At 45.1% G+C, this 61,151-nt stretch overlaps 3 protein-coding genes and 1 pseudogene across 3 annotated transcripts; 1 reads left to right on the forward strand and 3 right to left on the reverse strand.

Annotated features, from left to right (window-relative positions):
• Positions 1-25,354: 25,354 nt before the first annotated feature.
• Positions 25,355-26,089, reverse strand: LOC120047745 (annotated as a pseudogene).
• Positions 26,090-37,658: 11,569 nt separating this feature from the next.
• Positions 37,659-42,223, reverse strand: LOC120048756 (keratinocyte-associated protein 2-like). Its single transcript, XM_038994952.1, has 5 exons — positions 42,090-42,223; positions 41,399-41,553; positions 40,655-40,718; positions 40,420-40,486; positions 37,659-39,491 (listed from the first exon to the last, which is right to left on the reverse strand). Exons 1-5 carry the CDS (start codon positions 42,091-42,093, stop codon positions 39,371-39,373), a joined length of 411 nt encoding a protein of 136 aa, XP_038850880.1. The 5' UTR covers positions 42,094-42,223; the 3' UTR covers positions 37,659-39,370.
• A 122-nt stretch (positions 42,224-42,345) lies between these two features.
• LOC120047746 (transmembrane protein 107-like) lies at positions 42,346-45,561 on the reverse strand. The gene is made up of 6 exons (XM_038993302.1): positions 45,342-45,561; positions 44,961-45,086; positions 44,674-44,741; positions 44,404-44,504; positions 43,657-43,753; positions 42,346-43,145 (listed from the first exon to the last, which is right to left on the reverse strand). Exons 2-6 carry the CDS (start codon positions 45,045-45,047, stop codon positions 43,076-43,078), a joined length of 423 nt encoding a protein of 140 aa, XP_038849230.1. The 5' UTR covers positions 45,048-45,086; positions 45,342-45,561; the 3' UTR covers positions 42,346-43,075.
• A 962-nt stretch (positions 45,562-46,523) lies between these two features.
• Positions 46,524-60,582, forward strand: LOC120047281 (tripartite motif-containing protein 46-like; the record flags this gene model as incomplete). The annotated part of the gene is made up of 10 exons (XM_038992807.1): positions 46,524-46,782; positions 48,309-48,567; positions 49,474-49,624; positions 52,736-52,934; positions 58,876-59,022; positions 59,116-59,211; positions 59,428-59,681; positions 59,839-59,960; positions 60,048-60,380; positions 60,551-60,582. Coding segments are annotated over exons 1-10 (1,653 nt in total), but the record flags the coding sequence as incomplete, so codon positions are not given.
• Positions 60,583-61,151: the final 569 nt, after the last annotated feature.

Consider the following 61,151-nt stretch of genomic DNA (forward strand, 5'->3'; position numbering starts at 1 on the left):
CTCCATAAGGAATGGGGACCATCTATAAACAGAGCTAAGAGCTCTCCATAAGGAATGGGGACCATCTATAAACAGAGCTAAGAGCTCTCCATAAGGAATGGGGACCATCTATAAACAGAGCTGAGAGCTCTCCATAAGGAATGGGGACCATCTATAAACAGAGCTGAGAGCTCTCCATAAGGAATTGGGACCATCTATAAACAGAGCTGAGAGCTCTCCATAAGGAATGGGGACCATCTATAAACAGAGCTGAGAGCTTTCCATACAGAATGGGGACCATCTATAAACAGAGCTGAGAGCTCTCCATAAGGAATGGGGACCATCTATAAACAGAGCTGAGAGCTCTCCATAAGGAATGGGGACCATCTATAAACAGAGCTGAGAGCTCTCCAAAAGGAATGGGGACCATCTATAAACAGAGCTGAGAGCTCTCCATACAGAATGGGGACCATATATAAACAGAGCTGAGAGCTCTCCATAAGGAATGGGGACCATCTATAAACAGAGCTGAGAGCTCTCCATAAGGAATGGGGACCATCTATAAACAGAGCTGAGAGCTCTCCAAAAGGAATGGGGACCATCTATAAACAGAGCTGAGAGCTCTCCATAAGGAATGGGGACCATCTATAAACAGAGCTGAGAGCTCTCCATACAGAATGGGGACCATCTATAAACAGAGCTGAGAGCTCTCCATACAGAATGGGTACCATATATAAACAGAGCTGAGAGCTCTCCATACAGAATGGGGACCATCTATAAACAGAGCTGAGAGCTCTCCATACAGAATGGGGACCATCTATAAACAGAGCTGAGATCTCCCCATACAGAATGGGGAACATATATAAACAAAGCTGAGAGTTCTCCATACAGGATGGGGACCATATATAAACAGAGCTGAGAGCTCTCCATACAGAATGGGGACCATATATAAACAGAGCTGAGAGCTCTCCATACAGAATGGGGACCATATATAAACAGAGCTGAGAGCTCTCCATACAGAATGGGGACCATCTATAAACAGAGCTGAGAGCTCTCCATAAGGAATGGGGACCATCTATAAACAGAGCTGAGAGCTCTCCATACAGAATGGGGACCATATATAAACAGAGCTGAGAGCTCTCCATACAGAATGGGGACAATCTATAAACAGAGCTGAGAGCTCTCCATACAGAATGGGGACCATATATAAACAGAGCTGAGAGCTTTCCATACAGAATGGGGACCATATATAAACAGAGCTGAGAGCTCTCCATACAGAATGGGGACCATATATAAACAGAGCTGAGAGCTCTCCATAAGGAATGGGGACCATCTATAAACAGAGCTGAGAGCTCTCCATACAGAATGGGGACCATATATAAACAGAGCTGAGAGCTTTCCATACAGAATGGGGACCATATATAAACAGAGCTGAGAGCTCTCCTTACAGAATGGGGACCATATATAAACAGAGCTGAGAGCTTTCCATACAGAATGGGGACCATATATTAACAGAGCTGAGAGCTCTCCATACAGAATGGGGACCATATATAAACAGAGCTGAGAGCTCTCCATACAGAATGGGGACCATCTATAAACAGAGCTGAGAGCTTTCCATACAGAATGGGGACCATCTATAAACAGAGCTGAGAGCTTTCCATACAGAATGGGGACCATCTATAAACAGAGCTGAGAGCTCTCCATACAGAATGGGGACCATCTATAAACAGAGCTGAGAGCTCTACATGCAGAATGGGGACCATATATAAACAGAGCTGAGAGCTCTACATGCAGAATGGGAACCATATATAAACAGAGCTGAGAGCTCTCCATACAGAATGGGTACCATATATAAACAGAGCTGAGAGCTCTACATGCAGAATGGGGACCATATATAAACAGAGCTGAGAGCTCTCCATAAGGAATGGGGACCATCTATAAACAGAGCTGAGAGCTCTACATGCAGAATGTGGACCATATATAAATATCCTATGTTTTTTTCTCTTTTCTACCCCAATCCCATGATCATTTGTATCAATAATGCAATGGCAAAACATTTAATAATATTTTTACAACTCAAATTCTTCCTATTTTCCTATTTCACTACCAGGGGTTTTATGCACATCCAAAATGACAACAGAAGCTGCCTAAAATAATGTACAATACATATATAAAATAATGTACAATACATATATAAAATAATGTACAATACATAGATTAAATAATGTACAATACATAGATTAAATAATGTACAATACATAGATTAAATAATGTACAATACATAGATAAATAGGGATGTCCACTCATTGTTTTTCTGCTCCCAAACTAGATTTTTTAATAAAGCTTTGGTGATTAAGATTTATTTCAAAGAGGTCTCATTAGCCAAGCCCTTTATCGATAGTCTTGACTACTTTGGGAATGCATTGGGCAGGACAAAAGAAAACGGCTTCATTGAGACTAATCTTGTTTTTTTAACCAAATGAAACGAAATGGCAAAAAAACATTTGTTTTTTTTTCTTCTAAATACGAGGTTTACGGGCACGAAAAACACATCTCTCTTGTTCCAATGCGCATATAGGCACTGTGCGTCACAGCTGGATAGGCTGCGCTACCGCTGTCAAAATCCGTACCATAACCAACCATGTTAGTACTGCAAAGTTTTTAAGGACACACCTCTGATTTTGCCACCCTCCCCCACCTCACCGCACGCGAGCTCATATGAGACAGGTCAATTACCGATCCTAGCGTTAGAAAATAGAAGAGTGCTTGCTTTAACAAGTCGAAATGGCCAAGCATGTGTTTGACAACTGCACTGGCTCAAAGTCAGCCCAAAACAGAGCCCATGGTGCAGTGCTTCCCATCACCTGATTTGAAAATGGGGAGAAAATGTGCGCTTGGTTCATAGAACCGGGTTACATCTTCCTTCAAGTGTGGCTCTATCTTTTGAATGGTTTAAACTACAACGTATTGTGACGCCATCACTGAAAGATAAGACTCTCAGGAACACGTTGGCAGGTTGGGGAATAACAGATTACATGTAATCCATTACATGTAAGCGATTACAAAAAAAGGTAACTGTAATCTGTTACATTACCAGCTAAAATATTGTAATCAGATTACAGATACTTTTGAAAAACTAGATGATTACTTCGAGGATTACTTTTAAATTCAGAAAGGATGTTCGCCTTTCAAATCAGCATTGACAAAAGGCGCAAGTTTAAGTTTGTTCCACCTGAGCAAGTCTGACCAGAAGTCAGACATCACTATGATGACACACCAAATGTGTTTGATGTATTGCGGGAAAAGGGCAGGAATAGGCTTTTGTAGGGTACAGTCCAAGCTGCTATCGGCATCCAAAGATTATCCAACTTGAATAAACGCTTGGAGGTAAGACCGACTGCCGCGATGTAGTTTACAGCGATACGGATATCACTTACTATTGATATCTACATAGCGCATTGATGTGAATTACACTGCTGCTCTCTCATTTAGCAATTTGCGCCTTACGGATTGTGGTTGTTGTGGATGGCTGTTCACAAATCTATATGTATATTTGAACCCAACAATGGTTGAATTCAAGAAGTTTAAGCTGCCTATCAATCATTGTTTTTGAAACCAGTGGACAGCCAGTGAAAAAATGTGCTCTTTCAACAGCTGCATAGTGCAGATCCAAGCCTATGGAATAAAAGTGGGTCTTTTATTGCTCAATCTAATTAATGCTCATAAAAAAACGAATCCATAGGCCTAATGGACACATGCTCAACCTTGCACACGTTTGATAGACTTAAAGGGACAATCTGTAGTTGCTATATAAATCATATATACAGTACCAGTCAAAAGTTTGGACACACCTACTCATTCAAGTGTTTTTCTTTATTTTTACTATTTACTATAGAATAATAGTGAAGACATCAGAACTATGAAATAACACTTAAGGAATCATGTAGTAACCAAAAAAGTGTTAAACAAATCAAAATATATTTTAGATTTTAGATTCTTCAAAGTAGCCACCCTTTGCCTTGATGACAGCTTTGCACACTCTTGGCAAAGCATGCCATTCCATGAGTGCAGCCCAATCAGTCCTCATTGACAACAAAATCATAAACAACAGAGTAGGGTTGGCTAATAAGTCCTTAGTTTTGGGGTCATGCTCAGGTAAAACAATTTGGCTAATCTATACTTCCATATTTCCAAGTCCAATCCATAAAGTAAAATGTAAAATGCATATTTGGCCAGCTATGTAAACTTTAACATTGATTTATCCTACAATAGATGTTCAATTGGTAACATAAATGTTGTCTTCTTCCAATGCCTCTTAAGGGGAAAGTAATCTAAATGGAATTTAATCAGATTGGGTGTCACTGAATTTGGGTGATCCAAAAGTTGTTACCGATTACAATTTTGGACAGGTAACTTGTAACTGTAACGGATTACATTTAGAAAGTAACCTACCCAACCCTGCATGTAAGTACGTACCCTTTACTATGTCCACAAGTCGTTAGCACCAAGTTGGCAAGACCGGCAATAAATCAGACTGAGGGGAAAAGATAATCAATTGTGTTCTTTTCTACACAGAAAATCATGCAACATTATTGCCTAATGATCTTTGGAACTTCCCAATACCTTTCTGATGCATTTCAGTCACTTCAAACTATTCTGTCTTCAGATTTAATTACTGTCAAAAATACTGTCAGTCGGATTCGTAATAGACTCTCATAGCCCAAATGAACAAAAAAACAGAAACTGTGGCATAGCGATATCATCATTGAGGGAGGAAGGGAGGAGAGATGGAGGACAAGCAGTACTTTAAGAGTTCTCATGACATCTAGTGGTGAGTTTTGGATTATTTTCATCTCCACAATCAACACATTGATGATGTCATCGTAAACCACAGAGCTGCAGACAGACAGACAGACCTACAGACAGACAGACAGACAGACAGACAGACAGACAGACAGACAGACAGACAGACAGACAGACAGACAGACAGACAGACACTGACACACATTCATCCACGAAGGCATCCTCACAAAGGTATAATAAAGTATGAATGAAATGATTTTTAGTAAAAGTTTGTGTATCATGAGTTAATATTACAGGCAACAAAGGGATATGTGTAATCTTGGTCAACACAGGTAATTGTTCACGCAGGTAATTGTACTAGAACGAGGAGGAGAACCGGAACGAGGAGCTCCACCCTCTCTTTTTGCAAGTTACGGGCAGAATATCCCCTCCCCTTCGAAATTCAAAAGATGCTGACACCTGTGAAATCGTGATTTGTCCAAATAACCAGTGAGGAAGAAAACCCTAAAGCAGAACTACTGCTGCTCGTTATCTTACGCTTACCGTTCAGCCTCATACAGATTCTACGGTACCAGTTATGTTTATGTAGATCTGTCCATGAGAGATTAGGCTATGTGTGACATTCAATATGTAATGTTAAGTATTCCCTGATGAGTTTGTTTAAGTTTGTAAGTGTTTACCACCACATAATTTCAACGTGGAGAATTGGGTAATATTTGGTTGATATGTTGATTAATAAGATTACAACCTATTTTCACCCACTAAAAAAGACAGCCAAAAGTTTCAAATCAAATCAAAATAAAATTGTATAGGTCACATACACATATTTAGCAGATGTTATTGCGGGTGTAGCGAAATGCTTGTGGTCCTAGCTCCAACAATGCAGTAGTATTTTTCAATTCACAACAATACACACAAATCTCAAAGTAAAATAATGGAATTAAGAAAGAAAGAAATATTACGATGAGCAATGTCGGAGTGGAATTGACTAGAATACATATGAAATGAGTAAAACCGTATGTAAACATTATTAAAAAGTGACTAGTGTTCCATTATTAAAGTGACCAGTGATTCCATGTACATAGGGCAGCAGCCTCTAAGGTGCAGGGTTCAGTAACCGGGTGGTAGCCGGTTCAGTGACTAAGTTTCAGTTTCTCGGTCCCAGCTTTGATGCACCTGTACTGACCTCGTCTTCTGGATGATAGCGGGATGAACAGGCCGTGGCTCAGGTGGTTGTTGTCCTTAATGATCTTTTTGGCCTTCCTTTGACATCGGGTGCTGTAGCTGTCCTGGAAGGCAGGCATTGTGCCCCCGGTGATGCGTTGGGCAGACCTCACTACCCTCTAGAGAGCCCTGCGGTTGCAGGCGGTCCAGTTGCCGTACCAGACTGAGATACAGCCCGACAGGATTTTTTAAATAATTTATTTTATTTCACCTTTATTTAACCAGGTAGGCAAGTTGAGAACAAGTTCTTATTTACAACTTGTCACGTTCTGACCTTAGTTCCTTTTTTATGTCTTTATTTTAGTTTGGTCAGGGCGTGAGTTGGGGTGGGCATTCTATGTTGTTTTTCTATGTTTTGTTCTGTTGTTAGATTTCTATGTGTTGGGCCTAGTATGGTTCTCAATCAGAGGCAGGTGTCAGTCGTTGTCTCTGATTGGGAGCCATATTTAGGTATCCTGTTTTTTATTGTGTGTTGTGGGTGATTGTTTCCTGTTGTAGTGTTTGTTTCACATTTCAGGACTGTTTCGGTTTTCGGTATTATTCACTTTGTTATTTTGTATTTTTCAGTGTTCAGTTTTAATAAATTAAAATGGACACTTACCATGCTGCGTATTGGTCCGATCCTTGCTACTCCTCAGACGAAGAGGACGAGAACCGTTACACAACTGCGACCTGGCCAAGATAAAGCAAAGCAGTGTGACACAAACAACAACACAGAGTTACACATGGAATAAACAAACGTACAGTCAATAACACAATGGAAAGAAAAAAAAGTCTATATACAGTGTGTGCAAATGGCGTGAGGAGGTAAAGCAATAAATAGGCCATAGTAGCGAAGTAATTACAATTTAGGAAATGAACACTGGAGTGATAGATGCTTCTACACCTGTGCTTCTACACCTGCATTGCTTGCTGTTTTGGGTTTTAGGCTGGGTTTCTGTACAGCACTTTGAGATATCAGCTGATGTACGAAGGGCTATATAAATAAATTTGATTTGATTTGATAGATGTGCAGAATGATGTGCAAGTAGAAATACTGGTGTACAAAATAGCAAAAAAGTAAATAAAAACAGTATGGGGATGAGGTAGGTAGATTGGGTGGGCTATTTACAGAATGACTATGTACAGCTGCAGCGATCGGTTAGCTGCTCAGATAGCTGATGTTTAAAGTTAGTGAGGGAGATATACAGTGGGGAGAACAAGTATTTGATACACTGCCGATTTTGCAGGTTTTCCTACTTACAAAGCATGTAGAGGTCTGTAATTTTTATCATTGGTACACTTCAACTGTGAGAGACGGAATCTAAAACAAAAATCCAGAAAATCACATTGTATGATCTTTAAGTAATTAATTAGCATTTTATTGCATGACATAAGTATTTGATCACCTACCAACCAGTAAGAATTCCGGCTCTCACAGACCTGTTAGTTTTTCTTTAAGAAGCCCTCCTGTTCTCCACTCATTACCTGTATTAACTGCACCTGTTTGAACTCGTTACCTGTATAAAATACACCTGTCCACACACTCAATCAAATACACTCCAACCTCTCCACAATGGCCAAGACCAGAGAGCTGTGTAAGGACATCAGGGATAAAATTGTAGACCTGCACAAGGCTGGGATGGGCTACAGGACAATAGGCAAGCAGCTTGGTGAGAAGGCAACAACTGTTGGCGCAATTATTAGAAAATAGAAGAAGTTCAAGATGACGGTCAATCACCCTCGGTCTGGGGCTCCATGCAAGATCTCACCTCGTGGGGCATCAATGATCATGAGGAAGGTGAGGGATCAGCCCAGAACTACACGGCAGGACCTGGTCAATGACCCGAAGAGAGCTGGCACCACAGTCTCAAAGAAAACCATTAGTAACACACTACGCCGTCATGGATTAAAATCCTGCAGCGCACGCAAGGTCCCCCTGCTCAAGCCAGCGCATGTCCAGGCCCATCTGAAGTTTGCCAATGACCATCTGGATGATCCAGAGGAGGAATGGGAGAAGGTCATGTGGTCTGATGAGACAAAAATAGAGCTTTTTGGTCTAAACTCCACTCGCCATGTTTGGAGGAAGAAGAAGGATGAGTACAAGCCCAAGAACACCATCCCAACTGTGAAGCATGGAGGTGGAAACATCATTCTTTGGGGATGCTTTTCTGCAAAGGGGACAGGACGACTGCACCGTATTGAGGGGAGGATGGATAGGGCCATGTATCGAGAGATCCAACCTCCTTCCCTCAGTAAGAGCATTGAAGATGGGTCGTGGCTGGGTCTTCCAGCATGACAACGACCCGAAACACACAGCCAGGGCAACTAAAGAGTGGCTCCGTAAGAAGCATCTCAAGGTCCTGGAGTGACCTAGCCAGTCTCCAGACCTGAACCCAATAGAAAATCTTTGGAGGGAGCTGAAAGTCCGTATTGCCCAGCGACAGCCCCGAAACCTGAAGGATTTGGAGAAGGTCTGTATGGAGGAGTGGGCCAAAATCCCTGCTGCAGTGTGTGCAAACCTGGTCAAGAACTACAGGAAACGTATGATCTCTGTAATTGCAAACAAAGGTTTCTGTACCAAATATTAAGTTCTGCTTTTCTGATGTATCAACTACTTATGTTATGCAATAAAATGCAAATTAATTACTTAAAAATCATACAATGTGATTTTCTGGATTTTTGTTTTAGATTCCGTCTCTCACAGTTGAAGTGTACCTATGATAACAATTACAGACTTCAACGTGCTTTGTAAATAGGAAAACCTGCAAAATCGGCAGTGTGTCAAATACTTGTTCTCCCCACTGTAAGTCTCCAACTTCAGCGATTTTTGCAATTCGTTCCAGTCATTGGCAGCAGAGAACTGGAAGGAAAGGCGGCCAAGGGGGGTGTTGGCTTTGGGGATGACCAGTGAGATATACCTGCTGGAGCGCGTGCTACGGGTGGGTGTTGTTATGGTGACCAGTGAGCTGAGATAAGGCAGAGCTTTACCTAGCAAAGACTTATAGATGACCTGGAGCCAGTGGTCTGGTGTAGCGAGGGCCAGCCGACGAGAGCATACAGGTCACAGTGGTGGGTGGTATATGGGGCTTTGGTGACAACACGGATGGCACTGTAATAGACTGCATCCAGTTTGCTGAGTAGAGTGTTGGAGGCTATTTTGTAAATGACATCGCCTAAGTCGAGGATCGGTAGGATAGTCAGTTTTACAAGGGTATGTTTGGCGGTGTGAGTGAAGGAGGCTTTGTTGCGAAATAGGAAGCCGATTCTAGATTTAATTTTGGATTGGAGATGTTTAATATGAGTCTGGAAGGAGAGTTTACAGTCTAGCCAGCTATTCGTAGTTGTCCACATATTGTAAGTCAGAACCGCCCAGAGTAGTGATGCTAGTTGGGCGGGCGGGTGCAGGCAGCGATCGGTTGAAAAGCATGCATTTAGTTTTACTAGTGTTTAAGAGCAGTTGGAGGCCACGGAAGGAGTGTTGTATGGCATTGAAGCTCGTTTGGAGGTTTGTTAACACTGTGTCCAAAGAAGGGCCAGATGTATACAGAATGGTGTCATCTGCGTAGAGGTGGATCAGGGAATCACCCGCAGCAAGAGTGACATCATTGATATATACAGAGAAAAGAGTCAGCCCGAGAATTGAACCCTGTGGTACCCCCATAGAGACTGCCAGAGGTCCGGACAACAGCCCCTCCGATTTGACACACTGAACTCTATCTGAGAAGTAGTTGGTGAACCAGGCGAGGCAGTCATTTGAGAAACCAAGGCTGTTGAGTCTGCCGATAAGAATACGGTGAATGACAGAGTCGAAAGCCTTGGCCAGGTCGATGAAGACGGCTGCACAGTACTGTCTTTCATCGATGGCGGTTATGATATTGTTTAGTACCTTGAGCGTGGCTGAGGTGCACCCGTGACCAGCTCGGAAACCAGATTGCACAGCGGAGAAGGTACAGTGGGAATCGAAATTGTCAGTGATCTGTTTATTAACTTGGCTTTCAAAGACTTTAGAAAGGCAGGGTAGGATGGATATAGGTCTGTAACAGTTTGGGTCTAGAGTGTCACCCCCTTTGAAGAGGGGGATGACCGCGGCAGATTTCCAATCTTTAGGGATCTCGGACGATACGAAAGAGAGGTTGAACAGACTGGTAATAGGGGTTGCAACAATGGCGGGGGATAATTTTAGAAAGAGAGGGTCCAGATTGTCTAGCCTAACTGATTTGTACGGGTCCAGGTTTTGCAGCTCTTTCAGAACATCTGCTATCTGGATTTGGGTGAAGGAGAAGCTGGGGAGGCTTGGGCAAGTAGCTACGGGGGGTGCAAAGCTGTTGGCCGGGGTTGGGGTAGCCAGGAGGAAAGCATGGCCAGCCGTAGAGAAATGCTTATTGAAATTCTCGATTATCGTGGATTTATCGGTGGTGACAGTGTTTCCTAGCCTCAGTGCAGTGGGCAGCTGGGAGGAGGTGCTCTTATTCTCCATAGACTTTACAGTGTCCAAAAACTTTTTGGAGTTAGAGCTACAGGATGCAAATTTCTGTTGAAAAAGCTAGCTTTTGCTTTCCTAACTGATTGTGTGTATTGGTTCCTGACTTCCCTGAAAAGTTGCATATCGCGGGGACTATTCGATGCTAGTGCAGACCACCACAGGAAGTTTTTGTGCTGGTCGAGGGCAGTCAGGTCTGGGGTGAACCAAGGGATATATTTGTTCTTAGTTCTACATTTTTGAAAGGGGCATGCTTATCTTTTCACGCCTCTCAACCCCGGATCCGGGATCACCCCCCACCCCCCCCACACTGATTAGCATCGCTAGCATAGCGTCACAATTAAATAGTAGCATCTAAATATCATTAAATCACAAGTCCAAGACACCAAATGAAAGATACAGATCTTGTGAATAAAGCCACCATTTCAGATTTTTAAAATGTTTTACAGGGAAGACAAAATATGTAAATCTATTAGCTAACCACGTTAGCAAAAGACACCATTTTTCTTTGTCCACCATGTTTTCTCTCCACCAGTAGCTATCACCAATTCGGCCAAATAAAGATATTGATAGCCACTAACCAAGAAAAAACCTCATCAGATGACAGTCTGATAACATATTTATTGTATAGGATAGGTTTTGTTAGAAAAATGTGCATATTTCAGGTAGAAATCATAGTTTACAATTGCACCCACCATCACAACTCGACTAGAATAAATACAGAGAGCAACGTGTATTACCTAATTACTAATCATAAAACATTTCTTAAAAATACACAGCTCACAGCAATGGAAAGACACAGATCTTGTGAATTCAGACAATATTTCAGATTTTCTAAGTGTTTTACAGCGAAAACACAATAAATCGTTATATTAGCATACCACATATGCAAACGTTACCCGAGCATTGATTCAAGCCAAAGAGAGCGATATCGTTATCATCGCCAAAATATATTAATTTTTTCACTAACCTTCTCAGAATTCTTCCGATGACACTCCTGTAACATCATATTACAACATACATATAGAGTTTGTTCGAAAATGTGCATATTTAGCCACAAAAAAACGTGGTTATACAATGACAATACTAGCAAAACTGGCCTGAAAATGTCGGGCGCCATCTTTGACACTGATCTTGTCTAATGAATAACTATTCATAAACTTGACTAAAAAAATATAAGTTGGACAGCTATCGAAAGACAAATTAGTTCTTAATGCAATCGCTGAATTACATTTCTAAAATTATCCTTACTGTGCAATACAGGGTTCGCCAAGCGAAGCTATACCAAAACAAATGGCGGAATATGCGTTTAACATTTTTCTACAGAACAACGATTTATCATCTTAAATATTTCTTACCATGAGCTGATCTTCCATCAGAATCTTGGGCAATGTATCCTTTCTCCGGACTAATCGTCTTTTGGTCGAAAGATGTCCTCTTGTCCGTCGAAATGCCCACTAACGTTCGACCGGTACTGGAAACGTGCCCGGCGCTTCAAAGTGCATCACAAAGAATTGCCTCAAAATCGCACTAAACGGATATAAATTGCTATAAAACGGTTTAAATTAACTACCTTATGATGTTTTTAACACCTATAACGAGTAAAAACATGACCGGCGATATATAAGTGGCTAAACCAAAGCTTGGAAAGAGAGCCAGTCCGACGTCCTTCGTGCGTCAGGCGCAGCAGGAAAAGAAAGCCACTTCCGCCTTGTGCTCTTTTATACAGGCCCTGATTGCGCAATCGACTCCATTCAAATTGTCACCTCTTACTGACATCTAGAGGAAGGCGTGGGCAGTGTTTGTATCCTCATAGGATTTACAGGGACTTTAAAACTGACCTGGGACCAGAGGCCAAGATTTCTGAAATCTCACTCCCTGTCAGGAAAAGTGCTGTAGAATGAGTTCTGTTCCACTCAGAGACATAATTCAAACGGCTATAGAAACTAGAGAGTGTTTTCTATCCAATAATAACAATAATATGCATATTGTACGAGCAAGAATTGAGTACTAGGCAGTTTAATCTGTAGACCAAATTATGCTAATGCGAAACAGCACCCCCTATAGTGGCAAGAAGTTATTTAAGATGGTAAGGAAATTACTCTTAAAGAACAACCATCCTCTACTGACGGGATGAGGTCAATATCCTTCCAGGATACCCGGGCAAGGTCGATTAGAATGGCCTGCTCGCTGATGTGTTTCAGGGAGCGTTTGACAGTGATGAAGGGTGGTTGTTCGACCCCGGACCCATAGCGGATGCAGGCAATGAGGCAGTGATCGCTGAGATCCTGATTGAAAACAACAGAGGTGTATTTGGAGGGCAAGTTGGTCAGGATGATATCTATGAGGGTGCCCATGTTTACGGATTTAGGGTTGAACCTGGTGGGTTTCTTGATAATTTGTGTGAGATTGAGGACATCTAGCTTATATTGTAGGACTGCCGGGGTGTTAAGCATATCCCAGTTTAGGCCACCTAACAGAACGAACTCTGAAGATAGACGGGGGGCAATCAATTCACATATGGTGTCCAGGGCACAGCTGGGAGCTGATGGGGGTCTATAACAGGCGGCAACAGTGAGAGACAAATTTCCGGAGAGATTCATTTTTAAAATTAGAAGCTCAAACTGTTAGTACATAGACCTGGAAAGTATGACAGAACTTTGCAGGCTATCTCTGCAGTAGATTGCAACTCCTCCCCCTTTGGGAGTTCTATCTTGACAGAAAATGTTGTAGTTGGGGATAGGAATCTCAGAATTTTTGGTGACCTTCCTAAGCCAGGATTCAGACACGGCAAGGACATCAGGGTTGGCGGAGTGTGCAAAAGCAGTGAGTAAAACAAACTTAGGGAGGAGGCCTCTAATGTTAACATGCATGAAACCAAGGCTATTACGGTTACAGAAGTCATCAAATGAGAGCGCCTGGGGCCTGGGTTAACCTGGGTTAACGCAGGGCCTGGGTTAACCTCCACATCACCCGAGGAACAGAGGAGGAGTAGGATGAGGGTACCATGGTGTTGAAGGCTGAGCTGTAGTCAATGAACAAATCAAATCAAAGTTTATTTGTCACGTGCGCCGAATACAACATCTTACAGTGAAATGCTTACTTACAGGCCCTAACTAACAGTGCAGTTTTTAAGTAAAAAAGAGGTATAAAGTGAACAATAGATAAGTAAAGAAATAAAAACAACAGTAAAAGACAGTGAAAAATAACAGTAGTGAGGCTATATACAGTAACGAGGATTTATAACAGTAACGAGGCTATATACAGTAACGAGGTTATATGCAGGCACCGGTTAGTCAGGCTAATTAAGGTAGTGTGTCCATGTAGGTATAGTTAAAGTGACTATGCATATATGATAAACAGAGAGTAGCAGCAGCGTAAAAGAGGGGTTGGCAGGCGGAACAATGCCAATAGTCCAGGTAGCCATTTGATTACCTGTTCGGGAGTCTTATGGCTTGGGGGAAAAAGCTGTTGAGAAGCCTTTTGGTCCTATACTTGGCGCTCCGGTACCGCTTGCCATGCGGTAGTAGAGAGAACAGTCTATGACTGCGGTGGCTGGGGTCTTTGACCATTTTTAGGGCCTTCCTCTGACACCGCCTGGTGTAGAGGTCCTGGATGGCAGGCAGCATAGCCCCAGTGATGTACTGGGCCGTACGCACTACCCTCTGAAGTGCCTTGCGGTCGGAGGCCGAGCTGTTGCCGTACCAGGCAGTGATGCAACCAGTCAGGATGCTCTCGATGTTGCAGCTGTAGAACCTTTAGAGAATCTGACGACCCCCCATGCCAAATCTTTTTAGTTCCTGAGGGGGAATAGGCTTTGTCGTGCCCTCTTCACTACTGTCTTGGTGTGTTTTGACCATTCTAGTTTGTTGGTGATGTGGACACCAAGGAACTTGAAGCTCTCAACCTGCTCCACTACAGCCCCGTTGATGAGAATGGGGGCGTGCTCGGTTCTCCCTTTCCTGTAGTCCACAATCATCTCCTTTGTCTTGATTACGTTGAGGGATAGGTTGTTATTCCGGAATCACTCGGCCAGGTCTCTGACCTCCTCCCTATAGGCTGTCTCGTCTTTGTCGGTGACAAGGCCTACCACTGTTGTGTCGCCTGCAAACTAAATGATGGTGTTGGAGTCGTGCCTGGCCATGCAGTCGTGAGTGAACCGGGAGTACAGGAGTGGTCTGAGCACGCACCCCTGTGGGGCTCCAGTGTTGAGGATCAGCGTGGCGGATGTGTTGCTACCTACCCTCACCACCTGGAGGCGGCCCGTCAGGAAGTCCAGGATCCAGTTGCAGAGGGAGGTGTTTAGTCCCAGGATCCTTAGCTTAGTGATGAGCTTTGATGGTACTATGGTGTTGAACGCTGAGCTGTAGTCAATGAATAGCATTCTCACGTAGGTGTTCCTTTTGTCCAGGTGGGAAAGGGTAGTGTGGAGTGCAATAGAGATTGCATCATCTGTGGATCTGTTTGGGCGGTATGCAAATTGGAGTGTGTCTAGGGTTTCTGGGATAATGGTGTTAATGTGAGCCATTACCAGCCTTTCAAAGCACTTCATGGCTACGGACGTGAGTGCTACGGGTCTGTTGTCATTTAGGCAGGTTGCCTTGGTGTTCTTGGGCACAGGACTATGGTGGTCTGCTTGAAACATGTTGGTATTACAGATTCAATCAGGGACATGTTGAAAATATCAGTGAAGACACCTGCCCGTTGGTCAGCACATGCCCGGAGCACACGTCCTGGTAATCTGTCTGGCCCTGCGGCCTTGTGAATGTTGACCTTTTTAAAGGTCTTACTCACGTCGGCTATGGAGAGCGTGATCACACAGTCGTCCGGAACAGCTGATGCTCTCATGCGTGCCTCTGTGTTGCTTTCCTCGAAGCGAGCATAGAGGTGATTTAGCTCGTCTGGTAGGCTCGTGTCACTGGGCAGCTCACAGCTGTGCTTCCCTTTGTAGTCTGTTATAGTTTGCAAGCCCTGCCACATAAGACGAGCGTCGGAGCCGGTGTAGTACGATTCAATTTTAGCCCTGTGTTGGCGCTTTGCCTGTTTAATAGTTCGTTGGAGGGCATAGCAGGATTTCTTATAAGCTTCCGGGTTAGAGTCCCGCACCTTGAAAGTGGCAGCCCTTTAGCTCGGTGCGAATGTTGCCTGTAATCCATGGCTTCTGGATGGGATATGTAAACTCAGCATAAAAAGAAATGTCCCTTTTTCAGGACCCTGTCTTTCAAAGATAATTTGTAAAAACCCAAATAACTTCACAGATCTTCATTGTAAAGGGTTTGAACACTGTTTCCATGCTTGTTCAATGAACCATAAACAATTAATGAACATGCACCAGTGGAACGGTTGTTAATAGACTAACAGCAAACAGACGTTAGGCAATTAAAGTCACAGTTATGAAACCTTAGGACACTAAGGCCTTTCTACTGACTCTGAAAAACACCAAAAGAAAGATGCCCAGGGTCCCTGCTCATCTGCGTGAATGTGCTTTATGCATGCTGCAAGGAAGCATGAGGACTGAAGATGTGGCCAGGGCAATAAATTGCAATGTCTGTACTGGGACACGCCTAAGACAGCGCTACAGGGTGAGAGGACGGACAGCTGATCGTCCTCGCAGTGGCAGACCACATGTAACAACACCTGCACAGGATCGGTACATCCAAACATCACACCTGTGGGACAGGTACAGGATGGCAACAACAACTGCCCGAGTTACACCAGGAACGCGCAATCCCTCCATCAGTGCTCAGACTGTCCGCAATAGGCTGAAGGAGGCTGGACTGAGGGTTTGTAGGCCTGTTGTAAGGCAGGTCCTCACCAGACATCAACGGCAACAACGTCGCCTATGGGCACAAACCCACCGTTGCTGGACCAGACAGGACTGGCAAAAAGTGCTCTTCACTGACGAGTCACGGTGAAGGGGTGATGGTCGGATTCGTGTTTATTGTCGAAGGAATGAGCATTACACCGAGGCCTGTTCTCTGGAGCAGGATCGATTTGGAGGTGGAGGGTTCGTTATGGTCTGGGGCGGTGTGTCACCGCATCATCGGACTGAACTTGTTGTCATTGCAGGCAATCTCAACGCTGTGCGTTACAGGGAAGACATCCTCCTCCCTCATGTGGTACCCTTCCTGCAGGCTCATCCTGACATGACCCTCCAGTATGACAATGCCACCAGCCATACTGCTTGTTCTGTGCATGATTTCCTGCAAGACAAGAATGTCAGTGTTCTGCAATTGCCAACGAAGAGCACGGATCTCAATCCCATTGAGCACGTCTAGGACTTGTTGGATCGGAGGGTGAAGGCTAGGGCCATTCCCCCCAGAAATGTCCGGGAACTTGCGGGTGCCTTGGTGGAAGAGTGGGGTAACATCTTACAGCAAGAACTGGCAAATCTGGTGCAGTCCATGAGGAGGAGATGCACTGCAGTACTTAATGCAGCTGGTGGCCACACCAGATACTGACTGTTACTTTTGATTTTGACCCCCCCCTACCTTTGTTCAGGAACACATTATTCCATTTGTTAGTCACATGTCTGTGGAACTTGTTCAGTTTATGTCTCAGTTGTTGAATTTTGTTATGTTCATACAAATATTTACACATGTTAAGTTTGCTGAAAATAAATGCAGTTGACAGTGAGAGGACGTTTATTTTTTTGCTGAGTTTATATACAATGTTAGGGTTTGATCCTTACGTCCTTCTTTGTCAATCATTGGTTCATTGGTGAAATTAGCATTATTACAATATCTTTAATTAAATCATTCAAAAACCTTTATTATTGCAATTGCAGACAGAAGTTGACAAACAGGAACATAGCACGCATGTTTCTGAGTAAGTTCTGCATCAAACAAAAGGTCTCCAGTTGTTTTATTAAACCCTAAGTCGCGCCCTGGTGATGTCACTGCTTACATCATTATCCTCTACTCCTGGGACCAAAACCGTGCCTACAAAGCTGTAGAAACAGGGCCTTTATTGTTAGCTAAACACTTAGCAGTAAATGTCCCTTTCCCCCAAAGTTGATTTATTGTGGAATGTTTGCCTAGTCTTATGTCCTTCACTCCCCTGCAGAGTTCTGTCTAAGTCACACATTTCTAAGAGGGGCCTCTTTATAATGAGGCAGAAAGAGAGAGAGAGAAAACTAAAATACAACTGTAGAACAGTACTAAACTTCTACAATGAATATATATTGTTAATCCGTAGTCTAAAACCCTATAAATGTAAGGAGGGAGGGGTCTTACAACCCCTCCCCTTCTATTAATAAAACATACATCAAACATTTGTACTGCCCCAAATCATGACCGCTAGGTGAATCCTGACAACAATCACTGTGGGGATGACGTCCTCGATGCACTTATTGATAATGCCAGTGACTGACGTGGTGTACTCCTCATTGCCATCGGAAGAATCCCGGAACATGTTCCAGTCTGTGATAGCAAAACAGTCCTGTAGTTTAGCATCTGCTTCATCTGACCACTTTTTTTTATAGACCTAGTCACTGGTGCTTCCTGCCTTAATTTTTGCCTGTAAGCAGGAATCAGGAGGATAGAATTGTGGTCAGATTTACCAAATGGAGGGCGAGGGAGAGCTTTGTACGCGTCTCTGTGTGTGGAGTAAAGGTGATCTAGAATTTTTTTCCCCTCTGGTTGCGCATTTAACATGTTGATAGAAATTTCCCTGCATTAAAGTCCCCGGTCATTAGGAACGCTGCATCTGGGTGAGCGGTTTCCTGTTTGCTTATTATTTCCTTATACAGCTGACTGAGTGAGGTCTTAGTGCCAGCATCTGTCTGTGGTGGTAAATAAACAGTCACGAAAAGTATTGATGAAAACTCTCTTGGCAAATAGTGTGGTCTACAACTTATCATAAAATACTCTACTTCAGGCGAGCAAATCTAGAGACTTCCTTAGATTTCGTGCACCAGCTGTTGTTTACAAATATGCTCAGGCCGCCCCACCTCATCTTTCTGGAGTGAGCTGTTCTATCTAGCCGGTGCAACGTATATCCCGCCAGCTGAATATCCATGTCATCATTCATGCACGATTCCTTGAAACACAAGATGTTACAGTGTTTGATGTCCCATTGGTAGGATTTTCATGATCGTACCTCGTCTAATTTATTTTCCAATGATTGTACGTTAGCAAGTAATACTGACGGTAACGGCAGCTTTCCCACTCGCTGTCTGCGGATCCTTACGAGGCACCCTGCTCTGTGTCCTCTGTACCTGCGTCTCTTTCTCTTGCCAATGACGGGGATGATGGCCTTGTCAGGTGTTCAAAGTACGTTCTGTGCATCCTGCTTGTTGAAGAAAAAATCTTTGTCTAATCCAAGATGAGTGATCGCTGTCCTGATATCCAGAAGCTATTTTTTGCATTAAGATGCGGTGGCAGAAACACATGCTACAGGGCGATAGTCATTTAGTTCAATTACATTTTCTTTCTTGGCTACAGGAACAATGGTGACACTGTGTTATCCTCAAAGAAGGTGAATAAGGTGTTTAGCTTGTCTGGGAGCAAGACGTCAGTGTCCGCGACGTGGCTGGTTTTTCCTTTGTAATCCGGGATTATCTGGAGTCCCTGCCACATACGTCTAGTGTCTGAGCCGTTGAATTGCGACTGCACTTTGTCTCGGTACTGCCGTTTTGCCTGATTGATTGCCTTACAGGGGGCATAACTGCACTGTTATCACTATGCTTTCAACCATTAATATCACAACCAAATTAATTTGGAAAATCTATTTGATTTTTGGTTGTCAGCTAAATGTGTTATCTGTCACGTTCTGACCATAGTTCTTTTGTGTTTTCTTTGTTTTAGTGTTGGTCAGGACGTGAGCTGAGTGGGCATTCTATGTTGTGTGTCTAGTTTTCCCGTTTCTGTGTTTGGCCTGATATGGTTCTCAATCAGAGGCAGGTGTTAGTCATTGTCTCTGATTGGGAACCATATTTAGGTAGCCTGTTTTGTGTTGGGTTTTGTGGGTGGTTGTCTTCAGTCTTCGTGTGTCTGCACCAGACAGAACTGTTTCGGTTTTTCACATTTGTTGTTTTGTATTTTGTAGTGTTCACGTTTATTGTCTTTAATTAAACATTATATACAATTACCACGCTGCGCTTTGGTCCTCTCCTTCGTCCACAGAAGAGAGCGTTACAGAACCACCCACCACAATAGGACCAAGCAGCGTGGTAACGGGCAGCAACAGCAGTGGCCGAAAACACAAGACTCCTGGACTTGGGAGGAAATACTGGACTGCAAGGGACCATGGAAACAGGCTGGTGAGTATCGCCGCCCCAAAGCTGAGCTGGAGGCAGCGGTCCTCTACAGAGATGCGCACGGTGTCCCCGGTGCGTGTGCATAGCCCGGTGCGGTACATTCCAGCACCTCGTATCGGCCGGGCTAGGGTGGGCATCGAGCCAGGTGCCATGAAACCGGCTCTACGCATCTGGTCCCCAGTGGGTCTCCTTGGGCCGGGGTACATGGCACCAGCCCTACGTATGGTGTCTCCCATACGTGTACATAGCCCAGTGCGGCTGATTCCACCTCGCTGCACTGGTATGGCCACGGGGAGTATTCAGCCAGGTAGGGTTGGGCAGGCTCGGTGCTCGAGACCTGTAGTGCGCCTCCACGGTCCGGTCTATCCGGTGCCTTCTCCACGCACCAGTCCGCCTGTGGCAGCCCCTCGCACCAGCCCAGTACCACCAGTGCCAACACCATGCACCAGGCTTCCTGTGCGTCTCCAGAGCCCTGTGGGTCATGTTCCTCCTCCCCACACTCGCCCAGTGGTGCGTGTCCCCAGTCCGGTACCACCAGTTCGGGCACCACGTACCAAGCCTCCTGTGCGTCTCCAGAGCCCTGTACGCCCTGTTCCTGCTCCCCGCACTCGCCCAGTGGTGCGTGTTCCCAGCCCGGTACCACCAGTTCCGGCACCACGCACCATGCCTACTGCCTACAGGCCAGAGTCTGCCGTCTGCCTAGCGCCGCCTGAGCTGCCCATCTGCCCAGCGCCGCCTGAGCTGCCCGTCTGCCCAGCGCCGCCTGAGCTGCCCGTCTGCCCAGCGCCGCCTGCGCTGCCCGTCTGCCCAACGCCGTCTGAGCTGCCCGTCTGCCCAGCGCCGTCTGAGCTGCCCGTCTGCCCAGCGCCGCCTGAGCCGCCCGTCTGCCCAGCGCCATCTGAAACGCCCGTCTGCCCAGCGCCATCTGAGCCGCCCGTCTGTCCAGCGCCATCTAATGATGAAATGAAATGAAACATTATGGACAATTACCACGCTGCGCTTTGGTCCTCTCCTTCGTCCACAGAAGAAAGCCGTTACAGTTATCATTACGCTTTCAACCATTTAAAAGCACAGCAAAATTCAAATGGGAATACAATGTCAGATATTTTGTTTATTTATACAACAATTGAATGTGTTATCACTGTGCCTAATCTAACAGCACAACCAACTGATTTCAGTTGAGATTACATTAAAGTACATGGTGCAAGTTATCAATGCCATTCGAGATTCTGCTCAGATTATTATAGCAATTGTGAAGATCGCCACACTCTGGCGATCTTTGCGTGCTCTTGAACATGCATGCTCTCTATGATTACATAAGACATTTATTGTTACTGTAAACTCAAAATGTGGACATGGATGTGTATGTTACTCAAGTTGAATAAATACTGTTACATTGCAGTTATATACATTATTTTGTAAGAAAGCCTTAACTTTAGGCTATTTACTGTATTGCAAAGTGATATTGAATTGTGCTTGGTTGTCAACGCAACAAAATCTCAACATTTAAGGGAGATGCATCTTCTGCTTGGATAGTTCCATCTGTGCCAATGAATCTGGCTTCAATTACAGTTGATCTTCAAATTAATAATTGATATGTTGGATTCACGTCTCCATTTAAATAGGACTAAATCAAATCAAACTTGAAATGTGTTTTAAATACAGTTTGATTTGATTTAGTCCTATTCTTTAACTTCTTCTGGCTGCAAGCCCGAGGCCGGCCACAATATGACAACAGCCACTTCAAGTGCAGGGCGCGAAATATTTAACTTTCACACATTAACAAGTCCAATACAGCAAATGAAAGGTACACATCTTGTGAATCCAGCCAACATGTCCGATTTTTAAAATGTTTTACAGCGAAAACAGCACGTATATTTATGTTAGCTCACCACCAAATACAAAAAAGGACAGACATTTTTCACAGCACAGGTAGCATGCACAAAGCCAACCTAACTAACCAAGAACCAACCAAACTAACCAACAAACAACTTCATCAGATGACAGTCTTATAACATGTTATTCAATAAATCTATGTTTTGTTCGAAAAATTTGCATATTTCAGGTATAAATCATAGTTTACATTGCAGCTACAATCAGAAATTGCACCGAAAGCAGCCAGAATAATTACAGACACCAACGTCAAATACCTAAATACTCATCATAAAACATTTCTGAAAAATACATAGTGTACAGCAAATGAAAGACAAGCATCTTGTGAATCCAGACAATATTTCCGATTTCTTAAGTGTTTTACAGCGAAAACACAATATAGCGTTATATTAGCTTACCACAATAGCCAGAAACACAAGCCATTCCCCAGTAGCAAAAGTTAGCGATCGTAACAAACATATAATTTTTGACTAACCTTGATAAGCTTCATCAGATGAAAGTCCTATAACATCAGGTTATACATACACTTATGTTTTGTTCGAAAATGTGCATATTTAGAGCTGAAATCAGTGGTTATACATTGTGCTAACGTAGCATCTTTTTCCCACAACGTCCGGATATTTTTCTGACACTTTTTCTGACACACATATTCTGACCAAATAACTATTCATAAACATAACTAAAAAATACATGTTGTATAGGAAATGATAGATACACTAGTTCTTAATGCAATCGCCGTGTTAGAATTCTAAAAATAACTTCATTACGACATCCAGCTTAGGTATAGCGAGAGAGTACCCAAAAGCTGGGCGCAAACGACTAGCACAACATGTTCGACAGATATATGAAATAGCATCATAAAATGGGTCCTACTTTTGCTGATCTTTCATCAGAATGTTGTACAAGGGGTCCTTTGTCGGGAACAATCGTTGTTTGGATTTAGAACGGCCTTTTTCCCTCTCGATTTAGCAAGCACACTTGCCAAGTGGCGCGAATCTCTCCATCGTCAACAAACTCAGAAAACGGAACACGGCAAAACTCCCGAAAAAATTTCAATAATCTGATTAAACTATATTGAAAAAACATACTTTACGATGATATTGTCACATGTATCAAATAAAATCAAAGCCGGAGATATTAGTCGTCCATAACGACAGCTTATCAGAAGGCAAATCCAGGTCCCTTGACGCGCTCTCCAGAAAACAGGAAACTGGTGACACGTCATACAAAGAGCATTTATTCGAGCCCAGATCAAGTTACACACTCCATTTCTTCTCTCACTGCTTGTCGACATCTAGTGGAAGACGTATGAAGTGCATCTAAACGAATAAATATCAAGGACTTTAATAGGCAGGCCCTAGAAGAGAGCATCGATTTCAGATTTTCCACTTCCTGTCAGGAAGTTTGCTGCAAAAGGAGTTCTGTTTTACTCACAGATATAATTCAAATGGTTTTAGAAACTAGAGAGTGTTTTCTATCCAATAGTAATAATAATATGCATATTGTACGAGCAAGAATTGAGTACGAGGCCGTTTGAAATGGGCACCTTTTATCCGGCTACTCAATACTGCCCCTGCAGCCCAAACAGGTTAACTTGGATTTTTGGTTAACATGGAGACGTGAATCAAACATATTTATTATTAACTTGTAGATTCCATTTTAAAACCCTAGGCCTATATTTGTCTATTTTTAGTAGAATCCTGGGCTGAATTTAAACAACAGCTGTTGATAACTTCCCAATTCTATATAAGCAAATAGCATCATTGATAAAGTATGGTTACATTTAATTTGCTCTGTTAAATCTACCCCTTGGAATGACTTACATAGCAACAGTGAATCTATTTAGTGGAGATTTCCCAACAATCATGCTCAATATAGTACATTGGTAATAGTCAGTGACAAACTCAGCAGGGCTTGGTTAGAACCCTGAATGGGTACCCAAAGCGATAGCTGTAGATAATTAAACTCTCCATCCAGGATGTGCTGCCCATCCTAGTGTATTTTCTTATAGTTGATGTAATGTTGAAGAGCTGACATTGATTCAAAGTAATAAATTCAACATATTTATATAAGGTTTTTCTATGTTGAAAATTGGTTAACATAATGACATAATCCTGTGGTTGGAATGTCACCCTCAAGGACTTTTTGCAAATCCAATGTATTCTCCACATCACAATAGGTTATTAACAAATGACATTGAAACAACATTGATTTAATCAGTTTGTAGTTATAGTAGTTTTAGCATAGGAACTAGAAAGGCTTTGTTCTAAGGTTTACTAAGAAGTTGTGTCAATACTGAACTAGGAAGAAGTGACTGGTACTGTCTATTCTGTCTTACACTTACAGGACACATTTGTCGTGGCTGAATCATAATTAGTTAGGTAACATAGATAGATAAGATGTTATTTTCATCATATGCTTGTGAGATACTTGTTATTAGAATGGTTCCCTTTGGACAATAGGGTTGGCAGTTGCATGTTCCCTTCTGAGCTAGGGCTTAGTCACTTGGGGCCCAGAGAGGGGAGAGGTCAGGCTTGTCTTCATATGTCAATGTATCTGTTAAACCATGTGGTGCTATGTAGAATATCAGAAGGGGAGGAGTACAGAATGGAACATTGTTTTCTTATGGGAATGTGTCTAACTATTCCTAAACCATGTGAAGGGATGGCGTTATTAATGGGGAACCAGTTAGTAATCTCATACAATGTCTGTACGCCAGTCACTCCCTACTTTTCTCATTGGGGGAAAGAGTATGGCAGTGTCTGGAACCATTGTATGTCCCCTCTGAGGTTGCCCTTATCTTGACCTATTATATGACCTAAGAGGCGCACTGTCTTTTCTGAACTTATCCAGGAGGGGGTGTATTTTAGATGGGAGTGTCTAGACTTGACAATTGATATATGCCATTGGATGAGGTAATGTTGTGGTACCAAGCATGAGATTGAAACCTCGTCTTAGGAGACCAAACTGAACGATAATTTATAGCTAATGTTATCAAGCTATGGGATACTCCTCTTTCAAGTAAAAGGTTCTTTGTAAGTTGAGAGGGGTGTATCTTGGCTGTAAATGAAACTAAGAATTATTTTGTAAGCACTCTCAGAGAATTCATTTATAGACACTGAATTGATCTGAGTGTAACGGCTTTCCTCCTCCTCTTCATCCGAAGAGGAGGAGCAGGGATTGAACCAAAATGTAGCGTTGTGTGATGACATGATTTATTTAAACAAGACGAAAAAACGAACTACACTTGAATAATTAACAAAACAAATAAACGATGTAGACAGACCTGGACGACGAACTTACATGACACACGAAGAACGCAATAACAGGAAAACTGACTACATAAAACGAACGAACAAACAAAACCGAAAACAGTCCCGTGTGGCGTAACATACAGACACTGACACAGGAGACAACCACCCACAACAAACAGTGTGAAAACACCTACCTTAATATGACTCTCAATCAGAGGAAATGAAAACCACCTGCCTCTAATTGAGAGCCATATCAGGTCACCCTTTAAACCAACATAGAAACAGAAAACATAGACTGCCCACCCAAACTCACGTCCTGACCAACTAACACATACAAAAACAAACAGAAAACAGGTCAGGAACGTGACACTGAGAGTCAAAAAGGGCTATGGTGAAGCTTATATATTATTAACGATGGAATTTATAATATAACTCTGACTTGTGTGTGGTTGGCTCTCTTTATTGAGTAATACAGGAAATTACCACGACAAATTACAGGCCAAATACAAGACAGACAGACACACATCAGACAAATGTGACAAACAGAGAGAGTGGGAAAGCCACTGTTTATTCACAACAGTAAGACATTTATAAAATGACTTATTTGACCTATAGAAAAGCATTAATCTCTGCTTCTCCTTGTCCTGTCCTTCACTTCTTGGCAGAAGCCTTCTGGGTGTGGAGCTGGTAGATCTGTTCACAGGCAATGGAGAGGCCCACCACCAGAGAGACAAACTCCTCAAAGCTCACCTTCCCATCACCATTCTGGTCCAGATCCTTCATGATCGTGTCTATGGCGGCTGGGTCCTTCTGGGACTGAGAGATGGAGGAGATGAAGAGAATGAGGAAGAGAGAGAGATGGGAGGAGGGGAGAGAGATGGGAGGAGGGGAGAGAGATGGGAGGAGAGGGGTGGTTAGATTGACTATGGATACTCTAAATAAAGTGAGAGAGAAATCAGAATGAGAGGGAAAGAGCGTGAGATGAGCGACAGAGAGAAAGTGTAGAGGTAAGTGAGATAAAAACAGAGGGACATAAAAGAGAGAGAGAGGGATGTCAGTGTTACCTTCAGGAAGCTGGCCAGTTCTGTCTGCATCAGCTCTGAGCTCCTTCTTGCTCAGTGTGTTACAGTCACCGTCCTTTTCAGCATAGCGATGGAACACCATGATCAGGGACTCCATGGAACTCTCCAACTCAGACGGCATGGCTGCAGATATTGACACTGAGGAGGGGAGAGAGATGATGTAATTTAGGGTGGGTGTACTACTGTAGTCCCTGTATCTAAGTACACTTACACACTGGAGATCCTGCAACAGCCAGGCTGCTGGTTCAAACCCAACTCAGGCCAGTTCCATTAAATCACTACTTCTTATCTCTATTAGACAGATAATATAGCCTACCCCCACAATTAGTCTTTAATGCAAACACACAATGCACTTTTAGAGAGGATAGGAGTTGGCCTTCTTTGGCTCTGTAATCACATTCCTTGGCTGCTGTAGAGTTCCATTCCTTCCACTCCTTATCACACATTCCCTCTACTGTCGACCCCTCTTTCTTTTAGTGCCTGCCCCTTTTCTTTAGGAACATCCAACATCTCTAGCTGTGTAGACTGTCCTTTAACCTCTGGTTTTGCAACAGTTCAGTGTAAAGAAGATCAGGCTGTTAAAAATTGGTGAGTAATAATGCCTATAAAATGACTTGAACCCGCTGAGAAAAACGTTTGTAGGCCAAAGAGTTCTAAAAACAAAAACATTGCTTCAATGAAACATGAAAAGGTTAGCCTATAGATATACTACACTATGTCAATCAGTAAATAGTATGGCCCATCAAACTGCATAACAAACCATAGAATAACGGATTTTTGAATCAAAGCAAGCAAAGACTGATAAACATTTAAGCCTACAAGTTTGCATTGACGAGACAGATCATTAGCTAGGCACACTTTATAAACTCAAAACAGTTATTAAAGTTGTTTGAGACTGTTTATTATCTACTGTTTATTACAGTAGATAACCTACTCCGTTAAAAACGGTTACTTACCGAACTGAAAGCCGCTGGGGAAGTAGCGTACTGCGCAGGAGCTACGAGAATTTAAAGGGAGCAGGCAACGCCCATCTGATCGTGTGTTTTAGCCTGTGTATCCAAGAGACGATGTCTGTGAGCCTGGTCTCAGAGCATTTCGTATTATTATTTATGTAAATCCGAGGCACTCCATGTAGTATATGTTACGTTTCGTATGGTAAAGTTTCGTATGGTAACGTTATGTATTAAATTGTCGATGTCCATCCCCATTTCGTATGATATGTTACGAATTATAATTCGTATTATATGTTTCGAATTTCCAAAATGTACAGTATGTTACGAATTTGCAAAAAGTACTATATGACAAGCATTTCGCTACACCCGCAATAACATCTGCTAAATATACTGAAAAAATATATAAACGCAGCATGCTGTAACGGCAGTCTAAGTCGTCCTCCTCCTCAGACGAGGAGAGGCGAGAAGGATCGGAAGACCAATGTATAGCGTGGTAAGTTTCCATGATTTAATAACAAGAAAACTAGACAAAATACAAAACAACAAACGTACTAACCGTCACAGTCCTGACACAGGAAACACTGACACAGGAAACAACCACCCACAAAATCCCAACACAAAACAAGCCACCTATATATGATTCTCAATCAGGGACAACGATTGACAGCTGCCTCTGATTGAGAACCATATTAGGCCGAACACAGAAACAGACAAACTAGACACACAACATAGAATGCCCACCCAGCTCACTTCCTGACCAACACTAAAACAAGCAAAACACATAAGCACTATGGTCAGGACGTGACAGTACCCCCCTCCTGAGGTGCGGACTCCAAACGCACCCCTAAAACTCAAGGGGAGGGTCTGGGTGGGCATCTGTCCGCGGTGGCGGCTCCGGCGCAGGACGAGGCCACCACTCCACCATTGTCTTTGTCACCCTCCTTAGCGTCCTTTGAGTGGCAACCCTCGCCCCCGACCTTGGCCTAGGAATCCTCACCAAGGTCCCCACTAAATTTAGGAGACAGCTCAGGACAGAGAGGTAGCTCAGGACAGAGAGGTAGCTCAGGACAGAGAGGTAGCTCAGGACAGAGAGGTAGCCCAGGACAGAGGGGCAGCTCCGGACTGAAAGGCAGCTCCGGACTGAAAGGCAGCTCCGGGCTGAGGGGCAGCTCATGACTGGAGGGCAGCTCATGACTGGAGGGCAGCTCATGACTGGAGGGCAGCTCATGACTGGAGGGCAGCTCATGACTGGAGGGCAGCTCATGACTGGAAGGCAGCTCATGACTGGAGGGCAGCTCATGACTGGAGGGCAGCTCATGACTGGAAGGCAGCTCCTGACTGGCTGGCGGCTCTGGCAGCTCCTGACTGGCTGGCGGCTCCTGACTGGCTGGCGGCTCCTGACTGGCTGGCGGCTCCTGACTGGCTGGCGGCTCCTGACTGGCTGGCGGCTCCTGATTGGCTGGCGGCTCTGGCGGCTCCTGACTGGCTGGTGGCTCTGGCGGCTCTGGCGGCTCCTGACTGGCTGGTGGCTCTGGCGGCTCTGGCGGCTCCTGACTGGCTGGCGGCTCTGGCGGCTCCTGACTGGCTGGCGGCTCTGGCGGCTCCTGACTGGCTGGCGGCTCTAGCGGCTCCTGACTGATGGACGGCTCTAGTGGCTCCTGACTGACGGACGGCTCTGACGGCTCGGGACAGACGGGCGGCTCTGACGGCTCGGGACAGACGGGCGGCTCAGATGGTGCTGGGCAGACGGATGGCTCAGATGGCGCTGGGCAGGCAGGCAGCTCAAACGGCACTGGGCATGATAACGGCACTGGAGGTACTGGGTTGGAGACACGCACCATAGGGAGAGTGCGTGGAGGAGGAACAGAGTTCTGGAGACGCACAGGAAGCCTGGTGCGTGGTGTCGGCACTGGTGGTACTGGACTGGAGACACGCACCTCAAGGCTAGTGCGGGGAGCAGGAACAGTGCGTACAGGGCTCTGGAGACGCAAAGGAGGCTTAGTGCGTGGTGCCGGAACTGGAGGTACTGGGCTGGAGACGCACTGGAAGCCTGGTGCGTGGTTTAGGCACTGATGGTACTGGGCTGGGGCGGGAAGGTGGCGCCGGATATACCGGACCGTGAAGGAGTACACGAGCTCGTGAGCACCGAGCCTGCCCAACCTTACCTGGTTGAATGGTCCCCGTAGCCCTGCCAGTGCGGCGAGGTGGAATATCCCGCACTGGGCTACGCTGGCGAACCGGGGACACCATTTGTAAGGCTGGTGCCATGTACGCCGGCCCGAGGAGACGCACTGGAGACCAGATGCGTTGGGCCGGCTTCATGACACCCGGCTCGATGCCCAACCTAGCCCTACCAGTGCGGCGAGGTGGAATAGCCCGCACTGGGCTAAGCACGCGTACTGGGGACACCGTGCGCTCCACCGCATAACACGGTGTCTGACTAGAGTTTCCTCCCATGTCCATTCCTCCTGGTACCGCTGCTGCTGTCGCTGCTGCCCGTTGCCACGCTGCTTGGTCCGGGTTTGGTGGGTGGTTCTGTAACGGCAGTCTAAGTCGTCCTCCTCCTCAGACGAGGAGAGGCGAGAAGGATCGGAGGACCAATGTACAGCGTGGTAAGTTTCCATGATTTAATAACAAGAAAACTAGACAAAATACAAAACAACAAACGTACTAACCGTCACAGTCCCGTGTGGCACAAACACTGACACAGGAAACAACCACCCACAAAATCCCAACACAAAACAAGCCACCTATATATGATTCTCAATCAGGGACAACGATTGACAGCTGCCTCTGATTGAGAACCATATTAGGCCGAACACAGAAACAGACAAACTAGACACACAACATAGAATGCCCACCCAGCTCACGTCCTGACCAACACTAAAACAAGCAAAACACATAAGCACTATGGTCAGGACGTGACACATGCAACAATTTCAAAGATTTTACTTAGTTACAGTTCATGTAAGGAAATCAGTCAATTGAAATAAATTCATTTGGCCCTAATCTATGGATTTCACATGACTGGGCAAGGGTGCAACCAGGGGTTGGCAGCCAGGCCCACCCACTGGGGAGCAAGGCCCAGCCAATCAGAATCAGTTTTTCCCCACAAAGTAGCTTTATTACAGACAGCAACCCCCCTCTCAGACGATCCCACAGGTGAAGAAGCCGAATGTGGAGATCCTGGGCTGGCATGGTTACACGTGATCTACGGTTGTGAGACGGTTGGACGTATTGCCAAATTCTCTAAAACGATGTTGGAGGCAGCTTATGGTAGAGAAATAAACATTCAATTATCTGGCAACAGCTCTGGTGGACATTCCTGGATCCAGCATGCCAATTGCACACTCCCTCAACGCTTGAGACATCTGTGGCCTTGTGTTGTGTGACAAAACTGCACATTTTAAAGTGGCCTTTTATTGTCTCCAGCACAAGGTGCACCTGTGTAATGATCATGCTGTTTAATCAGCTTCTTAATATGCCACACCTGCCAGGTGTATGGATTATCTTGGCAAAGGAGAAATGCTCAGTAACAGGGATGTAAACAAATTTGTGCACAAAATTTGAGAGAAATAACCTTTTTGTGCGTATGGAACATTTCAGGGAATTTACATGTTGTGTTTATATTTTTGTTCAGTGTATGTGTATACATCCAATAAATGTTGATTTGATTCATGTTTCAAATTTGCAAAACATGATATTTTACGAATTCTAGCTAGGTGGCTAGGTGGCTAACATTAGCTAACTGGTTAACATTAGCTGGGCTAGGGGTTAGGGTTACGTTTAGGAGTTGGGTTAAAGGTTAACAAAGGGGGGGGTCAAAATCAAAAGTAACAGACAGAATCTGGTGTGGCCACCAGCTGCATTAAGTACTGCAGTGCATCTCCTCCTCATGGACTGCACCAGATTTGCCAGTTCTTACTGTGAGATGTTACCCCACTCTTCCACATAGGCACCTGCAAGTTCCCGGACATTTCTGGGGGGAATGGCCCTAGCCCTCACCCTCCGATCCAACAAGTCCTAGACGTGCTCAATGGGATTGAGATCCGGGCTCTTCGCTGGCCATGGCAGAACACTGACATTCCTGTCTTGCAGTAAATCATGCACAGAACGAGCAGTATGGCTGGTGGCATTGTCATGCTGGAGGGTCATGTCAGGATGTGCCTGCAAGAAGTGTACCACATGAGGGAGGAGGATGTCTTCCCTGTAACGCACAGGATTGAGATTGCCTGCAATGACAACAAGCTCAGTCCGATGATGCTGTGACACACCGCCCCAGAACATGACGGACTCTCCACCTCCAAATCGATCCTGCTCCAGAGTACAGGCCTCTGTGTAATGCTCATTCCGTTGACGATAAACGCGAGTCCGACCATCACCCCTTGTGAGACAAAACCGTCACTCGTCAGTGAAGAGCCCTTTTTGCCAGTCCTGTCTGGTCCAGCGACGGTGGGTTTGTGCCCATAGGCGACGTTGTTGCTGTTGATGTCTGGTGAGGACCTGCCTTACAACTGGCCTACAAGCCCTCAGTCCAGCCTCCCTCAGCCTATTGCGGACAGTCTGAGCACTGATGGAGGGATTGTGCGTTCCTGGTGTAACTCGGGCAGTTGTTGTTGCCATCCTGTACCTGTCCCGCAGGTGTGATGTTTGGATGTACCGATCCTGTGCAGGTGTTGTTACACGTGGTCTGCCACTGTGAGGACAATCAGCTGTCCGTCCTGTCTCCATGTAGTGCTGTCTTTGGCATCTCACAGTACGGACATTGCAATTTATTGCCCTGGCCCCATCTGCAATCCTCATGCCTCCTTGCAGCATTCCTAAGGCACATTCACGCAGATGAGCAGGGACCCTGGGCATCTTTCTTTTGGTGTTTTTCAGAGTCCGTAGAAAGGCCTCTTTAGTGTCCTAAGTTTTCATAAATGTGACCATAATTGCCTACTGTCTGTAAGCTGTTAGTGTCTTAACAACCGTTCCACAGGTGCATGTTCATTAATTGTTTATGGGTCATTGAACAAGCATGGGAAACAGTGTTTAAACCCTTTACAATGAAGATCTGTGAAGTTATTCTGATTTTTACAAATGATCTTTGAAAGACAGGGTCCTGAAAAAGGGACATTTCTTTTTTTGCTGAGTTTAGTTGAATAGTTGCTAATTAGCTAAAGTGCTAAAGTTGTCTATGAGTTGTCAAACTCGCAACCTTTAAGTAACCATCTGCCTTATGTAACCATACCAAACGTAACATATCATACTAAATTGAGTGTCTCAGATTCACATTTTCTATGTTACATCTAGTCTATGAGACCAGAGCTGCTGAGAGAGAGCAAGGAAGGGGAGAGGGAATTTGAGATAAGGCTTAATGTCATCTTTCAGTTATCTCAACTTAAACATGATGAAATAACACAGATGGAGAGAGGGGTGACAAGAGTGCACATTAGTATGTTTGTAAGAATAGTTCTATGGATGAAGAGGTTGGGATGAAGTTTGAATAAAATGTAATTTTATTGTCCCCAGAGAGAGAACACATTTAGATCAGTTGGAGCGTCATTGGCTTTGAGACTGTCATGAATGCGTGCATTTAACTGGCACAAGCAGATACAAATAAAAAGCATCACAAACTCCAAAATTCTAATTGGTAAACTGCAATGCCCTATGCACACCACAGGAGGCTGCTGGTGGAAGGACGGCTCATAATAATGGCCGGAATGGTGCCAATGGCATTAAACACATGGAAACCATGTGTTTGATACGATTTCATCGATTCCGCTCCAGCCATTATCACGAGCCAGTCCTCCCCAATTAAGGTGCCACCAACCTCCTTTGATGCACACTTATCAGGAGTTGGCTGTATATTGGTGTTTGGCATCATCAGTTTAATACAGTATACAGTAGTCCTCCTGACCAGAGGAAGAGGTAATAGGCAAAGCATGTGTTCTTCTGACACATATGTGATGGATATTCCAAGCTGCTGTCCTTTTGCTTCCCCAGCATCAGAACAGCACAGCCAGTCACTGATAGTCATGATAATCGACTCTCCCTCTTCTGGGTCTTGTGTTACATAGTATAATTAACCTCTTTCTATATACATACAGTTAAAGTCGGAAGTTTACATACACTTAGGTTGGAGTCATTAAAACTTGTTTTTCAACCACTCCACAAATGTCTTGTTAAATTAACAAACTATAGTTTTGGCAAGTCGGTTAGGACATCTACTTTGTGCATGACACAAGTAGTTTTTCCAACAATTGTTTACAGACAGATTATTTAACTTATAATTCACTGTATCACAATTCCAGTGGGTCAGAAGTTTATATACACTAAGTTGACTGTGCCTTTAAACAGCTTGTAAAATTTCAGAAAATTATGTCATGGCTTTAGAAGCTTCTGATAGGCTAATTTACATAATTTGAGTCAATTGGAGGTGTACCTGTGGATGTATTTCAAGGCCTACCTTCAAACTCAGTGCCTCTTTGCTTGACATCATGGGAAAATCAAAAGAAATCAGCCAAGACCTCAGAAAACAAATTGTAGACCTCCACAAGTCTGGTTCATCCTTGGGAGAAATTTCCAAATGCCTGAAGGTACCACGTTCATCTGTACGAACAATAGTACGCAAGTATAAATGCCATGGGACCACGCAGCCGTCATACCGCTCAGGAAGGAGATGCGTTCTATCTCCTAGAGATGAACGTACTTTGGTGCGAAAAGTGCAAATCAATCCCAGAACAACAGCAAAGGACCTTGTGAAGATGCTGGAGGAAACAGGTACAAAAGTATCTACATCCACAGTAAAACGAGTCCTATATCGACATAACCTGAAAGGCCGCTCAGCAAGGAAGACGCCACTGCTCCAAAACCGCTATAAAAAAGCAAGACTACAGGTTACAACTGCACAGGGGGACAAAGATCGTACTTTTTTAGAAATGTCCTCTGGTCTGATGAAACAAAAATAGAACTGTTTGGCCATAATGACCATCGTTATGTCTGGAGGAAAAAGGGGGAGGCTTGCAAGCCGAAGAACATCCCAACCGTGAAGCACGGGGGTGGCAGCATCATGTTGTGGGGGTGCTTTGCTGCAGGAGGGACTGGTGCACTTCACAAAATAGTTAGCATCATGAGGAAGGAAAATGATGTGGATATATTGAAGCAACAGCTCAAGACATCAGTCAGGAAGTTAAAGCTTGGTCGCAAATGGGTCTTCCAAATGGACAATGACCCCAAACATACTTATAAAGTTGTGGCAAAATGGCTTAAGGACAACAAAGTCAAGGTATTGGAGTGGCCATCACAAAGCCCTGACCTCAATCCCATCGAGAATTTTTGGGCAGAACTTGATAAGCGTGTGCGAGTAAGGAGGCCTACATCCTGACTCAGTTACACCAGCTCTGTCAGGAGGAATGGGCCAAAATTCACCCAACTTATTGTGGGAAGCTTTTGGAAGGCTATCCGAAATGTTTGACCCAAGTTAAACAATTTAAAGGCAATGCTACCAAATACTAATTGAGTGTATGTAAACTTCTGACCCCCTGGGAATGTGATGAAGGAAATAAAATCTGAAATAAATCATTCTCTCTACTATTATTCTGACATTTCACATTCTCAAAATAAAGTGGTGATCCTAACTGACCTAAGACATTGCATTTTTAATTGGATTAAATGTCAGGAATTGTGAAAAACTGTGTTTAAATGTATTTGGCAAAGGTGTATGTAAACTTCCGTCTTCACTGTATATTATTTGACTCTTCTACTTTCTTTCATTCTGCACCTAAACAATATGTTTTATTGTCACATACACCAGTTAGGTGCAGTGAAATGTGTTGTTTTACAGGGCCGCCATAGTAGTACGTCGCCCCTGGAGCAAATTAGGGTTAAGTGCCTTGTTCAAGGGCACATCAGCAGGTTGTCTGTGGATCTCTCCATGTGTCTGTGGTAGGAGGTGTGGGTCTGCTGGTTCTCTCTGGATCTCTTCATGTGTCTGTGGTAGGAGGGGTGGGTCTGCTGGTTCTCTCTGGATCTCTTCATGTGTCTGTGGTAGGAGGGGTGGGTCTGCTAGTTTTCTATGGATCTCTCCATGTGTCTGTGGTAGGAGGGGTGGGTCTGCTAGTTTTCTATGGATCTCTCCATGTGTCTGTGGTAGGAGGGGTGGGTCTGCTAGTTTTCTATGGATCTCTCCATGTGTCTGTGGTAGGAGGGGTGGGTCTGCTAGTTTTCTATGGATCTCTCCATGTGTCTGTGGTAGGAGGGGTGGGTCTGCTAGTTTTCTATGGATCTCTCCATGTGTCTGTGGTAGGAGGGGTGGGTCTGCTGGTTATCTCCATGTGTCTGTGGTAGGAGGGATGGGTCTGCTGGTGGTTCTCTCCATGTGTCTGTAGTAGGAGGGGTGGGTCTGCTAGTTTTCTAGTGAAAGTTCACATTTGAGAGTAGGCTTGGTTTTGTCTTCCGGGATATACAGTACCAGTCTAAAGTTTGGACACCTACTCGTTCCAGGGTTTTCCTTTACACTATTATTTTACAATGTAGAAAATAGTAAAAATAGACATCAAAACTATGAAATAACACATATGGAATCATGTAGTAACCAAAAAGAGTGTGCAAAGCTGTCATCAAGGCAAAGGGTGGCTACTTTGAATAATCTCAAATATATTCTGATTTGTTTAACACTTTTTTGGTTACTACATGATTCCATGTGTTATTTCATAGTTTTGATGTCATCACTATTATTCTACAATGTAGAAAATAGGAAAAATAAAGAAAAACCCTTGAATTAGTAGGTGTGTCCAAACTTTTGACTGGTACTGTATATATACAGTGGGGAGAACAAGTATTTGATACACTGCCGATTTTGCAGGTCTTCCTACTTACAAAGCATGTAGAGGTCTGTAATTTTTATCATAGGTACACTTCAACTGTGAGAGACAGAATCTAAAACAAAAATCCAGAAAATCACATTGTATGATTTTTAAGTAATTAATTTGCATTTTATTGCATGACATAAATATTTGATACATCAGAAAAGCAGAACTTAATATTTGGTACAGAAACCTTTGTTCGCAATTACAGAGATCATACGTTTCCTGTAGTTCTTGACCAGGTTTGCACACACTGCAGCAGGGATTTTGGCCCACTCCTCCATACAGACCTTCTCCAGATCCTTCAGGTTTCAGGGCTGTCGCTGGGCAATACGGACTTTCAGCTCCCTCCAAAGATTTTCTATTGGGTTCAGGTCTGGAGACTGGCTAGGCCACTCCAGGACCTTGAGATGCTTCTTACGGAGCCACTCCTTAGTTGCCCTGGCTGTGTGTTTCGGGTCGTTGTCATGCTGGAAGACCCAGCCACGACCCATCTTCAATGCTCTTACTGAGGGAAGGAGGTTGTTGGCCAAGATCTCGCGATACATGGCCCCATCCATCCTCCCCTCGATACGGTGCAGTCGTTCTGTCCCCTTTGCAGAAAAGCATCCCCAAAGAATGATGTTTCTACCTCCATGCTTCATGGTTGGGATGGTGTTCTTGGGGTTGTACTCATCCTTCTTCTTCCTCCAAACACGGCGAGTGGAGTTTAGACCAAAAAGCTCTATTTTTGTCTCATCAGACCACATGACCTTCTCCCATTCCTCCTCTGGATCATCCAGATGGTCATTGGCAATCTTCAGACGGGCCTGGACATGCGCTGGCTTGAGCAGGGGGACCTTGCGTGCGCTGCAGGATTTTAATCCATGACGGCGTAGTGTGTTACTAATGGTTTTCTTTGAGACTGTGGTCCCAGCTCTCTTCAGGTCATTGACCAGGTCCTGCCGTGTAGTTCTGGGCTGATCCCTCACCTTCCTCATGATCATTGGTGCCCCACGAGGTGAGATCTTGCATGGAGCCCCAGACCGAGGGTGATTGACCATCATCATTTTCTATTAATTGCGCCAACAGTTGTTGCCTTCTCACCAAGCTGTTTGCCTATTGTCCTGTAGCCCATCCCAGCCTTGTGCAGGTCTACAATTGTATCCCTGATGTCCTTACACAGCTCTCTGGTCTTGGCCATTGTGGAGAGGTTGGAGTCTGTTTGATTGAGTGTGTGTCTTTTATACAGGTAACGAGTTCAAACAGGTGCAGTTAATACAGGTAATGAGTGGAGAACAGGAGGGCTTCTTAAAGAAAAACTAACAGGTCTGTGAGAGCCGGAATTCTTACTGGTTGGTAGGTGATCAAATACTTATGTCATGCAATAAAATGCTAATTAATTACTTAAAAATCATACAATGTGATTTTCTGGATTTTTGTTTTAGATTCCGTCTCTCACAGATGAAGTGTACCTATGATAAAAAATTACAGACCTCTACATGCTTTGTAAGTAGGAAAACCTGCAAAATCGGCAGTGTATCAAATACTTGTTCTCCCCACTGTATATTTGGGTAAATCTTGTTAGGAGTAGAACGGTTCGGTCAGAGTTCAATATGATTTTTTGTCCTACATTCCACCTTGATCATCAGATCTTCAGCAGACCCATTTCCAAAAACTAAGTTGTTTGTACTTTCAAATAATATTCCTTTCATCAAAAATCCATTGTGTAGACTGGTGTGCTACAACTTTGAGCTAAAGCATCTTAATACATGGCTGCTCTGTAAAAGGGATGTCAGATGTGTGTGTATCTGGAGCATCTATAAGGGGAACTTTGCCCATAGCAGCACTGAAGCAGCAGTGCTTACCTGGACTTGTCTGTTTCAAGTAGCTTAAACCAAGAAAAATCTAGAGACAGACACTATTTTCAATGGGTTTTAATTACAAATTCATTAACAACAAAGTTTTCATACCAAAACAAAAAGGACGTCAATCAAAAATATGGATCTGTAGACAAGCAGTTTGAAACAAGTGCTGAGTACATGGGGATGATTTGGGGAATGTAGAGACATGACTCTGGCTAGATCCCAAACTGCTTCCTTTGTTCACCCAAGGCCTCATGACTGCTGAGAACAGTGTATGGATGGGCTGGGTAGGTCTCGGGCTATCTATACTGCTGAGAACAGTGTATGGATGGGCTGGGTAGGTCTCGGGCTATCTATACTGCTGAGAACAGTGTATGGATGGGCTGGGTAGGTCTCGGGCTATCTATACTGCTGAGAACAGTGTATGGATGGGCTGGGTAGGTCTCGGGCTATCTATACTGCTGAGAACAGTGTATGGATGGGCTGGGTAGGTCTCGGGCTATCTATACTGCTGAGAACAGTGTATGGATGGGCTGGGTAGGTCTCGGGCTATCTATACTGCTGAGAACAGTGTATGGATGGGCTGGGTAGGTCTCGGGCTATCTATACTGCTGAGAACAGTGTATGGATGGGCTGGGTAGGTCTCGGGCTATCTATACTGCTGAGAACAGTGTATGGATGGGCTGGGTAGGTCTCGGGCTATCTATACTGCTGAGAACAGTGTATGGATGGGCTGGGTAGGTCTCGGGCTATCTATACTGCTGAGAACAGTGTATGGATGGGCTGGGTAGGTCTCAGGCTATCTATACTGCTGAGAACAGTGTATGGATGGCCTGGGTAGGTCTCTTGCTATCTATAGTGCTGAGAACAGTTTATGGATGGCCTGGGTAGGTCTCTTGCTATCTATAGTGCTGAGAACAGTTTATGGATGGCCTGGGTAGGTCTCTTGCTATCTATAGTGCTGAGAACAGTGTATGGATGGGCTGGGTAGGTCTCTTGCTATCTATAGTGCTGAGAACAGTGTATGGATGGGCTGGGTAGGTCTCGGGCTATCTATACTGCTGAGAACAGTGTATGGATGGGCTGGGTAGGTCTCGGGCTATCTATACTGCTGAGAACAGTGTATGGATGGGCTGGGTAGGTCTCGGGCTATCTATAGTGCTGAGAACAGTGTATGGATGGGCTGGGTAGGTCTCGGGCTATCTATAGTGCTGAGAACAGTGTATGGATGGGCTGGGTAGGTCTCGGGCTATCTATACTGCTGAGAACAGTGTATGGATGGGCTGGGTAGGTCTCGGGCTATCTATACTGCTGAGAACAGTGTATGGATGGGCTGGGTAGGTCTCGGGCTATCTATAGTGCTGAGAACAGTGTATGGATGGGCTGGGTAGGTCTCAGGCTATCTATACTGCTGAGAACAGTGTATGGATGGCCTGGGTAGGTCTCTTGCTATCTATAGTGCTGAGAACAGTTTATGGATGGCCTGGGTAGGTCTCTTGCTATCTATAGTGCTGAGAACAGTTTATGGATGGCCTGGGTAGGTCTCTGGCTATCTATAGTGCTGAGAGATGTCCAGTCCTTGGAGATCAGTGATCATAGAGTTAAGAAGTCAAGGAAAATATGTAAGAACGCTGGTTGGCACGACCTACAAAAAGGAAACTGGGGTACGCTGTCATTGGCTAACCTGCACCATTTCTCCCTTGCCTGGTTAGCCATTGTAGTGGATGCTGATTGGATGACGGTATGAAAGTTTGATCTAATTAGTGACTTAGTTCTTTTTCTTGCCCTTGCTGGGAGCCTTGGCTGGCATTACCGTGGGAACGGCTGCCTGGTACAGAGCAGCAGACACTTTGTTGATGTAGTAGAGGGCAAACAGAGAGAATATCAGACTGCAGAGAGAACAAAATAAAACAGTCAGCACAGCAACAGCACATTATGGTTTGAAAAAAAAAAAAACTTCACCCCAAGTTCATTGATAATAGTAGTACTGTTATCATCATCATTACTATTCTTTTTTCCTATAAGATTTTATTTGATCAACAATACAAAACATACACAAACAAACGACGACATCATATAAACATCAACTACATCACTCCTGCCCAGACCCACCAGCCCTCACCCCCTTATCACTTTCTGCCACATGGCCTCAAACAGCACACATTTGTTTTTCTCCGTCACCCGCGCACTTTCAATTTTTAGATCCTAAAGCATTTGACCTTTCCATTGCGTGAACGACAGATGATTGGTTGATTTCCAGTTGAAGTATATGTTTTTTTTAAATGATTGATGAGAAAAGTGTTGTCCTACCCATTGGGTATCTCACTGCACCCTCATATGCCATGTCTTTAAATATGCAGACAGACTAATTAAAAGCTAATTTACATTGTAATACTTCTGAGTCATCTTTCCAACTCCACCCATAACTTTTGGATTTTATAACATTTCTAGAAGGTCATGAATTATTGAGTCATTAGTAGTTTTACGCTTTAGACATCTCTGCTGTTGTCCTGTAGCATTTGTGAATTTTGTCTCTTGTATAATAAATTCAATACATGAATTTATGCTGGATTAAGCATACATTTTAGTTAACTGTAATGTCATTAGTTTTGTTCCAACATTACTTACATCTTGTGCCAATATCAGTTATTTTTTAAATCTTGGTTCCAATAGTTTCTATTTTTTTCTAAGAGATTGTCAGTTGGATAGGCTCTCTGCTATTCCATAAGTCCTTCATTTCATCACTGAGTTCAGTTGTCAAGAGAGTTTCTGGGTGTGGTGCGCCTGGGTTTGTCAGTAGTCTGAGTTCATACTTACCATGTGGTGACACACACACGGTGCACCAGCCCAGAGGCAAACAGAGAGAGGCACAGGCACACCAGGACTGGTGGAGAGGAGAGAAATGAACACCCATTAAAACAGGACCGAGTGCGTGCTGAGCCGCTATACTATTCAGATGCACCCATACACATGACAAGAGGCTCAGTGAATGTGTGTGAAACACAGGAAATAGATTCTGTGCATCACTCTGTGGTTGTGAAGACAGACTTACTCTCTGGGAAGATCTTGACCTGGAATCCCTTGCCGAAGATGAGGTTTTCCAGGTTACTGAAGGCCTGGTTAGAGAAAGGGTTAAGGAGGGAAACACACAGTGGGAGAGAAGAGACACCTAATGTGGTGGCTTCATTAGACCTTTAGACGTTCAGTGATCCTTACTGTATTTATTTATCCCCATACTGTATTTATTTATTTGTCTTGCTCCTTTGCACCCCAGTATCTCTACTTGCACATTCATCACTCCAGTGTTTAATTGGTATATTGTAATTACTTCGCACACATGGCCTATTTATTGCCTTACCTCCCTTATCTTACCTCATTTGCACACACTGTATATAGATTTTTTCCCCTACTGTATGTTTGTTTATTCCATGTGTAACTCTGTGTTGTTGTATGTGTCGAACTGCTTTGCTTTATCTTGGCCAGGTCACAGTTGTAAATGAGAACTTGTTCTCAACCAGCCTACCTGGTTAAATAAAGGTGAAATAAAAAAATAAAAAATCCTGCCACCATGACTCACAGTGCTGCATGTGGACTATAGAACCAACCAACTGACTGTCTGCTTCCATCACTTGGGAACTCAAGGGAGCACAGAACATAAACAAAAGACTTTAGCTGTCTGGCTTTACAAACAGCTTACTCTGACAAGTTTAAAACCCTAAGCCTATCGGAGGTCTACCTAGATTGCATTGTATGCAGTGCTGCTATGTTGTGGTGTGTTTTGGTGTAAAGAGGATACAGTGAGGGAGCAGATGAAGAGGACAGAGCCCAGGAAGCCTCCCAGGATGGTGAGCAACTCTGTAGAGCCCAGCTGTCTGCTGAACATCTGCATCCCAGCAAACACCAACACAGAGAACAGACTGGACAGAACCAGGGATGTGCCTGTGTTCACCGCTGGAGGGAGGGGAGAGGCAGATTACACATAGTTTGTGACAGTAGTAGAACAATCATCTAAGGGGCTGCAGCTGGACTGAAGATGCCAGATTCTAACAGAATAATAATATCAACAATTGAGTTTATATTTAATCTTTGAGTGACAGAAACATAAAATAACTAGCCTATACAAAACATTTCACTGCATCCTAACAGCAATCTTTACGCCACGTCAGTGTACACTCTTGAAAGATTCCGTGTGGAAACACCCTCTCTCGAATAATGAAAATACCTAGCTAGGTAGCTACAAGAGAACTTTATCATACATTTTGACAACACAGCCTACCTACCGTTAAACTGAAGAAATATATATATTGTTGGCAAGTGTATTCTGCATAAAATAGCTACGTAACTAACAAAGTTAGCAATGAATGGCAAGCCTACCGTTACACAGCTAGCTATCGTTAGCTAGATACCTTTACGTTTGCTATCCCTCAATACATATTTTCAACGCACAAACATTGATCAAAATTAAACAGTAGCCTTGCAGAACTTACCCATGTTTTAATATTTAAGCAATAATTACGTTTTTGACACAAAAGATCATGCGTTTCGATATCCTTTCAAAACACAGGCAGCTCCAGGAACAAGCTCCGTTTCTGCTACCCGGAACCGGTGAGAGGTGGCACACGTAGGAGTCGAATGTGAAGTGCCAATCAGATTCTAGCAACGCAAAACGTGCGTCAAGACTGACACACCCACTGCACACATTTTTCAAAGGGTGTTTATGAAATAAATACTAGATTACACAGGTAAAATACTTTAATCGTAAAAAAATAAGAATAACACTGACATATAGGGGTGTAGCTACCATCAGATATCACCACATTATAGATGAATTTAAAAAGCATCTTAAAAGGAAGGAATGGTTTACAAGTGACTCTACAATGAAATACAAAACAAACTGGGATAGCTACAGCTTGATAAAACATTATTTTTTAGGTTAACGTTTTAAAAAGGTGGTACTAAAATCATATGGTACACAGGACCATTTAGCATGGTGAAGAGAAAGATGGTTACTTGTGTCTATACATTCAGCGTAGCAATTAGGATCACTACGCTGGAGTTTTTAGAAATCGTCCTCTCTGCCTTGGTACATACAGTAGCTCTGTTTCCATCTACAACGTCCACAGTCCACACAACCATTGAATCCTGAAACACAGACCATAGCTTAAAATAAATAAATAAAATAATCTTACTATTGATGGATAGATAGAGAAGGGTGTGTGTCAAAAGTCAGAAGGCCAGATTCGAACCTATGCTGTCACCGTATCGGATACTGCAGCTACGACCACCCACATCTTAACCAGCTCTTTTGTCTTTGTCACTACGATCACCATCCAACATCACTAACATCCGATATGTCTCCTTGACACTGTTGAACAGTCACAATGTGTCACACACTTGGACAGCTGTGTACAAGTGCTGGGAAGGATGGACACTACATTCCAGACTGAACATCGATGTGAAACACTGCTCTCGGTTATAGTGGCTTCTTCTTCAGTCCGAACACTGCGATGAAGAGTAGGATCTCCACAAACGCAGGGAGAACACTACAGGAGATAGAGAGGATGGCAGCATTATAAGCAAAGCATCAACCTGCACGAGGCAAACATGACCCAGATAACTCCAGGACACACACACACACACACACACACACACGATGTCTGTCTGTCTGTCACACACACACGATGTCTGTCTGTCTGTCTGTCTGTCTGTCTGTCTGTCACACACACACACACACGATGTCTGTCTGTCTGTCTGTCTGTCACACAACACACGATGTCTGTCTGTCTGTCTGTCTGTCACACAACACACTGTAACTGTCTGTCTGTCTGTCACACAACACACTGTCTGTCTGTCTGTCTGTCTGTCTGTCTGTCTGTCACACAACACACTGTAACTGTCTGTCTGTCTGTCTGTCTGTCTGTCTGTCTGTCTGTCTGTCTGTCACACACACACACACACACACACGATGTCTGTCTGTCTGTCTGTCTGTCTGTCTGTCTGTCTGTCACACACACACGATGTCTGTCGGTCTGTCTGTCTGTCACACACACAAACCTGCAGAAGGCAAAAATAAGCCAGTATGTCCAACACTCCCATCTCTGGAAGACAAAGAAAGACAGGGAGACGGATGCGCTGCAGTGGACAGCCAACGCTGGAGGAGACGTCAGTCAGGGAAACAAAACCTCTGAGAATCACACACACACACACACACACACACACACACACACACACACACACACTGACCTGCAGAAAGCAAGGATCCACCAGTATATTTCACATGCCCATTGTTCAAACAGAAAGAACAGCAGAGCCACAGAGGCACTGGCATGGGCTGCAGTCGCTAGTGTGTGGATGGAGAGATGGATGAATGGATGGTGTATGGGGAGGGAGTCCTGAGTCAGGGAATCTTAACCAAACCAATAAAAAGATTACTTCCTCAACCTTATATCTGTGCCCATATTAATGTCTCCTTGCTGATCTGAAAGAAGGGTATAACTTCCTGCATATTGCTTACATCTATCGATTCCCTCCCATGTTCTTCACTATTCCTGGAGAGTCACACTGTGTGCAGGCTTTCATTCTTGCCCAGCACCAACACTCAGCTACTCAACAAAACATCAAGACCTTGAGTAGCCTACTTGTTGATGTGACTGGCCACGCAAAATTAGGACTAGGCAAGAACAAAAGCAAACTGTTGTTCTCCAGGACTAGGACTGGTGACCACTGCTGTACTATGCATTATGTGTACTTTGGTAATGTACAGGGTTTTGTGGAAGAGTTTTGAGAACATGTAAAGGATACAGAGGAGGCCCTGGGTGCAGTTGAACATAGACACACCAGAGAAGAAGCCAGCCAGCTCTATAGCAAACAGACCCATGGTGACTGACAACGCTACCACCAACCTAGAAGAGAGAGACAGAGAAAGATAGAGAGGAGAGAAAGATAGAGGAGAGAAAGATAGAGGGAGAGAGTGTGTAAGACAAGTGATTTCTCAAAACCTATAGCAATTCTTTTTGGATAGACTGTGTGTGTGCAGGGTTAGGAGTCCTGTCCTGGGTGAAAGATGCTTACTTGGTGTCCTCCTTGTCGTATTGGTCCTGTGTGAAATCCAAAGGCAGGCAAGCTTCAACATTGTTCTCCTGTGGGACAATGAGTATGATTACTTCAGAGATAGATCTACAGAGTATCACTAGATTCCGAGCACGGTTGAGACACAATATATTATAGACGAGCATGTTGATGATGTCGTGAACAACAACTGGTGTCTTCTAGATGCCAGATACAGACATGAGACATGTCACACACAGAGGATATGGTTTGTCCAGAACCTTGCCAGTACTCAGAACTCGTGAACATACCCGTGACCAGAAAATGGTGATGACGATGACGAGGTGAGCAGTGAGAGTCAGGAATCGAGCCGGGACCAGGCTGCTGACTGCAGACATTTCTCCAGCAAAGATGTGCCTGTATGGGTACTATGGTACCTAGAATACAGAGGCGGAATAGGCAAACGTTGACAAGTAACGTTAATGTTAATATTGCCAATAGAAACAACAAAATCCGTGTGTTGACTTGAGCCTGCTACAATGCAACACAATATTGGCTGTAAATGTTAGCTAGACTACTAACGTTAACGTTAAGACTACACAAATGAATATTAACAGCACTTTATTTACAATGTGTAGACTAAGTAACGTTACTATTAGCAAATGTATAAGCTAATTTATCCGCACACTCACCTTGATAGTGCTAACTTAGCTAGCTAATGTACCCAATACAGGACATACGACGTTGTTCAACTCGTTAGTCAATATTTGAAGCCAAAAACTAGCCACATTTGATGATTTATTTACCATTAATTGAAACAACTGTGTCTAGGACTAGAAACAACAGACGCTTCAGCTGCAGGCATGGCTTAGCTCGTTGCTACAACAACTTAAATCTGGGGTGCGTTCAAGAACATCGGGTTCCGTTAACGATTTAGGACGGAAACAGACGAGTTGAGGATGAGGAACGCTTCTTCATGAACGTGTCATTTTAGTAGCGTTTTATAATCTCACGTCGTCATCTAGTGGCAAGAATAAAATCCAATGTTATTGGTCACATACACATATTTAGCAGATGTTATTTCGGGTGTAGCGAAGGTCTCCCACTCAGAAGTATGAGATGGGGAGGGAGGCGGGGGTAGGTTGACCTCAGGTCTCCCCATTGGAAGCCGGAGGTAGGGGGAGCAGGAGAATCTATGAAATAGCGCACCTCTAACTTTGTACAGTACTAATGCAATTAGTAAAATCATTCACACTACGAAATGCTACCAAATAAACCACAATTCATTCATAATACTGTGAATACTATATAGTATCACAGACATATTGTTGCATTTTTTTCTGGTGTGTGCGAAATTGTTAAGAATAAAATAAAACCAGTCTGCACACCACCAAGGTAAATTGGTTTAGTCTTGACTCTTGGTTGACAGTGTTGGGGGATGGGTAATGTATTGATGCTCGAGTGACAAATCAACCCAAATTTGTTTCTATTTGTCTTTGTAACTTATTTTTGTTATTTATGAGTCTTATTTTTGTATATATTTTTATATTTGTATAGTTTTAAATGTTATGTTTATTTATTTGTGTCGTTCCAAATGTCAGAATAAAAATTACAGTTAGTGCAGAATGGTGCTTTTGGGGGGCTGAAGGGGGGGGGGGTCGCCCAGGGAGCCATACAAGCTAGAACCGCCACTGCACACGCACACAGATAGCGGGAGAGAGAGAGCATTTGAACCTGTTTCACTCAGCAGAAATCACCACGCATGCTCTACCCCCCACTATTGAACATTACCTTATCAGCGCGAGCCCAGTGGAAAGGGACAGAAGTCAACGCTGCGCACTCCAGACCATATACATCCGGTCAGACTATTGTGCGATAGCCTATACCTAGGCTACATATGGTTGATTGACCAAGCTTTTAACATTTTTCTTTATTCACCCTAGGACAACATATTTGAATATATTACTAGGCCTAGGCTACGATTGTGAATTTGACAGACGCATCAACATTCGCAACATCAACATGACAGACGCATCTACATTCAACATCAACACCGCGTTTTGATCCTAAAGGATGGCTGAAGCAGAACTACAGGCGTTTACGTCTATGATGGACGCACTCGTTCAAATCAGCGTAAGTGTGGTGATGGTTAATTAGACCTATTTGTTTACCATAAATGTGATGTGGAGACTGGAGCCTATTTTGTTATTCTGTAGGCCACCAGACCGAGGCTATAGCAAACATAAATGTGGTAAGGTTACCTGTATTTCAACTGGCCGTTCAGAGAGAAATGCCTCAGCTAAGCTATATATACATAATGTTATTAATATTGCATAATGTTTTTAGTTAAACTGTGTTTTCAGCACGCCACGTAGGCTAGCCTACATAAGATATAGAGGCCTTCACATCCGTTTTGGCATCAACATTTCATCATCCTTCATACATTATTCTTAGGCTATATTTTTCTTCAATGTGAAATGGTCTGCTTTTGTTATTATATTGACTAAAATTGAACCAGACATTCATCAATAAGTCTGAGCTATAAATTAGAAATGGGTGATATTTGGCTCCAACACTTTGGCTTGACGCCAGCGGCTGGTCACTATCGGCTGGTTATTGACACACCTAGCTATGAGGTAAAGGGTGAAAGGAGGATTAAATGGATAGCCAATATATATATTTTTGAAGCCTATCGGTCGAATGCGTACCCCCGCGTGCACAGACAAAAACAAGGGGTCCGATGATATGATTTGCTATCTCCCAACACGGTGAGCAGGGAACGGATGATGTTTGTCGCCATAGAAACGGTATTCAGGGAGCGCCAGCACGCGGCGGCGGTCCTGGCTCTCGCGCAACATAGGTGCAGAAAGGACCCGCTGACACCGACTATTCTGCCGAGCCAGGGAAAGAAAAAACATTGATAGAGGAGAGAGAGAGTTGTAGTCATTCTTATCGAAGCCTAATCAATGTGAATGCTATTTTCCCGGTAGCCAGTAGCCTTGGCCTATCATGAATCCCATTGAAATGTCCAAAGCCGGCCTAGGGAAGGTGAAGTCGGCTAGGCCTTGCCCGGTAATATAGCCTATTTTGTGCGTTGAAATCCAATTTAATGTAATTAATTGTTCCCATAAAATGAATCTCTTCTCACCATCATGGTGGCTTGTGTTAACTGAACTGAGGAAGGTTAGAAGCAACTAGTCCTACAACAAAGCTATAGATAAAAGGATCTATTACTCCTCTATACTGGGTTTACATCATGCTGTTGGCCAGACAGCTGGACTGAAGTGATTAGACTCATATTTAAGGAGACTGGCTGTAGCACCTTAGTCAGCCCTGGCCTGGGTATTTATACACACACACACCTGCTTTCTCCTTTCATGTGTCCAACATAAATTCTAAACCAGGAATGGTTAAATAATGTAAGATGCTGTTTCTCTCTCCCTCTCTCTCATCTCGTTCTCTCTCTCCTCTATTTAGAGCAGTTAAATTATTCCTCTGCCTCATTCTCACTCCTGTTTTCACTTCCCCCTCTTTCTCCTCACACCCTCCCCTGCTCACTCACCCTTTATTTGCTTCCTCTCTCCCTGCTCCTCCAACTCCTCTCCCCGTCTCTCTTCTATCTCCAACCCCTTATCCCCCCTCCCTCTCTCGTCCTCCAGTCTAACATAAAGAGTATGGAGCGGGAGCTGCATTGCCCGGTGTGTACTGAGATGGTGAAGCAGCCCATCATCCTGCCGTGCCAGCACAGTGTGTGTCTGCTGTGTGCTGCTGAGGTGTTAATCCAGAGAGGATACCCTCCCCCAGACCTCCCCCCAGAGCCCAACTCCCCGGCTGCATCCCCCAACACACGCTCCCCGCGCGGGGCACGCAGACCCCCGCCCAAGACCACCGACCGCCTGGACCGCGTCCTCAGACCAGGTGGGTTAACGTGTGTGTGAATGCTGATGTCGATCTCACTTGTGTGCCAGTGCCTGCAGATGAGAGTGACATCATCATCAGATCAGCATCTGACTTTGTTTTACTGGCCAGTGAAGATGGTTTTCATACCAGAGCCATATATATACTGTATATACACTACCATTCAAAAGTTTGGGGTCACTTAGAAATGTCCTTGTTTTTGAAAGAAAAGCAAGTTTTTTGTCCATTACAATAACATCAAATTGATCAGAAATACAGTGTAGATGTTGTTAATGTTTTAAATGACTATTGTAGCTGGAATCGGCAGATTTTTTATGGAATATCTACATAGGCGTACAGAGGCCCATTATCAGCAACCATCACTCCTGTGTTTCAATGGCACGTTGTGTTAGCTAATCCAAGTTTATCCTTTTAAAAGGCTAATTGATCATTAGAAAACCCTTTTGCAATTATGTTAGCACAGCTAAAAACTGTTGTCCTGATTAAATATACAATAAAACTGACCTTCTTTAGACTAGTTGAGTATCTGGAGAATCAGCATTTGTGGCTTCGATTACAGGCTCAAAATGGTCAGAAACAAAGAACCTTCTGAAACTCGTCAGTCTATTCTTGTTCTGAGAAGAATGTGTGTTGTTCTGAGTTTGTGTGTGTGTGTGTGTGTGTGTGTGTGTGTGTGTGTGTGTGTGTGTGTGTGTGTGTGTTTGAACTAGCAGGTGTTCTAGGTGTGAAGCAGTAGTTTCTGTCTGTGTCAGCATGTAGTGTGCAGTGCAGTCAGGGGATAGAAAAGTATGTCTCTAGTTCTATCAAACTGTGATGGAACTATCACACTCATACTGATTACTTTCTGTCTCACACTGTCTCCTCTCTCCCTCACCAAACCTCCCCCCTCCTCCCCCCACCTCTCAGGTTTTGGGACATACCCCGGGCGTCGTCGTAAGGACATGTCTCCTGCCCCCATGCTGTTCCCCTGTCCGTCCTGTCACAAGGAGGTGGAGCTGGGGGAGAGAGGACTGACCGATTGCCTCAGGAATCTCACCTTGGAACGCATCGTAGAGAGGTACACACACACACACACACACACACACACACACACACACACACACACACACACACACACACACACACACACACAGACAAACAGACACGTAGAGAGAGTTGCTCACTTTCTTACAGAGGAATGTAGGTTCTGAACCAATCCTGCAGGAAATAAAGATCAGCACAGAAAGAAGGAAAAGTCAATAGTGCTTTATAAATGGGACAGAAAATCATTGGTTTTGGTACGGGGAGAACCCCCCCTCTCCTGAAGCAGAGCCTAACGAGCTGAGTGTGTGGGAACTGGGAAGCTGAGGTGACTTCATAATTCACACAAACATCAAATGGACTTTCTGAACAACAAGTTGAGGTTCTGAATGCTTCAAGAGACAAACACATAGACATTGTGATTCTCATAAATAGCCTCCTTTCCTTGTTTCCTTTCCTTCATTAGTAGTGATCTGAAAGAGAGGAAGAGAGGAGGCCTTTGTAGACTACTGAGATTCACGTAGAGAAGGGAAGAGAGAGGGGATGGAAGAGAGATTTGGGAGAGGTATAGGGAGAGAGTGGGAACGAATTGGGATGAAAGAGAGAGAGAGAGGGGGAAAGAATTGGGATGAAAGAGAGAGAGAGAGGGGGAAATAATTGGGATGAAAGAGAGAGAGAGGGGGAGGGAGAATGTCCATTGTTGTTTGAGACGCAGCAGCAGCAGTTTGAGAGGAGTCTGCTGCAGCTGCTCTCTCTCTCCCCTGGAGGCTGGGTTGTCTCTGTCAGTAAAGCGTGACTGGGCATGTTGAGAGTCCATAGCTCACTGGAAGTAGAAACAGTGCAGTCTGAAGGAACACAGAACACAGCTGAAGGATCCAGGTCAGGAAGTTGGATAGCATTTTTAAAAAAAAACATACATCTGAAGGCAGAGCAGAACAGAGCAGGACAGAACAGAACAGGACAGAACAGAACAGGACAGAACAGGACAGGAGAGAACAGGACAGAGCAGAACAGAGCAGAGCAGAACAGGACAGAACAGGACAGGACAGAACAGAGCAGAACAGAACAGAACAGAGCAGAACAGGACAGAACAGGACAGAACAGGACAGAACAGGACAGAACAGGACAGAACAGAACAGGACAGAACAGAACAGGACAGAACAGAACAGGACAGAACAGGACAGAACAGGACAGAACAGAACAGGACAGAAAAGAACAGGACAGAACAGGACAGAACAGGACAGAACAGGACAGAACAGGACAGAACAGGAGAGAACAGGACAGAGCAGAACAGAGCAGAGCAGAACAGAGCAGAGCAGAACAGAACAGAGCAGAACAGAACAGGACAGAACAGAACAGGACAGAACAGAACAGGACAGAACAGGACAGAACAGGACAGAACAGAACAGGACAGAACAGGACAGAACAGAACAGGACAGAACAGAACAGGACAGAACAGAACAGGACAGAACAGAACAGGACAGAACAGGACAGAACAGGACAGAACAGGAGAGAACAGGACAGAGCAGAACAGAACAGAACAGAGCAGAGCAGAGCAGAACAGGACAGAACAGAGCAGAACAGAACAGAACAGAACAGAACAGAACAGGACAGAACAGGACAGAACAGAACAGGACAGAACAGGACAGAACAGGACAGAACAGGACAGAACAGAGCAGAACAGGACAGGACAGGACAGGACAGGACAGGACAGGACAGGACAGGACAGGACAGGACAGGACAGGACAGGACAGGACAGGACAGGACAGGACAGGACAGAACAGAACAGAACAGAACAGAACAGAACAGAACAGAACAGAACAGAACAGAACAGAACAGAACAGAACAGAACAGAACAGAACAGGACAGGACAGGACAGGACAGGACAGGACAGGACAGGACAGGACAGGACAGAACAGAACAGGACAGGACAGGACAGGACAGAACAGAACAGAACAGACCGTACAGCAGCACATTTAGCTCATTCGCCCCTTCCTAACTTTTGCCTAACCCACGTCCAGTCTCTCTCTCTCTTTCTCTCTCTCTCTCTCTCTCTCTCTCTCTCTCTCTCTCTCTCTATCTCTCAATTCAATTCAAGGGGCTTTATTGGCATGGGAAACATGTGTTAACATTGCCAAAGCAAGTGAGGTAGACAATACACAAAAGTGAAACAAACAATACAAATTAACAGTAAACATTACACATACAGAAGTTTCAAAACAATAAAGACATTACAAATGTCATATTATATATATACAGTGTTGAAACAATGTACGAATGGTTAAAGCACACAAGTTAAAATAAATAAGCATAAATATGGGTTGTATTTACAATGCTGTTTGTTCTTCACTGGTTGACCTTTTCTTGTGGCAACAGGTCACAAATCTTGCTGCTGTGATGGCACACTGTGGAATTTCACTCAGTAGATATGGGAGTTTATCAAAATTGGATTTGTTTTCGAATTCTTTGTGGATCTGTGTAATCTGAGGGAAATATGTGTCTCTAATATGGTCATACATTGGGCAGGAGGTTAGGAAGTGCAGCTCAGTTTCCACCTCATTTTGTGGGCAGTGAGCACATAGCCTGTCTTCTCTTGAGAGCCATGTCTGCCTACGGCGGCCTTTCTCAATAGCAAGGCTATGCTCACTGAGTCTGTACATAGTCAAAGCTTTCCTTAATTTTGGGTCAGTCACAGTGGTCAGGTATTCTGCCACTGTGTACTCTCTGTTTAGGGCCAAATAGCATTCTAGTTTGCTCTGTTTTTTTGTTAATTCTTTCCAATGTGTCAAGTAATTATCTTTTTGTTTTCTCATGATTTGGTTGGGTCTAATTGTGCTGTTGTCCTGGGGCTCTGTGGGGTCTGTTTGTGTTTGTGAACAGAGCCCTAGGACCAGCTTGCTTAGGGGACTCTTCTCCAGGTTCATCTCTCTGTAGGTGATGGCTTTGTTATGGAAGGTTTGGGAATCGCTTCCTTTTAGGTGGTTGTAGAATTTAACTCTCTCTCTCTCTCTCTCTCTCTCTCTACACAGTGATCTTGGACAGTGACATCATTATGGCTTAATGTTGCTCTGTGTTCTCTCACCTTCCTCTTTTTGTATCAACCCCCACCCTCTCCACTGTTTCTCCCCCTCCCCCTGTCTGCCTCCAGGTACAGACACACAGTGAGCCTGGGCAGCGTGGCTATAATGTGTGGCTTCTGTAAGGCTCCTCAATCCTTGGAGGCCACTAAGGGCTGTGCTGACTGCAGGTCCAACTTCTGCAACGAGTGTTTCAAGCTCTACCACCCCTGGGGTACGCTCCGCTCCCAGCACGAACACATACTGCCCACCAACAACTTCAGACCCAAGGTATGTGTGTGTTTTGTGTGTGTGTGTGTGTTTACGTAGTATTTGGGGGGTGTCCTGTATTGTCCTGTATTTCCCTCTTCTCTGTATCTATCCATATCTCTATTACTTTGTTACCTGTTTCATCTACAGTACCTCTCTCTCTCTCCTTCACCTATTTCCTCTACAGTCCCCCTCTCTCTCTCCTTCACCTGTTTCCTCTACAGTCCATCTCTCTCCTTCACCTGTTCCTCTACAGTCCACCCCTCTCTCTCCTTCACCTGTTTCCTCTACAGTCCATCTCTCTCCTTCACCTGTGTCCTGTACAATACCCCTCTCTCTCTCTCTCTCTCTCTCTCTCTCTCTCTCTCTCTCTCTCTCTCTCTCTCTCTCTCTCTCTCTCTCTCTCTCTCTCTCTCTCTTTCCTTCACCTGTTTCCTCTACAGTCCCCCTCTCTCTGTCCTTCACCTGTTTCCTCTACAGTAACCTCTCTCTCTCCTTCACCTGTTTCCTCCACAGTACCTCTCTCTTTCCTTCACCGGTTTCCTCTCTCCTTCACCTGTTTCCTCTACAGTAACCTCTCTCTCTCCTTTACCTATTTCCTCTACAGTACCTCTCTCTCTCTCCTTCACCTATTTCCTCTACAGTAACCTCTCTCTCTCCTTCACCTATTTCCTCTACAGTACCCCTCTCTCTCTCCTTCACCTATTTCCTCTACAGTACCTCTCTCTCTCTCCTTCACCTATTTCCTCTACAGTACCTCTCTCTCTCTCCTTCACCTGTTTCCTCCACAGTACCTCTCTCTCTCCTTCACCTGTTTCCTCTACAGTACCCCTCTCTCTCCTTCACCTATTTCCTCTACAGTACCTCTCTCTCTCTCCTTCACCTGTTTCCTCCACAGTACCTCTCTCTCTCCTTCACCTATTTCCTCTACAGTACCTCTCTCTCTCTCCTTCACCTATTTCCTCTACAGTACCTCTCTCTCTCTCCTTCACCTGTTTCCTCCACAGTACCTCTCTCTCTCCTTCACCTGTTTCCTCTACAGTACCCCTCTCTCTCCTTCACCTATTTCCTCTACAGTACCTCTCTCTCTCTCCTTCACCTGTTTCCTCCACAGTACCTCTCTCTCTCCTTCACCTGTTTCCTCTACAGTACCCCTCTCTCTCCTTCACCTATTTCCTCTACAGTACCTCTCTCTCTCTCCTTCACCTGTTTCCTCCACAGTACCTCTCTCTCTCCTTCACCTATTTCCTCTACAGTACCTCTCTCTCTCTCCTTCACCTATTTCCTCTACAGTAACCTCTCTCTCTCCTTTACCTATTTCCTCTACAGTACCTCTCTCTCTCTCCTTCACCTATTTCCTCTACAGTAACCTCTCTCTCTCCTTCACCTATTTCCTCTACAGTACCCCTCTCTCTCTCCTTCACCTATTTCCTCTACAGTACCTCTCTCTCTCTCCTTCACCTATTTCCTCTACAGTACCTCTCTCTCTCTCCTTCACCTGTTTCCTCCACAGTACCTCTCTCTCTCCTTCACCTGTTTCCTCTACAGTACCCCTCTCTCTCCTTCACCTATTTCCTCTACAGTACCTCTCTCTCTCTCCTTCACCTGTTTCCTCCACAGTACCTCTCTCTCTCCTTCACCTATTTCCTCTACAGTACCTCTCTCTCTCTCCTTCACCTATTTCCTCTACAGTACCTCTCTCTCTCTCCTTCACCTGTTTCCTCCACAGTACCTCTCTCTCTCCTTCACCTGTTTCCTCTACAGTACCCCTCTCTCTCCTTCACCTATTTCCTCTACAGTACCTCTCTCTCTCTCCTTCACCTGTTTCCTCCACAGTACCTCTCTCTCTCCTTCACCTATTTCCTCTACAGTACCCCTCTCTCTCTCCTTCACCTGTTTCCTCTACAATAACCCCTCTCTCTCCTTCACCTATTTCCTCTACAGTACCTCTCTCTCTCTCCTTCACCTGTTTCCTCCACAGTACCTCTCTCTCTCCTTCACCTGTTTCCTCTACAGTACCTCTCTCTCTCCTTCTTCACCTATTTCCTCTACAGTACCTCTCTCTCTCTCCTTCACCTGTTTCCTCCACAGTACCTCTCTCTCTCCTTCACCTGTTTCCTCTACAGTACCTCTCTCTCTCCTTCTTCACCTATTTCCTCTACAGTACCTCTCTCTCTCTCCTTCACCTGTTTCCTCTACAGTACCTCTCTCTCTCCTTCTTCACCTATTTCCTCTACAGTACCTCTCTCTCTCTCCTTCACCTGTTTCCTCTACAGTACCTCTCTCTCTCCTTCACCTGTTTCCTCTACAGTACCCCTCTCTCTCCTTCACCTATTTCCTCTACAGTACCCCTCTCTCTCTCCTTCACCTATTTCCTCTACAGTACCTCTCTCTCTCCTTCACCTATTTCCTCTACAGTACCTCTCTCTCTCTCTCCTTCACCTGTTTCCTCCACAGTACCTCTCTCTCTCTCCTTCACCTGTTTCCTCTACAGTACCTCTCTCTCTCCTTCACCTATTTCCTCTACAGTACCTCTCTCTCTCTCCTTCACCTGTTTCCTCCACAGTACCTCTCTCTCTCTCCTTCACCTATTTCCTCTACAGTACCTCTCTCTCTCTCCTTCACCTGTTTCCTCCACAGTACCTCTCTCTCTCCTTCACCTGTTTCCTCTACAGTACCTCTCTCTCTCCTTCACCTATTTCCTCTACAGTACCTCTCTCTCTCTCCTTCACCTGTTTCCTCCACAGTACCTCTCTCTCTCTCCTTCACCTATTTCCTCTACAGTACCTCTCTCTCTCTCCTTCACCTGTTTCCTCCACAGTACCTCTCTCTCTCTCCTTCACCTGTTTCCTCCACAGTACCTCTCTCTCTCTCCTTCACCTATTTCCTCTACAGTACCTCTCTCTCTCTCCTTCACCTGTTTCCTCCACAGTACCTCTCTCTCTCCTTCACCTGTTTCCTCTACAGTACCTCTCTCTCTCCTTCACCTATTTCCTCTACAGTACCTCTCTCTCTCTCCTTCACCTGTTTCCTCCACAGTACCTCTCTCTCTCTCCTTCACCTATTTCCTCTACAGTACCTCTCTCTCTCTCCTTCACCTGTTTCCTCCACAGTACCTCTCTCTCTCTCCTTCACCTGTTTCCTCCACAGTACCTCTCTCTCTCTCCTTCACCTATTTCCTCTACAGTACCTCTCTCTCTCTCCTTCACCTGTTTCCTCCACAGTACCTCTCTCTCTCTCCTTCACCTATTTCCTCTACAGTACCTCTCTCTCTCTCCTTCACCTGTTTCCTCCACAGTACCCCTCTCTCTCTCCTTCACCTGTTTCCTCTACAGTACCTCTCTCTCTCCTTCACCTGTTTCCTCTACAGTACCTCTCTCTCTCTCCTTCACCTATTTCCTCTACAGTACCTCTCTCTCTCTCCTTCACCTGTTTCCTCCACAGTACCTCTCTCTCTCTCCTTCACCTATTTCCTCTACAGTACCTCTCTCTCTCTCCTTCACCTGTTTCCTCCACAGTACCTCTCTCTCTCTCCTTCACCTGTTTCCTCCACAGTACCTCTCTCTCTCTCCTTCACCTATTTCCTCTACAGTACCTCTCTCTCTCTCCTTCACCTGTTTCCTCCACAGTACCTCTCTCTCTCTCCTTCACCTATTTCCTCTACAGTACCTCTCTCTCTCTCCTTCACCTGTTTCCTCCACAGTACCCCTCTCTCTCTCCTTCACCTGTTTCCTCCACAGTACCCCTCTCTCTCTCCTTCACCTGTTTCCTCCACAGTACCTCTCTCTCTCTCCTTCACCTATTTCCTCCACAGTACCTCTCTCTCTCTCCTTCACCTGTTTCCTCCACAGTACCTCTCTCTCTCTCCTTCACCTGTTTCCTCTACAGTACCTCTCTCTCTCTCCTTCACCTGTTTCCTCTACAGTACCCCTCTCTCTCCTTCACCTATTTCCTCCACAGTACCCCTCTCTCTCCTTCACCTATTTCCTCTACAGTACCTCTCTCTCTCTCCTTCACCTGTTTCCTCTACAGTACCTCTCTCTCTCTCCTTCACCTATTTCCTCTACAGTACCCCTCTCTCTCTCCTTCACCTGTTTCCTCTACAGTACCCCTCTCTCTCCTTCACCTATTTCCTCTACAGTACCCCTCTCTCTCTCCTTCACCTGTTTCCTCTACAGTACCCCTCTCTCTCCTTCACCTATTTCCTCTACAGTACCCCTCTCTCTCTCCTTCACCTATTTCCTCTACAGTACCTCTCTCTCTCCTTCACCTATTTCCTCTACAGTACCTCTCTCTCTCCTTCTTCACCTATTTCCTCTACAGTACCTCTCTCTCTCCTTCACCTGTTTCCTCTACAGTACCTCTCTCTCTCTCCTTCACCTGTTTCCTCTACAATAACCTCTCTCTCTCTCCTTCACCTGTTTCCTCTACAGTACCTCTCTCTCTCTCCTTCACCTGTTTCCTCTACAGTACCTCTCTCTCTCTCCTTCACCTATTTCCTCCACAGTACCTCTCTCTCTCTCCTTCACCTATTTCCTCTACAGTACCTCTCTCTCTCTCCTTCACCTGTTTCCTCCACAGTACCTCTCTCTCTCCTTCACCTGTTTCCTCTACAGTACCTCTCTCTCTCTCCTTCACCTATTTCCTCTACAGTCCATCTCTCTCCTTCACCTGTTTCCTCTACAGTACCTCTCTCTCTCTCCTTCACCTATTTCCTCTACAGTACCTCTCTCTCTCTCCTTCACCTATTTCCTCTACAGTACCTCTCTCTCTCCTTCACCTGTTTCCTCTACAGTACCTCTCTCTCTCTCCTTCACCTATTTCCTCTACAGTACCTCTCTCTCTCTCCTTCACCTGTTTCCTCCACAGTACCTCTCTCTCTCCTTCACCTGTTTCCTCTACAGTACCTCTCTCTCTCCTTCACCTGTTTCCTCTACAGTACCTCTCTCTCTCTCCTTCACCTGTTTCCTCCACAGTACCTCTCTCTCTCTCCTTCACCTATTTCCTCTACAGTACCTCTCTCTCTCTCCTTCACCTGTTTCCTCTACAGTACCTCTCTCTCTCTCCTTCACCTATTTCCTCTACAGTACCTCTCTCTCTCTCCTTCACCTATTTCCTCTACAGTACCTCTCTCTCTCTCCTTCACCTATTTCCTCTACAGTACCTCTCTCTCTCTCCTTCTCTCTTCACCTGTTTCCTCTACAGTACCTCTCTCTCTCTCTTTCTCTCTTCACCTGTTTCCTCTACAGTACCTCTCTCTCTCTCCTTCACCTATTTCCTCTACAGTAACCTCTCTCTCTCCTTCACCTATTTCCTCTACAGTACCTCTCTCTCTCTCCTTCACCTGTTTCCTCTACAGTACCTCTCTCTCTCTCCTTCACCTGTTTCCTCTACAGTAACCTCTCTCCTTCATGTTTCCTCCACAGTGACTCTCTCTGAGTTTGGCTGGTGACCTCCTTTTCTTCCTCCTCCTTATATCTTCTTCCTCTCTCCTCCCTACCCACCCCTGTATCTACACCTCTACTGTACCTGTCTTCCTCCTCTCCGCTCCTGCCCTCTCCCCCTCCTCCCCTCTCCCCTCCTCCCCGCTCCTCTTCCTTCCTCTCCCCCTCCTCCTCTCCTCTCCGCTCCTGCCCTCTCCTTTCCCCACCTCTCTCCTCCTCCTCTCCCCTCCTCTCCCCCTCCCCCCTCCTGCCCTCTCTCCTCTCCTCCTCTCCCCCTCCTCCCCTCTCTCCTCCTCTTCGCTCCTGCCCTCTCCCCCTCCCCCCTCTCCACTCCTCCCCTCCTCCGCTCCTCTCCGCTCCTGTCCTCTCCTTTCCCCTCCTCCCCCTCAACCCTCTCCCCCTCCTCCCCTCTCCTCTCCCCTCCTGCCCTCTCTTCTCTCCTCCTCCTCTCCCTCCTCTCCCCCACCTCCCCTCTTGCCCTCTCTCCTCTCCTCCTCTCCCCTGTTCTCCCCTATTAGGTCCTAACGTGTCTGGAGCATGAGCAGGAGAGGTTGTTGTGGTACTGTCGCTCCTGCCAGATGCTACTGTGTCCTCTATGTAAGCTCCGCAGAGTCCACCACGGCCACAAGGTGGCGCCCATCGCACAGGCCTGCCAGGCACTAAAGGTATCTGTCTGTCTGTCTGTCTGTCTGTCTGTTAAACCACGAAACTACATGTTTGCTTGCTGATATTGTCATCTGTCTCTCTTAACACCTGAGGACAAAATCACCAAGGAGATCAACTACATTCTGGCCAATCAGGACACAGTAAAGGCTCAGATAACTCAGCTGGAGAGTGCCGTCACACATATGGAGGTAAACTCTCTCTCCATCCTTTCTCTCTCTTTCATCCAATCCACTACTTTCTTCCCTCTATCCTTCGATTGCCTCTTTCTCTCCAACACAGTATAACCTTCATGCTCTTCTTTCCCTCCCTCTACCCCCTCCCTTCTTCCCACCTCCCCCACACCCTCTCCCTGTCTCTCTCCCTTTACCCCCTCCCTTATACCCCTCTTAACTCCCTCTCTCCAGTTGAACAGTGTGTTGGCGAGGGAGCAGTTGTCTCAGTCTGTGAGGGAGCTGGGGGCGTCTCTAGCTGAGCGACAGGGAGCGTTGACCCTGGCCCTGGAGGGGGCCCGGCTGAGGAGGGGGGAGGCCCTGTCGGCCCAGGTGTCTGAGAGGAGGGGTCTGCAGGAGGACGGCGGGTTAATGGCCTACACACAGGAGCTGCTCAAAGAGACCGACCAACCCTGCTTCGTACAGGCCGCACGAATCACCCACAACAGGTACGGGTGGTAGATGCAAGACATACATGCGCACGCGCACACACACACCGTGGGTAAATAACAGGTGCAATATCGACGCTTAACGCTTACCAGCCCCGTCCCCCTCTTTCTCTCTCGCTCTTTCTCTGTCTCTGACTCTCTCTTTCTCTCTCTCCAGGCTGGTGAAAGCGATAGAGAATCTGCAGTGTTTCTCTCTCTCGGCTGATCCCTCCTTCAGACACTTCCACATGGACGCCTCCAGAGAAGTGAAACTCATCAGCAACATGGAATACATAAGAGGTGTGTGTACGAGGTTAGATCTGAAAGCTAACTCATCCCATCCACCAATATAACTCCCTTTTCTTCTCTGCCCTGCCCCTGCTACAGCCCCATTGGCTCCTGTGATTGACACTCAGCGGACGCTGGCCTATGACCAGCTGTTCCTGTGCTGGCGACTCCCCCAGGACTCCGCCCCTGCCTGGCACTTCTCTGTCGAGTTCCAGCGGCGAATGGGATTGACCGAGGCAGGCTGGGGAGGAGAGGTCAGAAGTCCCAATGCTCCAGTGGCGTGGCAACGCCTGGAGGAGGTGGGCGGGACTAGTGCTGTGATTGACCGGCTGGAGATGGACAGTGTGTACGTGTTAAGGGTGAAAGGAAGCAATAAGGCAGGGTTTGGAGAGTACAGCGAAGAGGTTTACCTGCACACACCACCCGCACCAGGTGAGACACACACAGACACGTACGTACGCAATTCATGATACAATTATTGTTGGGGAATTGTTTAACAAAGTCAATACCTCTTTTGTCCCAATCCATCCCCTCACCTTCTCAATTCCCTCATCTTCTCATCTTCGCTCTGCATAACCCACTCCCTCTGCTCTGCAACCCAGCTCCACGCCCCGGCCCTCTCTCCATCCCCCATCCTCTCCATCCCTCCATCCTCTCTCCATCCCTCCATCCTCTCTCCATCCCTCCATCCTCTCTCCATCCCCCATCCTCTCTCCATCCCTCCATCCTCTCTCCATCCCGCCATCCTCTCTCCATCCCTCCATCCTCTCTCCATCCATCCATCCTCTTTACATCCCTCCATCCTCTCTCCATCCCTCCATCCTCTCTCCATCCCTCCATCCTCTCTCCATCCCTCCATCCTCTCTCCATCCCTCCATCCTCTCTCCATCCCTCCATCCTCCATCCTCTCTCCATCCCTCCATCCTCTCTCCATCCCTCCATCCTCTCCATCCCTCCATCCTCTCTCCATCCCGCCATCCTCTCTCCATCCCTCCATCCTCTCTCCATCCCTCCATCCTCTCTCCATCCCTCCATCCTCTCTCCATCCCCATCCATCCCTCTCCATCCTCATCCTCTTACATCATAGAGGGGGGAGGAGGGGAAGGGGGGGGGGGTGGGGGGGGGGCGATCTAAGTGAGCTCGGGAAGAGAGGTGGCGGGGGGCAGTGGGTGAAAGTTTGCGGAGAGGTGAGGGAAAAAAAAA

The sequence above is a fragment of the Salvelinus namaycush genome, chromosome 5, assembly GCF_016432855.1.
Source record: "Salvelinus namaycush isolate Seneca chromosome 5, SaNama_1.0, whole genome shotgun sequence".
In the NCBI taxonomy this organism is placed as follows: domain Eukaryota; kingdom Metazoa; phylum Chordata; class Actinopteri; order Salmoniformes; family Salmonidae; genus Salvelinus; species Salvelinus namaycush.

Coding starts and splice junctions, on each gene's coding strand:
- LOC120048756 (XM_038994952.1), bottom strand. Junction 40,719..41,398: donor TCTTCATCTGCTCCCTCACT/GTATCCTCTTTA, acceptor TTCTCTAACCAG/GCCTTCAGTAACCTGGAAAA. Junction 40,487..40,654: donor GGTCAAGATCTTCCCAGAGA/GTAAGTCTGTCT, acceptor CCTCTCCACCAG/TCCTGGTGTGCCTGTGCCTC.
- LOC120047746 (XM_038993302.1), bottom strand. CDS start 45,047: ATGTCTGCAGTCAGCAGCCTGGTCCCGGCTCGATTCCTGACTCTCACT. Junction 43,754..44,403: donor CTGCACCCAGGGCCTCCTCT/GTATCCTTTACA, acceptor CGTCTCCTCCAG/CGTTGGCTGTCCACTGCAGC. Junction 43,146..43,656: donor CTTATTTTTGCCTTCTGCAG/GTTTGTGTGTGT, acceptor TATCTCCTGTAG/TGTTCTCCCTGCGTTTGTGG.